The sequence below is a fragment of the Odocoileus virginianus genome, chromosome 24 (genome assembly GCF_023699985.2).
Source record: "Odocoileus virginianus isolate 20LAN1187 ecotype Illinois chromosome 24, Ovbor_1.2, whole genome shotgun sequence".
Classification (NCBI taxonomy): Eukaryota; Metazoa; Chordata; class Mammalia; order Artiodactyla; family Cervidae; genus Odocoileus; species Odocoileus virginianus.
The window spans coordinates 20,057,660-20,129,748 of NC_069697.1; the positions used below are offsets into that span (position 1 = coordinate 20,057,660).

At 40.5% G+C, this 72,089-nt stretch overlaps 1 protein-coding gene and 1 long non-coding RNA gene across 2 annotated transcripts; one reads left to right on the forward strand and one right to left on the reverse strand.

The window, feature by feature from the left end:
- Positions 1–1,038: 1,038 nt before the first annotated feature.
- Positions 1,039–3,016, reverse strand: BTG1 (BTG anti-proliferation factor 1). The gene is made up of 2 exons (XM_020868954.2): positions 2,539–3,016; positions 1,039–1,595 (listed from the first exon to the last, which is right to left on the reverse strand). Exons 1-2 carry the CDS (start codon positions 2,684–2,686, stop codon positions 1,228–1,230), a joined length of 516 nt encoding a protein of 171 aa, XP_020724613.1. The 5' UTR covers positions 2,687–3,016; the 3' UTR covers positions 1,039–1,227.
- LOC139030807 (uncharacterized) lies at positions 2,998–28,101 on the forward strand. Its single transcript, XR_011483195.1, has 2 exons — positions 2,998–18,479; positions 19,610–28,101. It is a non-coding gene; the product is annotated as an uncharacterized lncRNA (long non-coding RNA).
- The last annotated feature ends 43,988 nt before the right edge of the window (positions 28,102–72,089 follow it).

Below are 72,089 nucleotides of genomic sequence, written 5' to 3' on the forward strand. Positions count from 1 at the left end.
TAATCCTTTGAGTAAGTTTTTTTGGTTGATGTTACCTTTGTCTCATCCTCATTTCATGCGATTAGCTTGGGACTGTGTCCAATGTTTCAACTTTAGAACTTTTAGAAAAGTATGTTACCCCTCTAACACCTAAATTTGTATACAAAAATCTTTACTCCTTAACAAATGTTTTTCAGCATGACCAATGTGCAACTGACATTCACATGGCTTACAGAACCTAAGTCTTTTGAGAAATGTATTTCTTTTAGCTGAACCTCTATAATCATGACAAGAGATTGATTAAAATGCCAAGATAAGAAACAATTTATTATAGAGAGAAGAAAAATTTCTCATCCAAAATATAGAAATCTGTACAACTTTGCCACAATCAATATACATGAACTGTACAAATTTACACCAGTTCATAATTTACCAAATAAAAGATGACTAACAAAGTTCACAAAATAGATGGTGGTTTGTGGAAAAGACTTTTACCCAATTAAGTACAAGGAGAGTTACAAACCAGACCTCCACTTTCTAAAAATAAGAAGTTTACTCAGTCTTAGAAAACTACAAGCTAGCAAATGTACAGAGAGCTGGCTGGTGCTAACACCACAGTTGAGACAGTGTCTTTTTAAGGGTCTTTTTTTTTTTTTTTTTTAAAGCCTGTTGCCAAGGCAGATTCTGGTCACTTGCTACTTTCAAGGCCAAAAACACAATACAAGGTCTGACCATTTCCCCCGGTCATGCTTACTAGTTTGTCTTATATACATTTATACATATTTAAGTGCTAGGTAAAAGTCTTGTCATAAAATTTCCAGTACTACCATGTTTAAAATGTTGAGCTTTCCTATTGAGCTGCCGAAAAGGATAACGACTTTTAAGTGGAATAGTGCAAATTTTCTCTGCAAATTCTACTGCAGAGAAATACAGATTTGCATTAAAGGGACTGACGTAAAAATTTAGGTATCATGTCTGGGAGAAACTGAAACCATCCTAGGACTTCACTCCTAGCAAATAAGATGATCATTTACTTGGACTCACAGGCTATTAAAATCATTGAAAGGTACTGTCCAAACTATGGCACTGTCACTTAAAAAAAAATTTTTTTTACCACTCTATCTTGTGCCAGATCTTCACAGCTGTGACACGGTTTAAATTCCATAATCCATCCCCAAGGGGAGCCCACCCAAAGCAAAAATCAAATTTATCCATCCATTATAAGATGATCCATCCATAGACTATATCTTAACCTGATACAGTCATCATATTGTAGTTTTTGGAAGGGCTTGTTCTGCCCAAGAGAAGTTCCTCCTTACAGCTGATTCTGCTGTCTACCATTTGCACGTTGGTGCTGTTTTGGGTGCTACCTCCTGCTGGTGAGGCTTCGTACAGCACACAGATGGAGCCATCCTCGCCAATTCTGTAGGACACTTCGTACGGGTCAACCCAGAGCGTGAGTTCACTTGGGAGAAGCCTGAACAGCTCCTGACTGCTCAGTCCAATCCGCTGCGCTGCCTGTCCAATCAGAGGATCCATTTTATGGTTGATGCGAATACAACGGTAACCTGATCCCTTGCAGGGCTTCTCTGGGAACCAGTGATGTTTATAATGTTCTATAGAAGAAAAGAAGAGAGAAAACAATGCTTAGACGCCGTTACTGTGCTCCCGCCTTAGTCTCCTCCTTCCGTTGGCTCCTTTGAGTGAAAATGCCGAGTATCAACTTTTTTAAAAAAGCCCAGCATCGCATTCGCGGATGTGCGTGGATGGAAAACGAGCAGGGCAGGGTTTTAGAAATAACAGTTGCACGGGACAAAACAATCTCCGGGAACCAACCGGCTGAGCCGCCAAAACGGGAATCGGGCGCGCAGCCTGCGCCAGCCGGACGGCACCGGCGGCCAGGCGGGAACCTGTTTACTTTCTCCACTCCACCCTGGCCGCACACAATGGGGTTTATGACTTTGGAGGAGAAGCGCCACCGGAGTGTTAACCCCGAAGGGAAGGAAAACCAGCCACCCTAAACCCCGCTCTGGGCAGGGCTGTAATTGTGCCGGTGACAAATCCGATGATTAATGGGCAGGGATAGGAGGCGCGGGGAGACCGCACGTCCGTCCCGGGCGGGCTTCGGGGCAGCCACGCCGTTTTACCCCCCGGGCCGGACAGCCGAGCCCGCAACGGCTGGACAGGAGTGGGGGGAGGGGGCGTCGAGCCCACCCCAGCCCCGCGCTCCTTTGTCCCCCCAAATCCGCGGAACGTCCGAGGACCGCAGCTCCCGCCTCGGTCGGCTTTAGTTTCTTTGTTGTGCGTCAGTTTTCTTCTCCCCCCCGTTGGCCAACCGCGGGGGGCCAGGGAGCGCCCTCGACCCAACCCCCAAACCCTCCCTGGGACCCGCCGTTAGCGGCCGCCCGGCGCGCCAGCCACCGTCCCGCGGCCGGACTCGAGAGCGGTCGCCCGGGGCGCTGCGGAGACTCCCGCGGCCCCGACGGCCCGGCTCCGACAAGTGCGGCCGCGTTCCCCCCCTCGGCGTTCCTCGCCCTCCTGCCACCACGGCCCGCTCACCTGCCAACAGCTCCTGCAGGCTCTGGCTGAAGGTCTGCAGTTGTCGCTCGCTCGTGAGCCCCTTGGTGCGGAGGAACTTAGAGATGAAGGATACGGCGGCGGCGATCTCGCCTATCATGGTGGCGGCCCGACTGTAGAAGGGATGCATGGGGGCGGCGGGCGGGGGCGGCCCGGGGCGGCCGGGGCTCGGCGGCGCGGCCCCGACGGAGGAGCGGCCACCCCGGGCTCCCTCACAAGTCAGAGGGTTAAGAGGGAGAGAGGGCGTGAGCGGCGTACGGCTACTTTTTTTCTCCTTTCTTTACAGTAAAAAAAAGTTATTTTCGACACAGGAGGCGGCAGGAAAGAGGAAGAGACGAGCGACGGCGGCCTGGTCACATCGCTCGGACCTCCCCAGCCGCCTCCGCCTCCAGCTCCGCAGCCTCCGAAGCTCCCAACAGTTGCATTTCCAGCTCCGACGGGCTAGGAGATAAAGGGGTGGTGCAGCACTTTTTATAGAGCCGCGGAAAGGAAGTGGCGTAGCTGGAGCGTGACGGCCGTCTCCAGCCAATCCAGAGATCGCACCATTGTGACGCAAGCAGATTCGGAGTCGGAGGGGGCGGGAAAAAGGGGCCAGGGGGGCGGGTCCATAGACTGGGAAGAGAGGGAGGAGCTGACGTAATCCGCTTGTAAACAAATAAACCCCGGAGTGGCAGCCGGAGAAGGGGGAGCAAGTGGCGGGGGAAGGAGGAAACCAGGGGTGCGCGTGTGAAAGCCCCGCCCCCCCAGCCCTAGCTCCTCCTTCCCGCCCCAGCAACTCCAGGCACCGCGCCAGCGCATCCTCTGCAAGAGTACTCTGCCCGGGCTAGCCTGCGAGGAGGCTTAATGCTGTGCAGATAAAAGCAGCCCGGCTTAGGCTGTGTACACCCGCGCCGGCGGCACGGATACGTCTGCAGGGCCCGCTGACTGTACTCGGTGTTTACATCCTGTCCCCGACGCCGAGTCTACGTGGCTGGCTCCACGGGCAGGATGAGCAGCGGGGTGCGGGTACCAGTGCTGAGGATACAGGGAGTGTGGAGAAAAGTGGAGCGAACCGGCTCTCGAGGGTTAGTAAGCCTTTTATGGTTGCTGTTTAGTGACATCAAGAGTCAAAAGGAGAGAAGAATGGAGTCCTTACTGAACCCATCTTAAAACTGATAAGAAAGCCTGTTATTGAAGATAAGTATGATAACCGTAACGTTTAATCTATAAACAGAAAAAAATCTATAGAATGCATTTTACACCGTTTACGCACAAAACCGAAGGTTGTTTCTTTTTCTAAACTAAGTAACTCTTAGCCTTCGCGTTTTGTTGTCCTTTATAAAACAAAAAAAGATAAAATTTGAAGGTTGTGAAAGTACTAGGTGCAGACATTTAAGGTTACTTGAAGTCCTACTTGCCAAACTGGGGGTGGGGGCGGGGGAGGGGGGGATACGAAGGCCCGAGCCTGCTAAAACGATTAGGCCTGCAGAGGGTTAACCCGACCTCCATTAAAGAGGAGGGGAAAAGAAAAAAAAAGATGGTGAGCTGGGCAGATGGAGAAAGCAAACAAGAGGCAGAAGTTGAACTCTACCAGATGGAAATAAATATCCTGAGCTTAGCTGGTCATCAATATTGCAAAACACTACTGAGCCAAAGGGTATAGAAATGAAGGGAAAAGTACAATTCACCATAAAGCAGTAGGAGAAAAAAAATTGTTTGAATGAAATATGTAAAACTGGGCTTGAAAGAATAGCTTCTAGGTTATTTTTTCATTTATACACAATAATTATAGGTAGTTATATGTGAAATAAATACTTGAAAAGATAGTAAAACTGAATTATTTAAAAGCATTGACATGAAAGTGTTTTCTTTGAATAAATGCATCAGTGCATCAAAAATAATGGTAAATAGATATATTCGTTTCCTTCTAGGACTCTACAGATAGAACTGTGCTTAAAAGTAAATGTCATGGTAATTACTTCCCTAGGGATGTGAAACCTCTTGCACTACTCAAAATGGAGATAGGGAAGCAAGTAAATCCTTAAAATTACCATAGTCCTAGATCTAGATTTTCTGATATCCTTCTAACCCCCACCTCTCTTACTCATCTGCTCTGTTCATTTCCCTTACACCATCAAGTCATTCGAGCATTAGATTAGAAATCAGGTGAGTTTTTCTCCTTCAAAAATTTTGAGCTTAAACTGACTCATCTACAAAATAGAAATAATGAAATTAACAAAATATTAGGATCCGAATTCATTTCTGTCTCCCAGCCCATGTTTTCTCCACTACTTTTTTTTTCTTTCATTGAAATGTATTTGATGTACAATGTCATGTTACTTTCAAGTGTACTACATAATGATTTAACATTTGCATACGTTATGAAATGGCCACTACTTTTAACTGCCTTCCCAGACAGCAGCTGGACCCTTTCTGAATGCTTCTTAAAATCAGTAGAATAGAGTTAACAGAAAGTTGAACTCACATATTCTTGAAGGGGTTTTCCTCCCACTGTTTTCTATTGTATGTGTGTGTTTCCCACTTTAAATCATTCCTTTAAGAGATAAATGGATTTAAGAAATTACTCTTTTACACTAGGGTGATCTAGGGAGTACTCAGGAGGGGAAAAAAGGAGGTAAATATTGGTCCTAAATGCAAGCTTTAGATAGTGGACAAGGTTAATAGCTAATGGTTTTCAAATCTGGACATATATATGTTTAGTAATATTTTTCCAGAAGTTTGGTAAGGCTGTTCCCATCCAAGAACCTAGGAGGTATTTCTTGACATTTTTGAATTTGTAAAGGACTTTCTCATCTTGTTAATATGCTCAACTACTGGGCACTCCCAACTACTTACAAACCCAACTCTTCATTCTGTGTCCTTAGGCAAGTTATTTAACTTCTCTGCATCATAATCTCCAAAAAATGGAAAGGTATGAGGACTAAGTGGAATAACTTTGTTGTTTAGTTGCTCAGCCGGGTCTGACTGTTTTTGACCCCATTAACTGGCAGGCTCTTTCAGTCCTTGGGATTTCCCAGTCAAGAATACTGGAATGGGCTGCTATGTCCTCCTCCAGGGGATCTTCCCAACCTGGGGATCGAACCCAGGTCTCCCACTTTGCAGGCGGATTCTTTACTATCTAAGTACCAGGGAAGCCACATACATAGATAGAAAATCCGGCGAGTGGGGCAAGGAGTAAGAGCTGTTCTTTCTCCTCCTGCCTTCGGAAAGTGTCACTCAGTCATGTCTGACTCTGCGACGCCATGGCCTGTAGCTTCTATCCATGGAATAGAATACTGGAGTGGGTTGCCATTCCCTTCTCCAGGGACTCTTCCCCACCCAGGGATCAAACCTGGGTCTCCCACATTGCAGACAGATTTCTTCACTCTCTGAGCCACCAGGGAAGTCCTTAGATAGATAGATAGGTATATTAAATTGCCTGTGACAATATATATAATTATCAAATTAATTTCTAAAACCTATAAAATTTTCAATCAAAGCACTATTTTAAAAAAAAAAAAACCTTAAGGAATATGTCAAAACAATCCAAGAACCTGGATTTCAAAATAAATCTGTAAGTGACAAATGTCAGATCTTTGGAGTGCTTAAGAGTTCAGAAGGTACTTTCTATAGAGGAAACTATCAGGCAACTAGAATCCTCAAAGGGCTGGATTATATTCCCATCCCTTAGTTCAGTTGTTACCTGAACAGTTTGCTCTGGACTAACAAATCACAGCTCCCTGTAGACTTTTTGAGTAATTGTGTTAACCAAAAAATGGAAAGATAAAAAAAGAAAATTTTATATAGGGTGAGGGAATGAACTTCTTTCTCTATTTCATAGACTAGTAAAATTTAGGAATCAACACAAGTTTGAAAATCTTATTTTGCCAAAGATGTTATTTAAAGAATTACATTATCATCTGCTGTCACTATCATTTCGTGGCAAAGATGACATTTTAACACCCCCAAAGTAAGAAAGGTATCCATATCAGAAAATAAAGCATGGTCTTTTTAAGTGAATAAATTTTAAGTCACTAAATGTCACCTTTTGCATTTCAGTGTTTGGGAACTCATCAAAAAGAGAACACTTAATTAGGCTTTTATGCTATTCATTGGATATGTTATTCCCGCTGCCTGGAATATCGCCTCTGTTTTTTTTTTCTTAGCTAATATCTGCTTATCCTCCAAGAAGATTTCCCTGACTCTCTGGACTTGTGTGTCTACAATATTCTGCTTCCCCTTGTCCTTGCCCTGGTACTGATCAGACATACTAGATCTACTGTGTTTACTAATCCCTCTTCCTTTCTGGTCTGTAAATTCTCAAAGGGCAGGCATCTTCTGTCATTCACTATTGTGAATGCCTAAGAAACAGGCCAACACATAGTAAATGCTGTTGGCTGATGTTAGACATCTAAATACAAATGAGTCCCTCAAAACCATGACTTGCAAACACACACACACAAAACCCACAAAAAAAAACAAACAATAACAAAAAACAACCGATAACAAAAACAACATGACTTGCAGTTTGTCAGCTGACAGATCACACAGAGCAAGTTGTCTTGCTTAAAATCGGACAGTCAATATTTGAGAAGATAAGTAACTCACCTCTGTGGCCCTGTCTTTCTGGCTCCCATAAGTGTTAGATTACTCCATAGTGTTTTAGATAAATGTTTTAGGATAGGCTGCATTTCCAAAGCAAAGGAAATGGAGACCAAAGTGACTTGGATATGCTGCTTAAGAAATACTGTGGTAGTGTCCACATCGCTCCCATTTAAGATTTCTTGTGTTATTTCTCCACGTGTTATGTAGACACATTTTAGTATTTTTCTATATCAGATTACACAGGGGTGTCATTTGCCACTCTCTCACATTACTGTTCTATCCTGAAGTTGTTCACAAGGAGTCCTTCCTAAACTGCAGGCTCCCACTTCATCCCTGTGATCCTGGCTTCCTGCATTATTGCTAGGAAAGTCCCAGATTTTTTTTTTTAATGGCTGTATTACAGTTCACAACGTTGTCCAGTAGGCCTCTCCCACCAGGCTTTTATGAAAGGTCCCCCTCCCTACAATCCCCACTCAGCAAAGGTCTTGCTCCTTATCTGGCCCCTCCCTCCCCAAAGGCACCTTTAGGCCCAGAGACTCCCTAGCTGAACTGGATGAGCCTCCTTGTTGCCGAAGGCATTCACTAAAGTATTAACTATTGTGTCCTCTGTTGTGAATTTACTTCCAGAGTCCTAGATGTCCTTGGTGCTTGCTTTAGAAAACTCACAGCTAAATCAACAAGTACAGGCTCAAGCAGGAGAGTTCTTTACAGAGTGTTCACAGCAAATAGAGACAAGAGATTTATTTTGGGGTGTGTATGGGGCAGAAGGAGATAAGGAAGCCAGTGCCTGAAGTGAGTGATCTCTGCTAAGTGATCTCTGATCAGTGAAGTTGGCCCATAGATAGGTATCTGGAAGGAAGAAAAAGAGGGGACCTGATCTGGAAGTATTTTAAAGACTTAAACCACTCTGAGGAAGATAAATATTGCTGAAAAAAACTGGTTAGTAGAGAGGGCCATTGGTACCTGGCAGTGAGGGGAGGGTGAGTATTTTGGGCAGGGAAGTGAAATGATCAGATTTATTTTTTGGAAAGTCCTAAGGATGATGAATTAAATTGGGATCATTTGAAGTGACTTCTTTTTTTGTCTCTAATTCTTATTTAAATCTTTAAATAATTTAGCTTTCATGTGGTCTCATCTCTTCAACTAGAGACTTAATGCCTTTTGTTTATTCTTTTCTTGATTATCCATGGGAAGTAGACCACTTTTAGGAGCCTCCCCACCTGCCAACCTTCTTTGCTTTGCTTAGATATGAATTCAAGGGCGCAAACTAAGACCCTTGTACTAGTTTAGATCAAGAAACAAGAGAACTAGAAACCAGACAGTGACAAGTATAGATTTGGGGCAAAACTGGTCTTATTAAAGCGGTTGGGAAAAAGAATTAGAGTTGCTTCTGAGTAGCAGTAACAATGATCAGAAAGTGAAGAGGAACTAAAAAGCCTCTTGATGAAAGTGAAAGAGGAGAGTGAAAAAGTTGGCTTAAAGCTCAACATTCAGAAAACTAAGATCATGGCATCTGGTCCCATCACCTCATGGGAAGTAGATGGGGAGACAGTGGAAACAGTGTCAGACTTTATTTTTTTGGGCTCCAAAATCACTTCAGATGGTGATTGCAACCATGAAATTAAAAGGCGCTTACTCCTTGGAAAGTTATGACCAACCTAGATAGCATATTAAAAAGCAGAGACATTACTTTGCCAACAAAGGTCTGTCTAGTCAAGGCTATAGTTTTTCCATTGGTCATGTATGGATGTGAGAGTTGGACTGTGAAGAAAGCTGAGCGCCGAAGAATTGATGCTTTCCAACTGTGGTGTTGGAGAAGACTCTTGAGAGTCCCTTGGACCGCAAGATCAACCAGTCCATCCTAAAGGAGATCAGTCCTGGGTGTTCATTGGAAGGACTGATGCTGAAGCTGAAACTCCAATACTTTGGCCACCTCATGTGAAGAGTTGACTCATTGGAAAAGACCCTGATGCTGGGAGGGATTGGGGGCAGGAGGAGAAGGGGACGACAGAGGATGAGATGGCTGGATGGCATCACCGACTCAATGGACATGAGTTTGAGTAAACTCCGGGAGTTGGTGATGGACAGGGAGGCCTGGCATGCTGTGATTCATGGGGTCGCAAAGAGTCGGACACAACTGAGTGACTGAACTGAACCATGATCATACAAATTAACATCATTGAAGGTGAACCAGACACTGTACTAAGTATTTTATTTTATTTTTTTGCATTTGAGAAGTCAATTCAGTCATGTCCAACTATTTGCCACCCAAGCTCCTCTAAAGCCCGCCAAGCTCCTCTGTCCATAGGATTCTACAGGCAAGAAGAGTGGGTTGCCATGCCCTTCTCTGAGGGATCTTCCCCACCCAGGGATCGAACCTGCATCTCTTATATCTCTTGCATTGGCAGGCAGGTTCTTTACCATTAGTGCCACCTGGGAAGCCCATTTTATTTTTACTTTTTATTTATTTATGTATCTATTTATTTTTGGCTGTGCCACTCCACCTGTGGGATTTTAATTCCCCAACCAGGGAATGAACCTGGGCCCTCAGCACTAAGACCATATAGTCCTAAACCAGTATACCACCAGAATATTCCCGTGTACTAAGTATTTTAGAGGCATCCCATTTAATTCTCCCAGAAACACCACCAGGTAAGTATAATTGTCTGCATTTAACATGTGAGGTTTCAATCCTAAAGAAAATAAGTAATTTACTCAAGGTCTTACAACCAGATTTAAACCCTAAAGTCTACACTACAAAACTTGAAGGGGAATTCCTGATACTACCTTTTCTAAAGGGATCATGAGAAATAAAACCTTATAAAGGTATAAAATATTTTGGAAATGAGTAGAGATAGTAGAAAGGAAAAAAAAAAACCAAAATTCAAGGCAGCTTGGGAGAGTTCTCATGGCTGACATATCCTGGAAAATACAGCTATATTTCTTAAAAGGCTCACTGAAAAATGAATCAAAGGATATATTAAAACATTAATCTGCCAAATAAAATAAGTTCATTGGAATGAAAACTATCCCTAGGGGCAGATAAGAGAAAACAGAAAAAAATACCTTCTATTTTAGACTATTTTAGCATATCGCTTCTCCTCTGACTTGAATTGGCAGAAGGAACTGGGAAGTGGGTTGGTCCCACAGTCCTCCAACAACTAAGCGGAGTCCAGTGAGCTTTGAGGGCTCAGGTCAAAGAGCTGGAGAGTGGCATAAAGGGTCGCTTTTGTGTCTGTCGTCTTCTCGCCAGCTTCCGTGGTGGCTCAGTGGTAAAGAATCCTCCTGCAATGCAGGAGATGCAAGAGACAGGGGTTCCATCCCTGGGTGGGGAAGATCCCCTGGAGGAGGGCATGGCAGCCCACTGCAGAATATTTGCCTGGAGAATCCCATGGACAGAGGAGCCTGGCCGGCTACAGTCAACAAAGTCGCAAAGAGTCAGACATGACTGAGGGTGTGGCATGCTTCTCCTTTTCATGCTTCCTTTTAGCAGGCCCTATGACTTCACTCACTTTTTTTTCTTTTCAAAGCTGCCACCATCAACTCTTGTCTTCTGGGGCAATCCCCCACTGTTCAGGCTTATTGGATGTTTATCTATGTCTTCCCAGCACCAAGAGTCTACTTCAGTTTTACCGTTTAATAATAGTGTGGGGAAAGAGACAGATGATAAGAATCGACTTTGGAAAATTGAAGGCCTTAAGGAATCATACAAAGTTCTTGTAAGTTATGGCCCTGGCCTATAGTAGTTATAACTTTCTGAATATGGAAGACACGGACCTCCCCTTCTTGCCAAACCAATAGGGCAGCCAGGTTTCAAAGTGTGAGCCTGGGCTAGCCATCTCAACATCACCCCAGGAAACTGATAGAAATGTGAACTTTTGCCTCTAGACCTACTAAATGAGAAAGTTTAGCACTAATGTTTCAGAACAACTGCTTTAAAAAGTAATGGCAACATTCTACAATTTAAATTCAGCAAACAGGACTTACTTCCCCAGTGGCACAGTGAATAAAGAATCCGTCTGCCAATGCAAGGGACATGGATTTGATTCCTGGTCTGGGAAGATTACACATGCCTCGGAGCAACTGAGCCCCTGCGCCATCACAGCTACTGAAGCCCATATGCCTAAAACCTATGCCCACAACAAGAGAAGCTACAGCAATGAGAAGCCTGCGCACTGCAACAAAAAGTAGCCTCCGATCACTGCAACTAGAGAAATCCCATGTGCAACAATGGAGACCCAGGTCAGCCAAAAACTAAGTAAATAAATAAAATCTCTCTCCTCACTAAAGATAAGTAAATAAATAAAACCAGCAAACAAACTTCATATCCAAGCATATACTATCTCAAATAGAAATCTTGTCCCTTAAAAAAAGTAGCATACTAATTTAATATGTAAAAGCTGCCTTTTTTTTTTTTTAATATTGTAGTGGTTTTTGCGATACATTAACATGAGTCAGCCATGGATTTACATGTGTTCCCCATCCCGATCCCCCCTCCCGCCTCCCTCCCCATCCCACCCCTCTGGGTCTTCCCAGTGCACCAGCCCTGAGCACTTGTCTCATGCATCCAACCTGGGCTGGTGATCTGTTTCACCCTTGATAGTATACTTGTTTCAATGCTGTTCTCTCTGAACATCCCACCCTCGCCTTCTCCCACAGAGTCTAAAAGTCTGTTCTGTACATCTGTGTCTCTTTTTCTGTTTTGCATATAGGGTTATAGTTACCATCTTTTTAAATTCCATATATATGCATTAGTATACTGTATTGGTCTTTATCTTTCTGGCTTACTTCACTATGTAAAAAGCTGCCTTTTAAGTATCAAATATGTTTTAAGTGAACATATTTGCTTTTCTGAGGTTCTGCAGTCTGGGTAAAATGCATTTTTCTCAGCTTCTGAAACAATAGGCAAGTGAGAGTATATAGTGATGTCCATATGTTACTCTCAAAAGAGAAGCTAATACTCAGGAAGCTGGATAAGATAATCATCTAATCAAATGTTGGTATAGTCCATGCCTTTGTTTTCACTTTTAGGAAAAGCAGCAGTTTGTCCTTTTTAAGGAACTTGAATTGAAAATAAGTAGGGACTTCCCTGGAGGTCCAGTAGTTAAAACTCCAGGCTTCCACTGCAGGGAGTATGGGTTTGACCCCTGGCCTGGCCCACATGCAGATCCTTAATGCCACTCACTGTGGCCAAAATAAATAAATAGATAAAATCTCAAAGTAAATTAAGGTTTACATGCATTAAGTAATGTTGCCTCATCCCTTTCAAACGAAATGTCGCACTAAATCAAAGGAGCATCCAAGTTGCAAAAGTGTGATAAATAAATATGGAGCCCTACATATAGATATCCGACGTGATTGTGAAAACCATCATCATGCATTTGGATATGCTTTAGCAGGAATAAAAGGGTTAAAATCCCATTGGAAAATGCAATTTAGGGTGTATTCATCTGTAAGGCATAGCAAGTTAGATACAAATTCCTGAAAAGACTTATGTTCTAGCTATAGAGGTCTCCTGCATTGAAGGCAGATGCTTTACCCTCTGAGCCACCAGGGAAGTCCTAGCTATAGAGGAGTATCCTCTAAAGAAAAAAAAAAAAGGAATGGGAAGGCTATGATTAGCATATCAAATTGCATTATATTTGCTAAAGGAAATAAAGTAAGAAACTTCCTATTATCTTATATTCTTATCCACTTGGCTAGTAAATTCTTACAAATGAAGCAAAACCAATCTTCAGCCTAGATAATATTTATAATACAGTTTGATTTAGTCGAATGTAAAAGCAAAGGGTCCATTATTAACATTACTGCATGTGTTGAAAACATTCTATATTTGCATGTGTTTTAATAGAAGTCTCTAAATCTTTCCATCATTTTCAACAAAATACAGGAAGCATTCTCATCTTCTGAAAACTGATTTGAAGTTTGTGATGACCACCGTCAAACGCAAGAAATGGTCTGTCTCCCTGTTGTTTTAAATGTCTGACTTTACTCTTTATTGCACAAGTAGATTTCAGACATTGAAATTGTAGTAAGAGATACAGCACTCATGAATGGATCTCCCTGTAGAAACAAACCTCTCTGTACAATCTTCAGATGGTGGGGGCTATGAGAGTTAAAATGAGCACTAAATTTTTATCCTTGAAAATTCTATCCTTAGTCCCCTTGAATGGATGATCTCACCTTTCTGAAAAACAGCCTTATTGAGATATATTTTACATAAAATAAAATTCATCCATTTCAAGTGTACCTTTCAGTGATTTTGAGATAACTTATCAACTTGTGCAACCATCACCATAATCAGTTTCAGAACATTTTCATCTCCCTCAACAAAATCTCAATCTTAACCCTGGCCATCTCAGTCCCAGGAAACCAGTAACCTACTTTCTGTCTATAGGTTTGCTCATTCTGGACTTTTTATGTATGAAAATCATAGAATCCATGGCCTTGTTGCAGGAGAATAGAACACAGAAAGGATGGTCATGTCCCAGGTCTCAGGCGAGGCCCTGGGACAGGCCACCAAGTGAGGTTCCTTGGCTTCCCTCGGGAAAGAATTCAAAAGCGAACCATAGGGATTTATTTAGAGAGATACACATTCCATAGGCAGAATGCGGTCCATCTCAGAAGGCACGTCCTTAGGCATTCAGCCGTGTCCAACTCTTTGTGATCCCATGGACTATAGCCCACCAGGCTCCTCTCTCCATGGGATTCTCCAGACAAGAATATGGGAGTGGGTTGCCATTTCCTTCTCCAGGGCATCTTCCCGACCCAGAGATCAAAACCCCGTCTCTTACATCTCCTGCATTGACAGGCAGGTTCTTTACCACTAGCACCACCTGGGAAGCTTCTCAGAAGGCAAGTCAGTCAGTTCATTCACTCAGTCCTGTCCGACTCTTTGCGACCCCATGGACTGCAGCACACCAGGCTTCCCTGTCCATCACCAACTCCCGAAGCTTGCTCAAACTCATGTCCATGAAGTCGGTGATGCCAGCCAACCATCTCATCTCTGCCATCCCCTTCTCCTCTTGCCTTCAATCTTTCCCAGCATCAGGATCTTTTTCAATGAGTCAATTCTTTGCATCAGGTGGCCAAAGTATTGGAGTTTCAGAAGGCAAGAGTGGCTACCAAATATGGGGTGGTTAGTTTTTATGGGCTGGGCAATTGCATAGGCTAACGAATGGCAGGATTATCCCACCTATTTTGAACCAGAAGCAGTAATTTCAAAGAATTCAGCCACTTTTTGGCTTTTTATGGTTGGCCTTGGAACTGTCATGGCGTCGGTGGGTGTGTCATTCAGCATGCTGACGTATTACAGTGAGCATATAATGAGGCTCAAGGTCCACAGGAAGTCGAATCTTCTGCCATCTTGCGCCTAGAAGGTTCTAACCAGTTTATGTTGCATCCCTAACAGCTATGTCTTTCTTTTAGTGGTTGTGACCACTCTTGCCCCGTCTCAGACTTGTATCTTCTATCAGACTTCTTCCACTTAGCATAAAGTTTTGAGTTTCATCCATGTTCAGTGTGTTGTTTCTCTGCTTGCTTGCTTGTTTAATTATTTTTCCTGTTGTATCATACCAGAATTTCCTCTTGACTGAAAGCTTCTTGTTATGGTAGCCTGCTAGGCTGATGGGGGCCAACTCTGGGGGCTTCTACCTCCTCTTTCCATGGCCCTTCCCCTTTAGACATTCGTCTAAAGCCTTCGAGATGTCATTTTTTCACGGGTTGATTGAGCCACTCTTCTCTTAGGTCATTGCCTGCTGCAGAATTAATGACTTACTCACTTAAGGTGCCTAGCATATTCCCCACACACACACCCCAACATCACACTCCACACAGAATAAGCCAACTGAATTGAGAGAAAAAGCCTTTTCCTCAAGATATTTACTTCAGAGGAGTCCTCAGGGGAGGCAGACATTGCAGGTAGGAAAGAGGATAATAAGGGCACTCCAGTTACATAGCCCAACTAAGAATGAAAATTGCCAGATAATTTAGCTGAGAGGACTTAGCTCAACAGTTAAACTCTTAACAGAAGCTTTATTTAGGCTCATTCTAACAAACAGGATCAGCAGACAAGTTCTTTTTAAAGAAAGTTCTCTTTCATCTGACTAAAAAGAAGGAACACATTTAAACCAAAACAGGAACTACTCTGGCAATATAAGTGTAAAAAAAATAAGCACCCTATGGGGCTCTTTTTAAATTAGCCAGAACGCACAGAGAACTCTTTGAAATGAAAACTCTGGGGGGAAAATATTTTTCTTGATTTCATAAACACTCATTGTTTAATCATCTGAAGCGAGTGCAGACTTGTGATTAAGTTCCCCCACCTCCTAAAGGGATGAGCTCTTTTAAGTCACCTTCTCTCCCATCCACTCCCACCCCCTGGCTCTATTTAAGGAGGCAAGAGAAGTAATTTGAAAACCAGCCTATCATGGAAGCAAGAAGTGGCCCAGCAGGTCCTGGTTTCAAACTAGATACACAGAGGCAAGGCTGTGTCCCACACTTATGGCTCAAGAAGCTCTGAGTTTTTGCTGAATTGCTTCCTCAGTGTACTAATCAGTACTAATAAGTTGTTCGAATTCCATGAGGAGTGGATAACTGACTCCAGTTTAGTTTGCTGCTGTAAAGAAAAAAAAAAGTAACTTCAAGGACACTATCCCTCCCCAGCCCCTCTTTCCCACATTGAAGGCAGTCATATAATTTAATTCAGGACACTCAGAACCACCAGTTGTAGCTTTCATTCTTAGCAATTTTTCAGATCTGGACTTGCTCTAGTGAGGAAAGTTATGAGTCTTAAACAGGATCAAGTTATAATTACTCAAAATTGAGGCAACTTGACATGAAGCAAATATCTAACAGATTTGTAAAGTGAATAAAAGCCTAACACAACATGTAAAGAAAGAAGAAAGAATTTTTACCAGGAATCTGGGTTTGGAGAATTCCTATAAATAAGAATTACATTTACTTTTGAACTTCTTGGCGACCAGAAGAAAAAGAAACACAACAAACTATATTGTTCTTTTGCTAACTTAAAAAAAAAAAAAAAAGACACTATTCCCTCCAAACTATGTTAGCATTAAATTCTGATACATTTATCAATTTATAATATGGAACAATTTTACATAATTTTATAAGAAATTCAGGAAAACATTTAGGTGCTACATTCTTACATTGACCCTCCTAGCAAGAGCTGAGAATAAGTTCACTGTTAAATATCTGATGTATGAGTGTTCTGTGGTGTTCATAAGTTCATTTCACAAATTTGATTAACTAATAAGGTACTAGCTAAGCATTGAAGATCTAGCCACAAACAGAACAGACTGGTCCCACACATGGAATCTGATAGGAAGACAGAAATTAAATAGTGTTAATGTGTACGTTTTTATAGCATATTCTGAAAATTACTGTAAAAGAAATTTTTTGTTGTTTTGGAGCACTAATTCCTGTCCAACTCTTTTTGTGACCACCACAGGCAACTCTGTCCATGGGATTCTCCAGGCAAGAATACTGGGGTGGGTTGCCATTTCCTTCTCCAGAGAATCTTCCCAACCCAGGGATCAAAACCACCTCTTGCATTGCAGGTGGATTTATTGCTGCTGAGCCATAGAGGTGCTCTGAAAGTCTAACTTTTAGAGAGATGGGACAGAAAAAACAATCAGAAAAATCTTTCCCACAACAACAAAAAGTCAGAAATCTGAAAATGAGTAGGAATTAACCCACATAACACCTGGGGGGTGAAAATTGCTCTCTAGACTAAGGAAATGAATTTACAAGGAGGACACAGGTTTGCCCAAAGCAGAATCATGTGGTCCTAACAGGGGTAGTGAGAAGAAACAGACCAAAGAATGTGAGGCTAGAACAGGAGGCACCTTGTAAATTGCATTTAAGATGTTAATCTTATCCAAAGAATAAGGAAGAAATCACCCAAAAGTTCTAAGTGTATTATTATACCCATTAAGCACCAGAGCAATGAGAATTCTGGTATTAGAAAATTAGAAAGTGACGATTCATTCTTAAGAAGTTTTATTTCTTATTTGCTTTGTAAGAGCTATAGGAAAATCTGTAACCAAGGCCACTTCTCTTAAGAAGCTTCTTTAGGTCTGCTCAAATATTCAATAACACTTGCAACTCTAGAAATTTAGGTTAGATGGGCAAACTTTTTAAAATAAAGAGTCAGAATATACATTTTGACTTTGTAGGCTAGAGGATCTTTGTCACATGTATTCAACTCTTGCTAGTGTAGTGTAGATCCCATGAAACCATGAAACTTTGTTTGCAAAACACAGGAGGTAATGGGTTTAGCCCTAGGGCAATACTTTGCCTGTCCTTGATCTAGATCAAGTAGCATCAAAGACGTGATCTGGATGGAAGATTTTGGAGACTATGGCAAACATCTAAGTAAACAAACCTTTAACAGAATAATTGTACTTCCTTGGGACTTTGATTTTGAGGACTGTGTTGGGACTTGGGACTATAAAAAAGGAACAAATTGCACCTCCTATGAGCTGAACAAATTGACCTTGTGAACAGAATTATCATCTGTGTAGATTGTGAGGAATATGAGAGCCTTAGAGGCAAATATTTGTGTCTGTTTTGTTCAGTTTTTCTTTTTAACCCCTAGCTGAATCCATGGACTCTCAAGTTTTGTCTATAGAATCATATGCTACTGGCTAATAAATGTATCTCACCAAGTGAATATTCAGTTAATGACTTTTCAGCAATATAACTTGTAAAAAAGTCTTTTGGCAAACTTTGTTTCATGCCCAATGTAAAGAAAGTTTTACCCAAAACACACTAAATATACACAGTATGAGAAATTGTGTCAATATTGTGATTGCAGGCGAAGACACACTCATCAATTCACTCAAAAGAGGTTTTTGTAGTCAGAGTATCTTGGGAAACAAATTTATATCAGAACGAATTGTCCTGTACTGATGAAGACAAACATATTTGCTTTGCCTGTGAATGGACATGAACTTGAGCAAACTCCAGGAGATAGTAGGGGACACGGGAGCCTGGCGCGCTGCAGTCCATGGGGTCGCAGAGTTGGACACGACTTAGCAATGAAACGACAACAACCGAGCAGGAGATGAAGACATGGCATCTTCATTTCTTACAACCCCTGGTCTGTTGTGTGCATGTGTTTTGCTTTTATTTTTGCTGTAGAGATAAAATGTTAAGCTTATTTTAAGCAAAATTTGACCTCAGTAACAATGAATCTCCAGAAGATTGAAAAGTCTATGAAGAAAATAGTGTGCAAAGAATAATGAGATTTCTAATGTCAAACGCCCTCATCTTTCCCTGTACATACATCATCTATCCAGTCTTCACTCCTTCTTTGGGTGAGTACAATAAGCCTTCATTGGATTATTTGTTAGCTTACTTTCAAATTTGTTGTTATTGCTTATACAAAGTTTTATTACATTTGCATGTCTGGTTATATAGGATATATATCTGTATAAATATCCCATATATATTTAAATCTTTGAAAATTATTTGACTGTCTTAGGTTAAGATGTAAGATGTAATACATAATAAAATTTCCCATTAAAATTAATAGTTTTTTTTAAATTTAAAGACAATATCAGGGCTTAAATAAAAGAGTTAACGTTGTTAAGCAAGGTATAGGACAATTGGTTTTCTTTGCAGCACAATGTACTTTTTTTAGCACAATATATTTTAACATATGAATTTATAAAAATATTGTTCTGAGAAGGAGTTCATATATTTAAGCTAAAGGAGTCCATGGCAGGAAAAAAAAAAAATAGCCTCTGGATCTAGATCCTAGAATAGTGTGTCTAACATATAATAAGGACTCAATAAATATTTTTTGAACACCAAATGATCTTTAACCCATATCAACAATATTAGTTCTGTTAAAAAGACACTAAACTATTCAGACAAAAATCATTTGGAAAGTGCGGTGGTGGTGCCTACAGCATTAAATACCTTCTCTTTTCAATAGGAAAAGATGCTGATCTTGTTGTTTCTTGTGGCAGGAAGACATAAGGGAGGCTAAATCTGCATCAAATATTTAAATAGATGCTTCAAAGGAGAGTTGAGGACAAAGTATGTTTTTAATCACATTTGGGATTAGAATTTATTCGAAGCAACCCATAACTACCCTGCATTGTGATGATTCTGCTCACCAGTATATACACAGTACTTAACACAGGGCTTGGTAAACAGTGGCATCAATACATATTTGAGGAATGAATGAACCCTGCTTGCAATTCTGTGGCAGTAGAAGCTCTGAGGGAAGATTAAAAATCTTGAATCAATATCAAAATCATATGGCTTGGCTAAGTGGTACCTGTCTATGGAATCAAAGATTGATGAGAGATCAATAAATATTGCAGGAGTCTTCAGTTATTTTTAACTATATCTACCCCCAAACTTCCCATAGATTAAAAAGCACCAAAAAAGGTCAGCAGTAGAACAGTGGTGCTTTAAATTCTCCTTTTTCATGCAGGGAGAAGTCAGACCTGCAACTCATTAAGAAAGCCACCAAGCACAGAATGTTGAGAGACTGTGGAGCTGACTGATGGAAGGTGACCCAGTAGAATGCTGTCCTTTTTTTGCAGAGGCAGGTACTGTGATTCCCTCCTTGGGGAATTGAGTAAAGAACCCTGACGAGATCTGGGCTCACCATTCAGAGCAGGCATCCCTGGTGGCTCAGGGGTAAAGAATCCGCCTGCAATGCAAGAGACGTGGGTTTGATCTCTGGGTTGGGACGATTCCCTGGAGAAGGAAATTGCAACCCACTCCGGATATTCTCACCTGGGAAATCCCATGGACAGAGGAACCTGGTGGCCTACAGTCCATGGGGTTTCAAAAGAGTCGAACACAACTTTGTGACTGAACAACAGCAATTCAGAGCAGGACCTAGAAAGCTGGGGCAGCTGAAAATGTTACCGTGGGGACTTCTTCATCTGGGAACAGTTAATTGGCTATGGCTTAATGAATCAGGTTTGTCAATTCTTAAGACAATGTGCTTTTAAAAGAATGCCTTTTAAAAGAATGAGGTGGAGCCATACACTGGAGTTCCTTCTCAGCATTTTAAGCAAAGAAAGCAAACTGAAGAAGAATAAAACAAAAACATCATGGTATGGGGAGTACATGTAAATCCATGGCTAATTCATATCAATGTATAACAAAAACTACTGTAATGATGTAAAGTAATTAGCCTCCAACTAATAAAAATTTAAAAAAAAAAACATCATGGTAAACTGTAGTATTTGTGTATGTATGTGTGTACATGTAAACATACACACACATACACATATCAAAGGATTATATGTGATAGGAAAAAGTCTAAGGTTAACATCAAATATTGTGGAAAGGTAGATATTGATTTATTTTATGTAGTCCTGAATAATGGGTTTCCAACTGCAAGTTAGACTGCTATATTATATACAAAATAAAATCCACTTGGACTACATCACTGAAATAAAAACCAGTAGAAGAAAAGTTTTAAAATGTGCAGATAGATCCACAAGAGTAGGTTTGGGTGGGAAATTTTTCTTAAGGCTGTAAGATACGCATCTATAAAGAAAGTGTAAGTCGCTTAGTTGTGTCCGACTCTTTCCAACACCATGGACTATAGAGTACATGGAATTCTCCAGGCCAAAATACTGGAGTGGGTAGCCTTTCCCTTCTTCAGGGGATTTTCCCAACCCAGGGATCGAACCCAGGTCTCCCACACTGCAGGCAGATTCTTTACCAGCTGAGCCACAAGGGAAGGCCAGGAATACTGGAGTGGGTAGCCTATCACTTCTCCAGCAGATCTTCGGTAACATGCAAAAAACAGATTTTTAAAAGTTAATTTATCTTTTGGGCATGCCACAGGGCACTCATAATCTTAGTTCCCCAACGAGGGCTTGACCCAGTGTGCCCAGAGGTGGGAGCATGGAGCCCTAACCATAGGCCCACCTAGGAGTTTTACCCCAAGAAATTATTATTATTAATATTAAATATATAGTAAAAATTAAAATGTAATAAAGTAATATCTTTGCACAATGAACTCCTACAAGTTGACAAAAACCAGCAAGAGAAAAATAGTCAAAATAAAGCAACAGAAATTGATTAAATAACAAGGAAAGTGGATAATTAATAAAGTAGAAGATAATCTTACTAGTCATCGGGAAAATGCAAAACAAAAGAAGTTGCATTTAATACCTATCAGATTGGTGAATATTAAAAAGATTAATGACATTAATCTTAGTTCCCAGACCAGGGATTGAACCCACAACCCCTGCATTGGAAGGGCAGAGTCTTTACCACTGGACAGACAGGGAAGTCCCCTTTCCACTCGTGCTCTGAAGTAGCTCTGGAGCACTCCAGCTCCCCAGACCCCACAATCCTGCCCTGAAGCCCATACCTACTTTGCTCAATTCTACTTCTTTAGGACTGACGTTTTTTGGGGAAAAAGGAAGGAAGAGGAAAGGAAGGTTCTTAAGAGTTTCCTATAGAACATCAAGAACATACAATAGGTATGCGGTTAGAGAACAGACAAGTCCCTGATTCTGTTAGTCCATTGTCTTACTGCTAAACACTAGGAAACACTGTGCTGGTTTCGGCTATTATAGCTATATGTTATAATTACGTATATATACAATCATGCACATGTAAATATAGTTATAATATTTAAACTGTCTTTTATTAATTGTATATTTTAAGATTTATATTCATAATGGTTTTCAAAGCAGGAACTGCAAGAAACTCTGATGTGGAAGTACACTCTCATGAGAAGCATAGATTTGACTGCATGAAACTTTAAAACCTCCAGTCACCAAACCCCACAAGGAACAAAAGGAAGGACTAATGACAACAAAGCAAAAATATTTTTTAGGCTTTAACAGAGTTGATATTCTTAATGTGTTGGCCTAGACAGAATGAACAAAGAGCTGACATTTTTTTTTCCTATTCATCTAAAAAAGCCAGTGTCTAGGGGCATATATTCTGCATTAGCATTACTTGAAGTGGCAAGAATAGGTGCTAGTAGGTAACTGCACCTGAAGAAACTCCTTTTGGAGTCTGTCTTCAGCCTGAAGAGATCAATCAGGGAGCTAGCATTGTATTGCAAATGATAAATCACACAGAAAAGCCAACTTAACACATGCAGTGTACATCCACGAAATGGGCAGAGGATATGGACAGATAATTCCCAAACAAAATCGAATGGTGAGGGAGAGAGGAATAAGCAGAAAGAGAAGAACAGTAGGGACAATGACACTTGCTGGAGGCCTTGCTTTTGGTCCGTGTACAGCCTCTGGGGCATTTCATTCTGGCAATTTTGAGAGTTTTAGGGCTATTTGCACTTCTCTCCAGAAGTGTAATTTGTGGTCTTCCGAAATTACCTGGATGAATTTTTAAAAAATATTTACTTATTTTACTCATTTATTGGCTGTGTCGGGTCTTAGCTGGAGTAAGCGAAATATTCGTTGGGGCATGGGGGATCTTGCTATGCAGCACCTAGCCTTAGGTGCCTGGCGACATGTGGGTTCTTAGTTCCCCAACCAGGGATCGAGCCCTCATCCCTTGCAATGGGAGTTAGATTTGTAACCCAGTGGACCACCAGGAAGTCCCTGGATAATTGTTTTTTGCAACATGCAGGATCTTAGTTCCCCTAAACAGCGATCACACCTGTATCCCCTGCAGTGGAAGTGTGGTTTCAAACCACTGGACCACCAGGGGAATCCCCTGGATGAATATGTTTCACCTGGGCCTTAGGGGTTCTCTGGCAGACCTGATGGGAGGCTATAATTTGAAGCACAGGAAGGAAGCCCGCAGAACCACCTTTGGGGCAGACCCTATTCTCTGAGGAGCTACTTCCTCTTCCCCTGGTTAAAAGTGCACTGTTAAAGGGAGATTAAAATAAGCCAGAAATTTAATTAACAAAGTAATGAGATCATCAGAACCAGCAGATACAATCAAAATAGTACAGATCCACACCCAGCCAGGCCTAAATCAGAAATAGCTAAAGGCATTGTGACTTATCCTGAGAAACAGATAAGATAGGCAGGCAGGGGCATTTCTTAATCAGGTTACAAGGCAAGGTCCTTAATGCCTCCAGTCTCAGGCCTTACAACTCTCTTTGATTGTCCTAAAAGCCTGTGCATTCTAATTTACTCTGGGTTTGAACAGCCTCATTTGCAAGTTTTAAGCTGTTTGCAAATTCTCTGAACTTTTCCTTAACCCCTAAAAAGTCACATGCAGATTTCAGAACTATAGAGCCCTTGTATGTTTCCCTAAAAAGTGAGGTTTACCTACCAGTGGTACAAACAGCCCTCTTATTTTAGACTCTGCTCTTGGGGAATAATTATCTGGACCTACACCCCATTTCTCAGAGCATCCAAATGCCAGATCCATAAATGACTTCTGTATGGTGTTAGAAGAATAACTTAGGCACATTACAAATGTTGAGTTTATTTGATCAAAAATCTATTAAAACCAGGTAGCAACAAACCAGAAGTGGTTAGAAGTGCTCCAACTACAGGAGCAGGGAAAAGACTTAAAGAAAAAAAGAAAAAGCAAAGCAAACAAGTTCTTTGATTACAGCTCAAGCGTGATTTGGGACAAGCCTAGCTGGCTGTTTGTGATTGGTTGTCCTGAGGTTTCTATTTCTTAATCACGAGGCATTTATAGGCAGGTTTTGGTTTGCTCATGTAGGCGGTTAAGGAGTTAGACCACCTCATCTAATGGCCTCCTTGTTAATTAATCTAACAAGGATCCAGGACATGGGTGTCATGGCATTTTTCAGTCTCTATTACCTGTCTCAGAGATGGCCATCTTAACTGGAAATATCCCAGGCTCTTCTGTGCATAACATCTCTGTAGAAGGTTATAAAAAATTGGTTTGCTACAGTGGGAGGTAATCATATTAAAGTTATGAGCAAAAATAAATGATGTCCCAGAAGACAGCTTTCTTTGAAAGTGGGGTCTGACATTTTGCTAATCTGCTAGCACATTTCAAAGCAGCTGCATATTAAACTACCGTAGAAACGGCTGATTGCAGATATTAGTGATCACATATTTCAATTACAGTTAGGTTTTGATTTAAAAAATCATATCTGTTGGCATGGTACTCTACCTGTAAAAGTGCTGCATTAAATAAATTACATATTTGGTGTTCACCTCTCTGCGTGATAACTATGGTATCTGTTGTGCTCAAAATAGCCAACTCTGTCAGAGAGGAGCTCAGGCTTCATTTGAAACCTTCTAAATCTTACCAGATTATAAGTGAGCAGGTGAAACAACAGAAATGACATTCAAATCAGTTGTTCTGCCCAAGACTTTCTTCTTGGCTTTTTAGAGAAGAAGATTAAAATTTAGCTTTATTTACAGACTTTAGTCTTTCCTGCATTGTTGTCACACAAGAGACTCTGAAGATCTGTGCTTGGTAATTACCAACATTATCCTCATTTAGTTTCCTTTCAGAATGTAAAAGACAAACTAAGATAGGTGATAGGTGAACTAGACCCACAGGATTTGTTTTATAGAAAAATGAAGTTAAAAATTCACATCTGTGAGATACAGGAAAGAAATAATATGTCCTCCAGTTGCTAACAATATTATGTGGGGTTGCAGTGGCTGAAGTGTCCCATTCGGCTGAGAGGGTCTATGTCAGAGGGGAGTAAGTTAGTGCCGTCTGGCAGGGGGTGTTCAGTTTTCTAGGGAGTTTACCATGTTCCTCTGTGATCAGGATTACAGAATAAAGAAGATGCTCTAAGTGTGTTGATGTCGCTAAACTCAAATGCCAACTTATTCTATAGAGGTAGGTTGGGGTAAGGGTAAGTTTGCTAAGTAAAATACAAGGTGCCCAGGTAAGTCAGAATCAGATAAACACCATTTTTTTTTTAAGTATAAGTATGTCCCATACCACATTTGGGGCACATTCATACTAAAAAATTGCTGGCTGTTTATCTAAAATTCAAATTGAACTGTGTGTCCTGTGTTTTTTTTATCCCTAAATCAGGCAACCAGAGATAGGGGAGTTATGAAGAAAAAGAATCTAAACAATGATTTTTACTTAAAAAGGTAGGAAAGTTGGAGTGGGAAGCATCTTCTTTTAAAACTCAAAAAGAATCCAGTAAAGCTGAAGAAATACTCAGGTTGAAACACAATTAAGTTGAGTGGGTGAAGAATGTAAGACATAAAATAAAACATGGACTCCCCTGGTGGTTCAGTGGTTAAGATTCTGTGCTTTGATGTAGTGGGTGCAGGTTCAATTCCAGGGAACTAAGATCCCACATGCCATGCAGCATGGTCAAAAAGGGAAAATATATAAATAACAATAAGATGGTAAAATATTTAAAATTAACTGCTCTTTAAAAAAGATAGGAAAACAATAAATATTTTGATTGTGAGTTCCTTAGGGGTAGTTTTCTTTTTATTCCAGGCTGCAACATGAGCATTAAGTTGTGTTTTGACTGAATGAATTCTTTCCTTAACGATATTTCTCTTTCCATTGCCCTTATGTGTGTGTGTGTGCGTGTGTGTGTGCACTCATGTGCTCAGCCATGTCCGACTCTTTGCGGCCTCATGAACTGCAGCCCACCAGGCTCCTTTGTCCATGGAAGTTTGGCAAGAATACTAGAGTGGGTTGCCATTTGCTACTCCAGGGTACTTACAAGGTTCTTAAAAACCATTGGCTTTCTTTTATAAGGGATTCACGGGCTTCCCTGATAGCTCAGTTGGTGAAGAATCCTCCTGCAATGCAGGAGACCACTGTTCGATTCCTGGGTCAGGAAGATCCGCTGGAGAAGGGATAGGCTACCCACTCTAGTATTCTTGGGCTTCCCTTGTGACTCAGCTGGTAAAGGATCCGCCTGCAATGCAGGAGACCTGGATTTGATCCCTGGGTTGGGAAGATCCCCTGGAGAAGGGAAAGGCTACCTACTCCAGTATTCTGGCCTGGAGAATTCCATGGACTGCATAGTCCATGGGGTCGCAAAGAGTCTGACATGACTGAGTGACTTTCACTTTCATGACACTTATCTGTTCCTTAGGGAAAAGATCAAGGAATCGTGTTCTGAAAAAGCCATTAAGTAGTGGTCACCCAGCCCATAGGAGCTCAGGGATGCCAAGTATCTACTTGAGATAAATCTTCTCCTAGGATTACTTTCAAAACACTCTTGAGTTTTTCCTAGGATGAAGGAGAAAGAATTCAACCAACAAGTTCATCAGAAGAGATCCATCTTGAAAGAAAAAAAAATCAGACAGCAGCGTTTCTATAACCCTCTCAGCAAGGAGTGAGGGCCTTTTAAAAGCTAAGCTTTTTAACTGCCCTATTATTGTTTTTGGAATCCTGCTATTGTTTCCCCACAGTGCTTTTCCTTCGGATTGACAGACAAACCTCTAAAATAAGAAGGATCTGCCTGCAGTGACAACTTGGAAGAAGATATTCAGAAGCTAGTCTGAATTTTGGGAGGAGAAGCATTAATATTACTGCCACCCCAGCCCCAATCCCCTGGTGTGTTTGAGTCTTAAAGTGGTAGGGGAATGGGCTTGATCCCTAGGGCAGGGAGATGGGGATCTATTAAAAATACACTGAAAATATTTTTAAATTGTACTTATGCATTATTTTCATGAGAAAGTCCATATCCTCTATCATATTTTAAAGAAATCGTAAAGATGGCCATGACTAAAGGTTGGATAGGTAAAAATCAGCCTTGAAGGACAGTGAAAAACACTGCTTGCTCTTGGAAGCAATAAGATGTCATTGTTGCATTTATTTTTCATGGCAGCTATATTGGTTCCTTACCATTTTTCTAATTCTTAAAACAAAAGGTTAATTGCAACTTGAAGTATATTCAAGGCTTATTAACCCTCTTTGAAAATCTCGGTGTTCCATTCGCCTATTCAGATACTGAGTGTAGAGCAGGAAACAAGAAGATGATGAAAAATTTTACATACTTCACAATTTCATTCAATGTCTGTCCTCTCTGTTTAACTACCTCAGATTAAAAAATTACTGTTTAGGACTTCCCTGTGACGCAGTGGATAAGAGTCCACCTGCCAATGCAGGGACACAGGTTCAATCCCTGGTCCAGGAAGATGCCACATGCCATGTAGCAACTAAGCCCATGAGCCACAATTACCGAGCCCTCATTCTAGGGCCTGCAAGCCGTAACTACTGAGCCTATGTGCTGCAACTACTGAAGCCTGTGCGCCTGGAGCCTGTGCTCCTCACCAAGAGGAACCACCTCAATGAGAAGCCCTTGCACCATGACAACGAGCAATCCCCCGCTTGCTGCAAACAGCGAAAGCCCGTGCACAGCAACGAAGACCCAGCACAGCCAAATAAGTTAATTAATTAAAAAACTACTCTTAGTAGATACCAAAGAAAGAGCATCTTCAATATGGCTCCAAAGCTTGGTTTTGGAGTGCCATAGCCTAAGGCAGCTGTGAAGCAGTCATTGTAGAAATAGAATCCTGTGACACACTTTGCACATGTGATTTTGTCTGAGGACACATCCTCTATCATAAAAAACATAACACCTACACTCACTAAGAATCTAGGTGGCATGAGGGAAGTGGGGGTGAACTTCACAAAGTCTAGAGATAACACATTTGTCACATCCCAAGCACTGAAAATAAGTGTTCTTGCACCTCCAAAGTTATTCTTGCAAAATGAGGTGCAATGACAAGTTAACATCTAAGTTACCACTTAGCGGCAGGGGCGTATTTTAAACTATCATATTTATGAAATTATATTTATAAAAAAAGAAAAGAAACATAACCATAAAGAGAGCTTAAATCTCACCGTGTATTAGGGCAATCTGTAATCAATGAAAGAAATAACTTAGAAATCAGTGACACTCTGTCCCAGTGAAGTAATAATCAGAAATAGATACATTTTGCAATATACTTTCCCCCTTTTAAATAAATATGTATTTCTCTTGCTTAGAAGATTCAACATCAATGCCTATTTTAAATTAAATGTCACAATCCAGTGTTCTAATTTGCTATTCATTGGTATTCATTTGCCTGGAATTTTGGATGCAATTCTACGTGACGTAAGTTGCTTGCGTACTAGTTGTTGCCTAGTTTTGTATTATCCAGAGGGAAAGCACGGCTGGCCTGATCAAGTCCATTTTTTTTCGTTCCTCTCACATACTTTCATCTGACATGTGTACTTCGTGTATAGATGAGCAAAGAACTTGTGACAGCTGCAGGTTTCACTTCCTTCAGGAAGCTCTCTCTAACCACTTGGAGATAAAACACCACTTTTCTCTCTCTGTCACTATAGACTTGTTTAGTGTGCATCTTTCTCAAATTATTATGAACTCTTTTAAGGAACTGCCTTTGTGTCCCTGGATCTGACAGTAGGTACTCCCCAAAGGTGTGTTCCGTAAATGGGTTGAAGTAAAAGGAAGGTAAATGGCAAAGAGGTGGAGGTGTCTGGAAATACCACCAATCTAGTGAGCTAGATACTATAGTGCCCTCCCCCAAATTAATTTCCACCCAGAACCTCAGAATGTGACTTTATTTGAAAATAAAGTCTTTACAGATGTAATCAGTTTAGGATCTCCAGATGAAACTATACTTGATTTGGAGTGGAGTCTAAATCCAATGACTAGTGTTTTTATAAGAGATTAGTAGACAGATTGGAGATTGGAGCCAGGACACAGGGAAGAGGGCGTCCCTGGTGGCTCAGCGGTAAAAGAATCTGCCTGCAATGCAGGAGATGCGGGTTCTATCCCAAGGTTGGGAAGATCCCCAGAAGGAAATAGCAACGCACTCCAGTATTCTTGCCTGGGAAATTGTAGGGACAGAGGAGCCTGGCAATTGACAGTCCGTAAGGTCACAAGAGTCAGACATGACTTAGCAACTAAACCATCACTACAACATACAGAGAAAATGGCCATGTGGAGACAGGGACAGAGACTGGAGTTATTCAGCCAGAGACCAAAAAACACCAGGAACCACCAGAAGCTGGAAGAATCCAGGAAGGATTCTCCCCCAAAGGCCTCCAGAAGGAACATGGCCCTGCTGTAACCTAACCTTGACTTTGGACTCCTGGCCTCCAAAATTGAGCAAGGATACTTTTCTGTTGTGTCAAGCCATCTAGTTTGTGGTCCTTTGTCATGAAAACTAATTCACTACCATGTTGACTGCAGCTGTGACCCTAGATCATTGCAAAGCAACTCTCAGCTCAGTTTCCCATCTCACTTTCAAAGAATTAAGAAAACATATATTAGATGAAATGTGTGCATAATATCATATGCTGGGGTCACACATATAACTTTATACATGCCATTGCTACAGTCAGTTCCCTATTTGACAAATGTGGACATTAACGGTTGAGGGAGTTTAAATAACTGATATCATCAAAAAGTTTTAAGTAATAATATTAGCTAACGTTTGAGTGCTTGGTATATATTAGGCATTGTGCCAGACTCTTTGTATCAATTATCTTATCTCATCTTAACAACAAGAGTGTAAAGGTAGGTACTCTGAAATTTTTCCCTACTTCAAAGGTGAAGAAACCAAGGCACAGAATATAAACTATGTGCCTGAAGTCTAGTACCTGGCAAAAGCAGGACTTGAACCCAAGTGGTTCTACAGCCCAGGTGCCTCAGACATTCGCTGTGTTGCATATGGATGCTGTGTGCTCATCAGCCCACCACTCCTGCCTCTGATTCCAAAGGCGGCCCGTGCACAGACTAACTGCCCTTTAGCATCGTGCACAGATGATTATATAACCCTGGCCATTTCCAACAGGATGCTTTTTTTTTTGGAAGCCTCTCACTGATACTCCTAGTACACCAAAAGTGCAGAAAAAACATGCTTATTTTCTCTGATTTCAGAGCTAATTTTTATAAAACACTTTTGGTACACAAAGCAAGTCTGATGGTCAAAATATAACCATCTGGGTGTCCCCTCCAAAAAAAGAAAAAATAAATAAATATATAATACAACCTTGCATCATTTGTTTTGTTTGGACCCCACTGAGAGCAGCAAAGCCACTTTGGTTTGTCCCATTGATCATAGTCAGTCTTCTGCTCTTTTACGTACTGGCAGCTCTGAAGGCATCTTTTCATGTGTCACAATTACACAACTGTAACTGGTGAAACACTGTAGCTTGGTAAATGCTCACCATCCTGGTTTAACAATGCATCTACATCCCCTGCACACCCCCACTTTGCTGGAATTTTATCAGTTTTTCTACACATGTAGGACAATAGGCAGAGAGTGGAGGCCCAAAGGATCCTGTGATACAATGGGAGTGAGAACCTTCAGTTGGCATAAATGTCAAACCATATCCTTCCTGAATAATCAAGCATACTTCTACTTCTTGGCATGTACCTTGCACAAATGCCAAGTTTCATATGATGCATTTTCTAGGTGGGAAATGTTTTAAAGGTCTTTTTTCCCCCCTATGTTTACTTTTTAGAGTAATGGTGCCTGTTAGATTATTCATTCAAATATAACACATGTTAGCAATTCAAATTATTTAAACAATAGGCCAAAGTGAGCAAAATTGTGAAGCAAATTACAAATCTACCTTCTCCAGTCTTCATAGCTACTATAAACACTGCTGCATTAATACACCTGATCCAAGCAAGATCAATCACAATCTCTTCCTTGTATGTTTCCCTCGTGAGAGAGATGATGGGTTCAGAGATGGGCTTCTGAACCTAGATCAGCCAGTTTGATTCCTGCCATGATAGTCTTGAAAATGTACCTAAAAAGACACTGATTACTTTCTGTATGACAGAAACAGAGAGCAGGTAAGTGTGGAACTATTGGTACATTTTGCACTGAGGAGAAACCAAAGTGGTTTGGTAACGAGAGCTCAGTGAGACAGACAACCAGAGGAAAAGAGAATCAAGGAACAGAAAGAAGTATTTTATAGATTCTCCCAGTGTTCCTGAATTCTGTTGCTGACTGTGTTACCTATTGTTATGTAACACGTTATCTCAAAACCAAGTGACTTAACACAACAGCATGTATTACCCCACAATTTTTGTGGGTCAGGAATCCAGACATGGCTTATTTGGACCCTCCAATCTCAGGGTCTCTCACAAGGTTACAGTTAAGGCGCTGACCAAGGCTTTGGCTTCATCTGAATTCTCACCTCGGGAAGGATATTTTCCAAGCTTTCACATGGTTGTCGGCCGGATTCAGTTCCTTGCAGACTGTTACATCAAGAATCTGAGTTCCTCTAAATTGTGGACAGAGGCTGTCCTCAACTCCTTGCTATGTAAGCTCACATCACAGCATCTGCCTTCATCAGGGTGGAAAGAGTAAGAACAAGGTGGAAGCTACAGAATTTTATAACTTGATCTTAGAAGAGACATCCCTTCACTTTGCTGTACTCTATTTGTTAGAAGCCACTATTTCTAATCTACACTCATGGGGAGGAGATAATACATGGTGTAAATACCAGAAGTCAGGGATCATTGAGACCTTTTTTTTTTTTTTTCCATTGAGACCATTTTAAAAGCACCCTAAAACACTGATGTATCTTAGCTCTTAGGTACCATGAAATAATCCCAGTTACTCTGCAACGAAGCTTCATTTTTTGCTTAAACTAACCAAAATTTGGTTTCTATTATTTACAGCCCAAACTTCTTTTTTTCTGCCAGTTTTTTGAGAAGAAATTGGCATACAGCACTGTATAAGTTTAAGATGTATAACATAATGATTTGACTTACATACAGTACAAAATGATTACCACAAAAATTTAGTGAACATCCATCACCTCATACAGATACAAAAGAAAAGAAAAACATTCTCTTTGTGATGAGAACTCTTAGGATTTACTCTCTTAACAACTTTCATTTATAATATACAGGGGTACTAATTCTATTAATCATGTTATACATTACATCCCTATTTATTTTATAACTGGAGATGTGTAGCTTTTGACTGCCTTTATCCAGTTTTTTCTCCCCCACCATCATCTCTGGTAACCATAAGTCTGATCTCTTGGTTTTTTTTGTTTTACATTTTTATAAAAATTTTAATTTTTTTCTGTTTTCCGGCCACACTGTGTAGCATGCAGGCAGGATGTTAGTTCCCCGACCAGGGATTGAACGTTTGTCTCCTGCAAAGGAAGTTCAGCAACTTAAGCACTGGACCATCAGGGAAGGTCCTCTGATCTTTTTTTCTACAAATCTGTTTATTTGCTTTTTGAAGTACAATCAACCTACAACACTATGTTAGTCCAACACACCACATACACACACACACACACACACACACGCACACACACACACAAACATCTAACAAATTATTTAATAGTGATGAAGGCTGAGACATGAGAAAATTATTAAAGACTCTGACCAATAGGAAAATCAATACAAGAAAATAAAAACTCTGAAATCTTCAAGTAGTCAGTGAGTATATGATTTATAATTAGTGGCCTTTTTTTCTAATCCCTAAATGAAGGAAATTTATTTATTTATTTACTTGCTTTTGCTTTTTGAAACATCTTAGTTTTCTCTCATCATATCGTAAAATGGAAAGACAAAAAATTTGTATAACACTGTGACTCATTTGAATATTTCAGCTTCAGATTATGGGATATAGTTTTGTGTTCATTATAAAAACTGAAAAAAAATTTGTGAAAACCCCTTATCTTGGGGTTACTACCTCAGTCTGTAGAAAGTAGAGCAGCTTTTCAAAAAAAAAACCTTTAGCAAAAAGTCCCCTCTCTGGTTTTTCCTGCGAACATCAACCTCAAGCATTCACTTCCTTCCATATTATTTATACATGTAACCTCAAAATTTCATCTAAGAAGTCACAGCAGATATAAGAAAGATCAAAAATATCAGCCATCTGTAGACCAGACCTGACAAGCTTCATGGTGGAGATGAAAACCTCTCATGTCAATGAACTAAAAAAGGGCTATTGTATCCACCAGAAGCTGGACTGCTGATCTTCTGGGTCTCACCACCCAATCAGGAATTCTATTAATGTGCACCTCAACCACATAAACATTTTCTTTCCAGTTTCTCGATTGGAGTTTATCTTTACTGTGCAGAATCAATTTAGCTTTGGACAGAAAAATTTGCAAGAAATGAAAGAAGCAGGTTTTAAAAGCAAACAAAAAGACATAATGGGTGTAATTTCCCAAACATGCCTGAGCAGGACCATGTGTTGATTTTATTTAAGAAAGCAAAGCAATCCCCAAGGGATTACTTGAGTTGGTTTCTTATTTTGGTCATGATTTCTTGTGTCTATTGGTTCTGTCAATTAAAATAGAGCTTGCAGGATACAATGATACTATAAACCATGTCCAAAAAACCTTGGAATTAGAAAAAGAAATTTGATGCCCAATAAGGGTTAGAGGGTCAGGAGAATGTGGTAAATAAAAATCACCCTACCCAGGTGCCCCCTCTGGCTTTTTTTTTTTTTCCTAAGTCTTTTAAAAAATACATATTTATTTATTTGACTGCACCAGGTCTTAGTTACAACACACAGGCTCCAGAGCCCGTAGGGCTCAGAGTTGCGGTGCTCAGGCTTAGCTGCCCTGTGACATGTGGAACCTTAGTTCCCTGACCAGGGATCAAACCAGTGTCCCTTGTATTGGAAGGCAGATTCTTAACCTCTGGATTTTGACAATTAAAAAACCAGTAGGAAAAAAGAAAAACGACACAGGCTCCCACTGAAGAAATGACATAACATTTCTTCTCCACTCAGTCAATGAGCTTTCCAAGTAACATACATAAGTAAAAAAAATCCTTCTTAAAAATCAAACGTTTTCTGTGCTGCCTGTTTTGCATAGCATGTAAGTATTGGATGAGGCTCAACTGATTGATCCTACTGATATTTTTCCAACAGAGCATCCCCCACCTCTTCCAGATTGGCACATCTTCTTTAAGTATGTGATGCCCTGCCTCACTGATAACACCAGATGGGCCAGTCAATCTCAGTCTTGACTCTACATTAGAATCATCTGGAAAAGCACTGGCAAAAATAATCCCAATATCCAATATGCCCCCAGGACCAATATCAGCAGAATGTCTGTGGTAGGAGTCAGGCATTTATATTTTTTAAAAATTCCCCAGTGACTATAATGTGTAGCCAAAATTGAGAAACCACTGGTACGTACCATTTTGGTATATTACTGATAACTGTGATCCTAACTGAGGAAAGCCACTGAACTGCTAGGGGGGTTAAGAAATCATGTTATGCCAATTATATCTCAAATTTTTAAATTTAAATAAAGGCAAAAAAATAATTTTTTTTTCTTGAAATACAATGTCCACTCACTAATTTAAGGCAATAATGCAAACTTATTGACTCCTTGCTATTTTCTTTCAGGGAACACATCCCACAAAATTCCACAAATTGTAGTAAACGTGTCCGTCTCTCTTCGGGAAGACTATCCCATCAGGTTCATTGAAGAAAAATGATGGTGCTGCTTTTGATATAGTACCAAAGAGAACATTCTAAGAAAAGTATAAATTCATAATTGAGGTAAAAGCATTTATAACCCAGGGACTTTTCTTGTAGTCCAGTGTTTAAGACACTGCACTTTCATTGCACAGGCTCAGGTTTGATCCCTAGTTGGGGAACTAAGATCCCATATGCCTCACTTTATGGCAAAATGAAAAAAAAAAAAAAAAAAAGACATGAATGTGAGAATTTGCACCATGAAGTTGACCCTAACAAAGTAATAGAATACTGAAGTCTGGAAGGAAACTTTTAAGATGTACAATCAATATTGACCCAAGCCTACAGAAAACCAGGAGCAGAGATAAGTAATTAGTCTAATGTTTTACTGCTCTTGAGGAGCATTATAAAGTTCACTCTTCTCACTCCTAGTTCAGTGATTGTGTTTTAAATGTATGCGAAGCATTTCGTTTCCTACCTCACCCATAGTAAATGCTCAATAAATTGTAGCAATTGGTAGAAGTAATGGTGGTGGTAGGGATCACATTGGTAATAACGTCCTCAAACTGTTTTAAAATACTTCACAAATGAAAACAACTGTTTTTTTTGGTGGATGACATCTCGCTTATTTGAAACATGGGAAATAATAAAATAATAATAAGTAGGGAGGAGTAAAAAAGGTTTTTATGAGAGCTGCAATGAAAACTTAAAATAACCTTTTACTATTTAATGACTCATTGGTTGAACATTTTATGCAATTAATTATAAAGTATGTATAACCTGATCTGACTTTATCCTTTATCTGGAAGATCCTAGAGTATCGTTTGTCTGATGAAAATATGTTACCTATTTGCATATATATTAGAGAGTTAAAAGTACTTTTATATATTAATTTAATTCTCACACAAAGCAAGTATTGGTATTATTACCACTTCTTTACACTTAAAAAACATAAGCTCAGGGAATGAGAGGGACGAAGTTAAGGTGACTCTGCTAATAAGTGGCAGGGCTAGTATTTCATTGCAGGTTTTCTACCTTTGAGTCCTTCATTAGGTTACATACTTGGACAGAGTCACTACCGCCTTTTGAATAATTGACTTTCCAGAGCCACTGTGTAATGCTTTGTCCTTGGCCTTCATTGAGCAGAATGTATACCAGGTCTTTTAAAAAACTTGCTTTAAAAAAAAAATAGTACCTCATTATGTTGCTCAGTCTTATTTAAAGGTCTTGGAAACAAGTTCTTTTGAGAATTCAGAGCCAGAAAAGTATCTATATCATCCAGCAAGCTGGGAACTTCCTTTGTTTAGATGAGGTGTTTTCTTTCCATTGAATGTCTCTCTGCCTTGGCTTCTAAGACACTCAGAGCAAAATTTTATACTTGACCATTCCAGATTTTCTCAGTCCATATTTCTATGACATACCATCTCCCCTGCCTTCCCCTTATTCTCAAGACTACCACCTCATTTATACATGACTTCTGCTTTATAGTGTTTGTCAATGATTCAATTTTATTGTATGGATCATGGTAGACATCCACAGTGTTAACTACATGAAAAATATTTCCCTCTTTTGTGACAATAGAATTTCAATGCTTCTTACTTATTGTCTTTACCCCAGTCTCAGTCCTTGTGGCTTAGAGGGAATTCGTTCTAGTTTTTTAGAGCCACGGGTGGGAACATAACCCAGGCCAGGCCATTCACTGTGCTCTATTGCCCTGGCCTCAGTAATTTGATCAAGAATAAAGCCATGACATGACACAAATCAGGCCTATTAGAGCACATCCAAATGTTTTTATGGGCATCACTGTAAAGGAGGTGTTGATTTTCCAGTAGAATGGCCAATAGGATGGGATGAAAAACCAGAGCTTCTGACCCCATCTTATTCCTCAGTAGAATGCCTGAGAATGGGGCCAGCCCAAAGGAAAGCAGATCTGAGATATGAAGATACGGAGGCCAAGACCAGTTCACCTCTTTCAATTCTTGTGTTAGATGTGGGCTCTACCTCAAGACATCAACTACGTGGGCCAATAAATTCCCTTTTATGCTTAAAGCACTGGGGTTGGGGTTTTTGGGATCGTGCAATCCAATGTGTGTTGACAAATATAGTGATTTTTTTTTTTTTTTTACCACCACAAATTCTAGTTAAAAGCAGGCAGGACACAAATCAAGATAAATACACACTATGTGCAAGGTTTTATCCTTAATATCATGATTAACCAAGACAAGTTTTTGATTATCTGGTGGTTATATTGGTCATCAACCTTTGTTTACAAGGCCCAAAATAAAGCAGCGTTACAGTATATGCTTTCTTTGGTTATTATAATTATTATTATTATTATTTTGGTCTGTGCTGGGTCTTTGTTGCTGCGTGCAGGCTCTCTCTAGTTGTGGTGGATGGGGACAACTCTCTAGCTGTGGGGCATGGGCTTCTCTTGTTGCAGAGTCTTGAGGAGCCCCAGACTTCAGTAGTTGTGGCGCGTGGGGTTAGCTGCCCTGCTGCATGAGGAATCTTCCCAGTTCAGGGGTTGAACCTCAGTCCCCTGCATTGGCAGGCAGATTCTTAACCACTGGACCACCAGGGAAGTCCCCCTTAGCTTGATTTTTGCTAATTAGGTAGAAGATAGCAAAATGTGAAACATGCTCATTTTTTTCCACTTTGGTAATAGTCGATAGTGTAGTTTTAAATTTCAAACATTATCTATTTCTATGAATATTGTACCCTTTTAAAATGAAGATATTTCAGTTCTTATAACTCCAAGATACTCAAGTTAAATTCAAAAGGCTCTTCCGGGCCAGTTATATCAGTGTTTGACTTTCCTGCTGACTTATTTATGTCTGAAAAGTTTTGATTTCTTTAAAAATAATGTTAAATGCATGATTCATTCCAGTTTAGCTTTCTTTGGTCTTTCATTGTGGATTGTTTATTTCTATTATTCAGATGTGGTTCCTCAAGATTAGGCATCATCTCATCCCTGACTTTTCTTGTCAAAGGTGTGGAGTATGACAAAGTCTCGTGTGTGTGTGTGTGTGTGTGTGTGTGTGTGTGTGTGTTTGTAAAATAGAACTGGTTTTATTTCTTTTAGCTACACCTCCTGTTATGAACTGAATGTTTCTGTCTCTCCTCTGCCTCCTCCGCCCTCCCCTGTGGCCCACTTCCAATTCCTATCTTGAAGAGCTAACTCCCAATGTGATAATATTTGGAGATGTGGATTGTGGGATCTTTGTAGGCAAATCTGGGATAGGAGATGACAGAGCAGAAGGATGTGTGCTCATCTTCTCCTGTGAGAACACCCAAACTGCAACTAGCTGTTGAACAACCATCAACAGGAGAATGCTGGAACCCACCAAAAAAAGATACCCCATGACCAAGGGCAAAGGAGAAGCCACAATGAGGTGGTAGGAGAGGCACAATTATGTTTAAAATCAAACCTCATATCCGCCAGAGACGCTTGGAGGGCACAAACAAAACCTCGTGTGCTCCAGGACCAGGGAAAGGAGCAGTGACACCCACAAGAGGCTGAGCCCGACCTGCCTTTAAGTGTTGAGGCAGAGCATGAGTCAGCAGTGTCCTGCAGGGAGGACAGAGGCTCTGGCAACAGCAGTCCTGGGAGGCACCTACAAAGGTCCATCGAGTCAAAGCTATGGTTTTTCCAGTAGTCATGTATGGATGTGAGAGCTGGACAGTAAAAAGGCCGAGCACCGAAGAACTGATGCCTTCGAACTGTGGCGCTGGAGAAGACTCTTGAGAGTCCCTTGGACAGCAAGGAGATCAAACCAGTCCATCCTAGAGGAAATCAACCATGAATATTCATTGGAAGGACTGATGCTGAAGCTGAAGCTCCAATACTTTGGCCACCAGATGCAGAGGCAGGAGGAGAAGGGGGTGACAGAGGATGGCATCACTGACTCAATGGACATGAGTTTGAGCAAACTCCAGGAGATGGTGAAGGACAGGGAAGCCTGGCGTGCTGCAGTCCATGAGGTCGCAAAGAGTCTGCCATGACTGAGCAACTGAACGATGGCCTTTGGGAGGTAATTGGAGTTAGAGTAGATCACGAGTATAAGGCCCTAATGATAAGATTAGTGGCTTTAGATGAAGAAGAGAGAGACAACTCTCCGCAACATAATGACACACCAAGAGAGGCAGCTTTGCAAACCAGAAAAAGAACTGTCACCAGCAGACACCTTGAGCTTGGACTTACCAGTCTCTAGAACTGCGAGAAATAAATTTCTGTTTTTTAAGCTACCAAGTCTCTGGTACTTGGTCATGGCAAGCCCAAGTTGACTAAGACACCTCCTATGGACGTTTCCAGTCTGGCCTCAAATATATTGCAGTCTGCACTTTTCTTTTATATACTAAATTTGGTAGTTGGGGGGAGGGGAGTCTACTAAAATTAAACTTGTGAAGTTGTACTTTACCTCTATGATGGAAAAGAGATTTCCTATTAAAAGGCAAATCTTCTCTTTGAAAAGTTTGAATAGAAGGGCTCTTTAAAAAGAATTACAACTGTTTAAATATAGGTGGCTGGAGATACAAAATTCTCAGGAAAGTTTTTGGCTTTTATCCCATAGTATTTTTATGTGAAGATGAATTGAATTCATTTTAATTAATGTACAACTCTGAAGTACCCCCCCCCCGCCTTGTTTTTTCCCCCTTTCATGAACATACAAACAAACACATATATAGTCTTAGTATTATTTCCATTCTTTATCTTATCTATTTTTTTCTGGAGGCAGTGTTGTGTGGTGAAAGAACACTGGTTTCAGAATTCAAAGACCTGTTTTCATTCTGTTTTATTACCTGAGATGGTTTGAGCAAATCATTTCATTTTTCCTTTGTTTTCTTATCAGTAAAATGAGACCAGCTTCCCTGGTGGCTCAGTGGTAAAGAATCTGCCTGCAGGCGACATGGGTTCAATCCTTGAGTCAGGAAGATCCCCTGGAGAAGGAAATGGCAACCCACTCCAGTATTCTTGCCTGGGAAATCCCATGGACAGAGGAGCCTGGCTGGCTACAGTCCACAGGGTCACAAAGAGTCTGGTACGACTAAGGGACTGAAGAGCAACAAAATGAGATCATTAATACCCGAAAAGGGCTTCCCTGTGGCTCAGATGCTAAAGAAACTGCCTCCAGTGCAGGAGACCCAGATTCATTCCCTAGGTCTGGACGATCCCTTGGAGGAGGGCATGGCAGCTCACTCCAGTATTCTTGCCTTGAGAATTCTATGGACGGAGGAGCCTGGCGGGCTCCATGGAGTCTCAAAGGCTCAGACAGGACTGAGCAACTAATACTTTCAATACCTGAAATATTTAGTTCCTGGGATTTCTGTAAGGATTCCATGAGTAATGCTAGTAACCGTAATTTTCCTCAACAAACATAACTAACCAAGTTTACTAAGTGTCTGCCATGTGCCATGCGTGATGCAAGGCTCTGGGAACAGATTGTTAACAAATAGAAGTTTTTAAGCAATTATTTTAAATAACACATTGTTTTGGTCAAGAATCTCATAGACTGATAAGAGAAAGCAGACAAATTAACATGTAAATGCCAAGACTTGTAATGCACTCTCTTGGAGTACTTAGTCTTTCTAGCTTTATCAAGGCTTGTAACTCTATTATTATCTATGTCCTCTTCTCCTTTTAAAGTCTCTTTTCCTTGCAAGGTTATGGACTCCATGAGGGCATTGTCTGTCTTTGTTAGCTGCTCTATCTGTGGTGCTCTCAGCATAATTATTTAGGAACTGGGAGATAAAAAAGTCTGGGGAGTCCACTTGAGAAATTCAGTGTGATATTTCCAAAAAGCCTTTCAACATTAAATGATATTTGCAATTTAATCCTGAAAGGAGAGGCAAACCATCCGTTCTTGCACCACAAACAGAGAGCTTTGCCTGCTTCTCATTCTGTGCAAATCAGTTAACTACATATCATCTCTATCAACTGGACCCGACTTTTCTTCAGCCCTGATTTTACATGCGTAAATAATAAAGTCAGGTACCAGTTTTCATCCTCTCAGACTAAATTGCATTAAACTAACAACAACAATGAAAAAGAAAAGCAAAATTGATCGGCTTCATTTCCTGGGTACAGGAGGATGCTCCGAAGAAATAATAGCCTTAAGTATTTCACGGTTAGACTCTTTGCACACATTTCTGGTTTCAAGCTGCAGCTGTGCCCCGGTTGTCCTTGCAGTAAATATATCACCAGGGTGCGTAATCTTGTTCTGTAACCTCCTGCAAATCCCAGGGATGTGCAGAATTCATCAGCTCCAAGGTATGTGAGGCTGGAGTTTGAAGAGAAAATCCCCTCTCTCTTACAATTCCAAACATATTAACGAGATGCCCTGAGCAGGGATTTTTACTGATATGTTCCCTTTACTGTAGTGAACTTTAATGTGTCTTTAATTTTTTTACCAAGAGGAGTTTGCAGAAACTGGGTCCTGAAGGAACACAGAATTTTGACTAGTATCTGCCATTAATTTATTCTGCTTTCTAAAACCTGATCCCCAGAAAAGAGATGCACTGGAAATCATAATCGAAAACAGTGAATTCTGGTTGAGATTCTATTTTGAAAAGAGATGCATTTACACTTATACTTATTGTGCTGTACAAATTATAGAATAAAATCAGAAGGATGTTCATAATTTGGGGAAAAAAATCTCAGGGATTCTCCAAGTTTATGGATTTTTGAAGGCAAGGTTGATGGGAGAATGTTGTTTTAAAACAAACAAGCTCTTTGGCTCTGAAAATCAGCTCAACAGTAAAAAGCTGAGTTTTTCTAGCTATTCTGACCTTATTTGAGAAGATTATATTGCTTTGTCAGGTCAGAATTTGTGTCAGAGAGCCAAGTGTCAACTTTCCACTTAAATATTAGGCAGGCTGGAGTCGGTATGTCTGGTTGGACAGGGCACTCTCTGCTCTTGACTTGCAGAATTACACTTTCTTTGCTGCAGAAACAGGTTTCCATGAGATCTCTGAATGGCACTGATGTGTAGGAAAGAAACCTTTATCTCATTATTTCCCCCCAAGCAGCAGATGCCTCTATGATAATAGGAAAATAAGAATATTATTGAATTTTCCTAATGGCATCAACTTACTACCCTCAAGTCTGGTATTTTTCAAAGCCCATTAAAGGCTGGAACTCCATGTCTCTTTCAGAAGCCCTGTCTCATTCTCCAAAAACACAAAGGAGATCTACTATTGTGTACAATAGAATGACATGTCTCCAAAAGGTTTGAATAATCATTTATTATTGAAGAATAATCTAATTTCATCACATTATAACTTTCCTTAAGAGCAATATATGCTATCTATGAGAGAGAAAGAGAGAGAAATAAAATAAGATGGAAAAATTACTAAAATCTCTCAACTGTATAAATTTGTTGGGGTAATTTGATCTTTTCCTCTGGGGCACAAAGGGAATAGTGTTTACTGAGACTAATGTTATCAAGATGGTGAAAATTCACCCTTGATCTATAGGCTTTGAAATGCTAAATGTAAATATCTACTGCTCACTTCTGTTACTCTGTTACTAAGGAAAGACTGCAGTCCCTGCCTCCTTCCCCACTAACACTCATTCTCAGCATATATCCTCTGCCACACAAAGTATATTTGAAATTTATAATCAAATTACAGGCAGCTGGAGAGCCCAGCCACTGAAGAAAATTGTTTTCCATAAGTCATCTTCGTGATTTGCAAATGCTGGAAAAGCCATGCTAAAACTGTAATTTTTAATGACAGCTCACCATTGAAAGCATTTAATTTAGGAGCAACATACATAATCTGAAATCCTATACCTGGCATGTTTGATTTGGCTATCTTTTTGAAAAGATCCATTTTCTTTTATACTCAACTCTTAATTCATATCATGAGAAGAACTGGAATCAGTAAAACCTAGTTTCAGTGGAATAGTTCTGAAAATGCTTACAAACTGATGTTACCCTTTAATTCACTTAAAAAAATTGAATAGGTTCAGAATTGTTGGTATGAATTCAACTTACCATATGTCCACTTAATGATAATTCAGAAACAACAAGGAACAGACCTCCCACAGACAACTCTTTATTACTAGATTTCTTCAAAGCATGGGCTTAGAATACAATGTATTTTGAGCTTGAGAATGGAGAAGTTGGCCTCAATAGACTAGTTAAATGAATTTAATTGGTCCCTTGCATAGTCATCCAGGGAGACCTTTTTACAATATATACAATGAATTGTAGCCTTTTATCCATTTGTATTCAAAAGCATTATACATCCAATATTAGAAAACATGGAAGGAAAGGGTTATAATGGCAAGTAGAAGTGGTGAAATCTATCATGTAAATTTTTACAGTACGAAAGAATCCTGACTCTGGAGAGAAATGTCTGGACTCAAGTTTGGCAAATTATTTAAGTTTCAGCATCTTAATTTCTAATAAGGTGATATATAATAATTGTTTCTTTTGATTCCTGTAAGAATTAAAATAGACAGTATATAAAAATGGTGATTTACAGGGCCCTAGACAAAGGTCCGTCTGTTCAAGGCTATGGTTTTTCCAGTGGTCATGTATGGATGTGAGAGTTGGACTGTGAAGAAAGCTGAGCACCGAAAAATTGATGCTTTTGAAGTGTGGTGTTGGAGAAGACTCCTGAGAGTCCCTTGGACTGCAAGGATATCCAACCAGTCCATCCTAAAGGAGATCAGTCCTGGGTGTTCATTGAAAGGACTGATGCTGAAGCTGAAACTCCAATCCTTTGGCCACCTCATGTGAAGAGTTGACTCATTGGGAAAGACCCTGATGCTGGGAGGGTTTGGGGGCAGGAGGAGAAGGGGATGACAGAGAATGAGATGGCTGGATGGCATCACTGACTTGATGGGCATGAGTTTGAGTAAACTCCGGGAGTTGGTGATGGACAGGGAGGCCTGGCGTGCTGTGATTCATGGGGTCGCAAAGAGTCGGACACGACTGAGCAACTGAACTGAACTGAACTGAACTGAGGCAAATAAGCTGGAGTTCTAGATGTCAGCAGCAAACAACTGAACGGCAGTGTAGAGAGTAACTTAGATTTATTGAGCGTTTACTCTGTGCCAAGCACCATGTTAGGCACTTCCCTCCCAAGATCAGATTTAATACTTAAAAAGGAAGATGTTATCTCTGTTTTAGAAACAAGGCTCAAGGAGCTCCCTGGTGGTCCAGTGGTTTAGAAGCCACCTTCCAACATAGAGGACTTGGGTTTGATCCTTGGTCAGGGAACTAAGATGCCACATGCCACTGGGCAACCACTGAGTAACGAAGAACCCAAGTGCTGTAATGAAGACCCAGTGCAGCAGAAAAAAAAAAAAAGAAATGAGGCTAAGAGAAAAATCTATTGTGAGTGAAGCTAAACATTAAAACTCATGTCTTTTTAATACCAAGGATGGTCTGGCTCAACACCATGTTGATGCGTGCTATTCCATGTTCCCCCTAACATTAAATAACCCTCTGTCCCCATTTACTTCTCCAATAGGCTCACCTTCTCCATGACCCTCACACCACTGCTGAAAGGGAGGGAAGGCACAGAGCCAGAAACAGCCAGAAGCCACCAAATTTTCTGATATACTCCCAATCCACCATCTCAAAGTTCTGTACTGAGGGAAGAATGAAAAAAGCAAAACAGTCATACAAACAATGGTGACAGTACATTGCAGTCTCTTATTGAATGTCACTGACCTCATCAATTTGATCAATTTAAGGTGAACCAATGGTTGGATGCATCAGTATCAAGGGTGAATAGCCTGAATACTCAGATTAAAACTCAAATTGGTTTTGAAATTCAGAATTATTTTGATATTGGCTATTTTCACGGTTAATGGTACTGAAAGACCTCACTGCATAAATGCTTTGACCTCAGAAATCTGGTGAGATAGAGGAGATTGCCTTTATGTTCTTATTCTTTCAAGCTGTCTGATGGAGAAAGTGGATGGATGATTGACCTCTGCTATAGAGGACATTCCGGCAAGAAAATAGTCATTAGACTCTTCTTATAGCTTTTTCAACTAGGCAGCCAAGTTTATCAAAGATTATTATGTTTTCCTTTGAATCTTTGGGAGGCCACTGTATAAAGCCTGGTCTATTTGGGAAACATTTTACGAGGAGCTTACTCTAGGAGGCTTTCTTGGGGAGAGAAGATGGCCAGGGGTCAGGCCTGGGCAGGATATTTTCAGCCCATAGATTAGGTTGTTTATAAGCCCACAAACACATTCCCTTCTGTTAAATAGAGTGAAACAAACTTACATCACTCCCCATAACATTTTCTAACATATAATGTTTCTTTCTTTGACATACAAACTATTTTGTAGGATGGCACACATCCAGCAGGAATTGCAAAATTCAAGCAATTTACTCAGATCTTCTAACACCAAAATGTTTTAATATTCATTTCATTAAACTATTTTGCAAATGGCCAGATAATTTGAATTTTCAGGAGACCACTGTTTTTCGCAGTGGTTTTGCAGCTTTCATCCTAAAAACAATATTATTTAGATGGTGCTTCAACTTAGGCCTGGGTAAGTGGTATTATAATTCTTTTTTTTTAACAACATCTTGTTTTCAGTAAAAGAGATCAGGAACTTGGTGATAATGGATTGTGAAAACAAAGACTCAGCAACAAGAAAAACTACCCAATAGTGCCTTTATCCTAGTTTCTCTTGGCTCAAAACATCTTTAAAAGTGGCAAGCATTTCCCCAGGGGGATCATCCAACCAATAGCTTGGAAAAAACTGTTTTTTAGAAGCCTTTGGTTGTGAGAATGAATTGAGGTGATTACTAGGGTGCTTGTTTGGCCAGAGTCTTTGTTCCATTAATAAAATGGCAGCAGTGACTATGGAAGAAAAACACATTTTAATAAAAGGCAGGCAACTCAAAAACACAATGCGCTGGTTCTAGTGGTCCTTAGGTTCTGGTAAATTAGGGCAATTGTCCCAGTGCCCATGTATAGGGTGTGTGTGTGGCGCAGGCACGTGTGTGGGGGGAGGGGCTACACTGCAGCTGGGTATCTGGAGGAGAAAAATCTCTCCAGCTGTTGCTGAACAGGAGTGGGGTCTGATTCATACATAATGCAGGCAGTCAGTTATGCATGCCCACGCATATTATCAGACATATATGTCGCAGAGGGAACAAATAGCCATTTTCAACCTCGAGTCCTTCCAGGGAGGATAGAATGAAAGGCCCTTTTGTTCTCTTGCACACTGCGAAGGTGGGTGTGCAACTCAGCCTGCAGCTAGGGCCTGGAGAGAAACCCTGCTCCTTTGGGGGCCCCTTTGGCCAGGCTGGAGTGGAAATGGTTTGAAGCCTATGTTAATAAAGTATATATCTGATTATCAACTCACTTCCAAGGGAGGCATAATCTCACTTCTTAATTTCTCTTAGAATTTCATGCACAATGCCATCAGAAAAATGCGTCTTAAGCTTTTTCATCACCTACTCTTTCTATTCAATCTCCTTCAGTCATCATCATCAAGAAGAAATTAATTTCCGGCTTAAGTGAGGCAAGTTTTAGCTTCCCCAATGAACCAGATTTTACTTCCTGCTTTATCTTTTCCATCCCTTTCTTTTGGGTTGCGCACACACACACACACACACACACACACACACACATTCTGTCATGATAAGGTTATAATCTTAGAGCTGCTTTCCAAGCTAAACCTGCCTCCCCTCTTTCACTGAATTGACAAATTGTATGGTGATATGTTTCGGAGATATCTAAAAAAGCCAAAATGCTACTCTGCGTACAAATTTATGGAGCTTGTAAGTTGTGAGTACGTATAATGAATCTATATGGTGATATTTATTAGCTTCCTTGCCCCCTTTCCCTTTCTCTAGAATCTTGACTCTCTTCTTACTGCTTCTATCCACAGGGTATAGTAAAGACAAACATATTACATTGTAATTCTGATCCCAGGTCAGAGGTGACTGGTTTGGGGTTGGCTAATGAAGTGGGATATTTTTTTCCCCTTGGGACAAAGAAAATAAGCTGGTCTTTCTACTCAGAGCTGTAAAGTTCCAAAAATGTTAGCTATAATGTTTTCCACATGTGGCAAAGAGAAAGTGAATTCTTAAAGTTTTGTTGTCTGTGGTTGCAATTTTTCTCTGAGATCAAGTAATATCTTTTCTTGGATTCCATGAAACATCTCAGTATCCTCATTCATAATAAATTATCATCTAAGCTAGTTTGAATTGAGTCTCTGTCCCTTGCTGGGAAAAGAGTCCCAAGTATTACAGTAGCTATCTTTAAAAGAAAGCCAAACTTTGCTCCTGGTGTGGGTCTGAGTTCCTCACTGAGAAGAGAGGCAGCACCTTACTTAAAGAAAAGACAGCAGGATTTAGTGCTAAAGCTTATGTTAAATTCTTGTTTTGTCTTTTGTCTAGCTCTGTGCCTTGGGTAAATCACTTAAGTTCTCTGATAATATTATCTCCCTTGCAGTATTTTTTTTAGGTTCAGAAATAGCGCATGTAAAGTAGTAAGTCTATAATTGGTATCCAATGAATGGTAACTATGCTCTAAAAATAACTATTGCAATTACTTAAAAAGAATTCTTAAAAGTGTAAAACTGCAAAATAGACTTTGTTTATTCAGCTCACATTTTTCTTCTTTGCTTCTTCCCCCTTGCCTCCTTGCAATAAGGAGTTCATGATTTGAACTTGAGAGTCCTCGGACTGCAAGAAGATCAAACCAGTCAATTCTAAAGGAAATCAGTCCTGAGTATTCATTGGAAAGACTGATGCTGAAGCTGAAACTCCAATACTTTGGCCACCTGATGCAAAGACCTGACTCATTAGAAAAGATCCTGATGCTGGGAAAGACTGGAGGCAGGAGGAGAAGGGGACGACAGAGGACAAGATAGTTGGATGGCATCACTGACTCAATGGACATGAGTTTGAGCAAGCTCCGGGAGATGGTGAAGGACAGGGAAGCCTGGCGCGCTGTGGTCCGTGGGGTCGCAGAGTCCGATACGACTGAGTGACTGAACAGCAGCAACTTGGCTCCTTTCCTCCTTATGTCCCTTTCTTCTCTCCTTTTCAATTTATTTCCCTTTGAGAGAACCAGAGATCGTGCAAAAATTCAAGTGTTCACTCATTTGGTTGCTGGGAAGTAGCTAGAGAGTTAGTGTAGAGCTCTCTTTGAATGCACCTTCTTGCAAGAATAAATTTCTCAGCTGTTTCAGATCCACTGCTTCTGGGTCCAATATTTTCAGTATAGTCCTCTGTCTTTGGTTGGGGTCCCCAGGGAGTCCGAGGCAGCGAGGTACATACCAGTGGTAACCTGGGGAGTGCTGTGGGAACAATACGTGTGGGTGTGTGAGCAACACGGTGGGGCAGGGGAAGACTCTGACCTGTGACGCAGAAGCCACTGGGGCCTCTACCCATCCTCCACCCGAGAAGCTCTACTGCCATCCTGGCATCCTGCCCTTCAGAGTTGTCCCAAGTAGAGGCAAGGCATGCGTTCCTGTGTGCTAAGTCACTGAGTCATCCCCAACTCCATGATCCCATGGACTGTAGCTCTCTGGGCTTTTCTGTCCATGGGATTTCCCAGGCAAGAATACTGGAATGGGTTGCCATTTCCTTCTCCGGAGGGTCTTCCTGACCCCGGGATCGAACCCAGGTCTCCTGCATTGCAGGCAGATTCTTTACCACTGAGCATGAGCAATCTGGCAGTGCGGCCTTTGTGCCCCTCCATCCGGAATGAATCCAGGCTGCAGACTGCATTCAGGAGAGGATGTAACCTGGGGCAATGCAGGGCCCTTTAAAGTCAGCAGCCAGCATTCCTAGCAACTGAAAGAATGGGTCCCTGGGTCTGAAAGGGTATACCTAAACTGGGCCTCACAGCATCCACCACTCTGTGAGTCAGAAGTGTGTCTTTCAATCCATCACTGTAGTAACTGGGCTTCCCTGGTGACTCAGGGGTAAAGAATCCACCTGCCAGTGCAGGAGAGACAGGTTCGATCCCCGCGTCACAAGATCCCCTGGAGAAGAAAACAGCAACCCACTCCAGTATTCTTGCCTGGAAAATCCCATAGACAGTGGAGCCTGGGGTGGAGTGGAGTTCATGGGGTTGCAAAAGGGTTGAATATGACTTAGGGACTAAACAACAACAACTAACTAAATATTGACCAAAGGGCTACTTATGCAATAGAGAAGTCAATGGTGAAAACATGCAAATAGCATATTTTTAAAACATTTCCCTTTGCTCCTTTAATCTCATAATATCCACTGGCTCCTATGGCTTGGAAAAGATTCTTAGTCATAGCTCACTACATGGAAAATATTCCTTTTGGCAAAAAGTGACTGAAAAATTTACCAATTATAGTCTCACTTCCACTGTCCAAACGAGGGGCTAAAATCCATATGTTGAGGCCATCACTTCCATTTTCAGTTCAGTTCAGTTCAGTCACTTAGTCGTGTCCGACTCTTTGCGACCCCATGAATCGCAGCACGCCAGGCCTCCCTGTCCATCACCAACTCCCGGAGTTTACTCAAACTCATGCCCATCGAGTCAGTGATGCCATCCAGCCATCTCATCTGCTGTCATCCCCTTCTCCTCCTGCCCCCAATCCCTCCCAGCATCAGGGTCTTTTCCAATGAGTCAACTCTTCACATGAGGTGGCCAAAGTACTGGAGTTTCAGCTTCAGCATCAGTCTTTCCAATGAACACCCAAGACTGATCTCCTTTAGGATGGACTGGTTGGATCTCCTTGCAGTTCAAGGGACTCTCAAGAGTCTTCTCCAACACCACACTTCAAAAGCATCAATTCTTCGGCGCTCAACTTTCTTCACCATCCAACTCTCACACCCATACATGACCACTGGAAAAACCATATGGTGCATTTTAAATCTCTAAACAAACAGACCCCAGGATATGTGTCAGTAACCTCTGTAATCCAATCGGGCACTGAGACAAGAGAGCTGCATTGTCAGCACAGGTTGGGAAAGGATTTGATGTCCTAAAACAGATGAGGCATGAAATTCAGAGCCTTTAAAAACTGGATGTAATGGATTAATAAAAAACAGAGAACTAAATAGAGGAGAATTTAAAAAGTTACCTTGCTTTATTTTTTATCTCATTCAATAAACGATGACAACATGCTTCATCATTTCTGATCAAGTTGGAAATAGATCTTTTTTGAGGACATTTGAATGATTCATTACAGGCTTTATTTGGATCCCAAAGCTGAGGCATTTACCCCTAAATTCTGTGGGATTTCCGTACCCAAGATTTTGTTGAAGATTCAATTATTTTTCCACTTGTTGGGTCTCTATGACATTAAAAGTCATTGGGTACTTCTATGTATGTTTTCCAAGACTTTTTTTTTTTTTTTTTTTGCTACCACTGTGCCTACCTAAACAACTGGTCAAATGACTAAGTGTAGAGCAGGAAGAAACATTAAGTTGACATCATGCCTTCCAAAAACTGTGTCAATAAGAAAATTATACTTTTAAGCTAATCATATTGATTTATGTAGTATGGTAGATATTTGTAGGCTTGGATGCCCAGAATTTTATTTTATTTTTTTCTCCTGGAAACTACTGGCCTTCTAATCTCATCCATATGGTTGTATAAGGAATACAAAGTTTTTACACAACCATGCCCTGTCTGTGCTGTAGTTGACTGTTTTCAGTATAAGCATCTGAGCAAGCAAGGTAGGATCAAAATGTTTTCTCATTCCAGAATCAAAAAGACTCGGTCGAGGGTAGAGAAGTCAGACTCTCATTGGCTGAGGGACCCTCCAGGTATAAACCTTGGGGGCCATAGATGGCTTGGTTCCTGTACTATAGAGCAGAGGTCCCCAATCCCCCAGCCATGGTCTATGGTCTGTTAGAAATCAAGACACGTAGCAGGAGGTGAGTGGCAGGTGAGTGAGCAAAGCTTCATCTGCATTCCCAGCTGCTCCCCATCACTTGCATTTCCACCTGAGCTCCGCTTTCTGTCAGATCAGCAGTGACATTAGATTCTCATAGGAGTGTGAACCTCACTATGAGTAGTGAGTGGTCTAGGTTGTGTGCTCCTTATACGAATCATCCTGAAACCACATCCCACCCATTTCTGCCCTACTCCACCCAACCTGGGTCTATGGAAAAATTGTCTTCCACGAAACCAGTCTCTGGTGCCAAACAGATTGGGGATCGTCCACTGCTGTACAGCATGCCATTGTGCCCAGAGGAGGAGAGAAGAGAGAAAACAGTAGATGGGGATGGAGAAAAAGAGTGGACAATGTATAAACACCTATTTCTGATTTTTTCTAGGGCTTAAATAAATCCCTAACTTTTGCAAAGTTTGACCAATCAGCCTTTATTTGATTACTTCAAGTGTCTCAGTATGCTTCCCATGAATACATTTTGCTGCCAGTTCAAATTGTCTTCCGATCATCTGTGATTAAATAACAGTTACATCTAAATAAATATATATACAATATAAACTGAAGTTTCTTTCCGCCTGAGACCATTGGTGTATTAGTTTTCTAGGGCTGCAATAACAAGTAACCATACACGTAGTGACTTAAAACCAAAAACTTATTCTCTCACAATTCTAGAGGCCAGAAGTCCAAAATAAAGGCATGCAAGGGAGAATTCTTTTTTGTCTCTTCCTGCTTGTAGCAGCTGAAGTGTTTCCTTACTTTGTGGTGGTTTACATGTTTCTGCCTATGTTATTAGTATCACTCTATCTGAGTTTCTGTGACTCATCAATCTCCCCTGTCTCTTAGAAGGACACCAGTCACTGAATTTATGGCCCACTTAAATCTAGGATTATCTTATCTTGTGATCCTTACCTGCATTTGTAAAGACTCTTTTTTCCAAGTAAGATCACATTTACAGGTCACTTCCTGGTGAAATTATGGTTTAAGAAATCACTATTCAACTCAATACAATTGGTTCTCAAAGCAAGAGTAATTTTTCCCTCCAGGGTCATTCTGTCTGGAAAAATTTTTGATCCTCTCTACTTGTGTGGGTGGTGGTACAGAATATGGGAGAAATTCCTGGCCATAGTCAGGAATGCTGCTCAACATCCTAAAATGCACAGGACAATCCCTTACAACAAAGAATTATCTAGTTCCTAATGTCACAAGACAGCTTCCCAGGTAGCTTAGTGGTAAAGAATCTACTTGCCAACACAGGAGACATGAGTTTGATCCTTGTGTAGGGAAGATACCCTGGAGAAGGAAATGGCAACCACTCCAGTATTCTTGCCTGGGAAATCCCATGGACAGAGGAGCTGGCAGATTACAGTTCATGTGGTCACAAAAGAGTCAGCCATAACCTAGTGACTAAACAACAACAGCATCGTGAATGGTTGCAAAATCCAGCTTTACACTTCTGACCATCGTGGTAATAAACCAACCTGACTAATATTGACTAAAATAAGTACTAACTAAATACTGAGACTGACCTTACAGAACTGGCTGTCTATCACTGAAGGGAGTCATCACCATATAATGTAATAAAAAAACAGTTGCACTAATATAAGTGCTATGAAGCAGAATAGTCACCTAATTATTGTATTTATAGTTCTCAAAGATCTTTATATACTTATTACCACAAGCTTAAAGCGAAAAAGTGAAAGTCACTCAGTCGTATCTGACTCTTTGTCAACCCATGGACTATACAGTTCTTAGAATTCTCCTCCAGGCCAGAATACTGGACTGGGTAGCCTTTCCCTTCTCCAGGGGATCTTCCCAACCCAGGACTGAACCCAGATCTCCCATATTGCAGGTGGATTCTTTACCAACTGAGCCACCAGGAAAGCCCTCCACAAGCTTAAAATGAGTATTTTTTCATATTTCAGTCTTTCTGAAACCTTAATGTATGTAATGTATACATTTAAAGTTTTCATTCAATGTGGCACTGATTCATTATTAAATTGATGATGCTTCTTAAAATGTATGTTATCTTAGAATCAAGGACATATTATCATTATTTATATTTTCCTTCTAAAAAGCACTGAAGTGGATAGATAGAAAGTACTAAGTTCTTTTTTTGGTACAAATTGGAAGGTCTTGTGCAAGATGTATTGGATCAGAATCCCTGGAAGCAACATTTTAACAGGTTTTTCAAGTGATTCACCTTTAGATGATCCAGTAGTTGTTCACTCTTCAGAACTGGAGTAATAAGAAGAAAAGAAGAATAAAACACTAGGTTTGGAGAGAGAGTTTTAGTCTTCCACTAATACTCTGATCTTGGGTAACCTAATTAACCTCTATGGAAATTACTTTCTTCATTCAAAAGTGGTTCTCAAACTTCTGTATGCATTGAGATCACCTTGACTGATGCAAATATTATCTTTGAGAATCCATGAGTCTATAATGATATAAATTAATAGATGAATAAATAAATGGGAGAGAAGAAACAGCTCTACCTTACAGTAGAATGCCAGCTATGACATACAGAAGGAATGGTAGTTTGGTTAGTTGGAATAGGAAAAAGGAGTCCAAAATGGCGGTGGCTAAAAGACAAAGAAAGGGAAAAGCCTGTGAAAATGGAACAAAAGAAAACCCACGGACTGGAGTGAGAACCTCAGGTGGAACAAACACGCCCCTTTCCTAGCTAACTCAGTTTGCATAGGGCAGGCTTAGGGGAGAGCAGACAAAATCTATAAAAAGAGGAAGCCAAGATGAACTGGGGCTTCTCCTTTGGGGTCAGCCAGCCCTCACACCTCGAGGGTGTACTATCCTTTGTTTGTGGAATAAAACTCTGAGCTGCAAATGAGCTGCAGCTCATTTGAAACCGGTCCACCGTTTCAAATCTTTGCTGCGGTGAGACAAACCTGAGGAAATTAGTTAGAAAATCAATAAATGATGAAACTAGTGGTAAGGGTTTGGTAAAGAATGGGATATTTATATACTTTCAAATTGTTTATTAATTATAAAGGAAAAAAGAGTAACTCTATAGTAAATAAATCTGGCAGACACCACCTTAGCTGAGTGACCAAAGCTAGTATCACCAAAATCAGGATGAAGTAACATATCATGTGCCTCCTGACATGATGCATCAAGAAAAACACAATGGTGCTTGGGTGATATCCCTCTCAAAATGTACAAAGTGAATTTAAGAAATCATCAGACAAACACACACTAAAGGACATTCTACTAAATAACTAAAAGTGAAAGTGAAAGTTGCTCAGTCATGTCCGAATCTTTGTGACCCCATGGACTATACAGTCCATGGATTTCTCTAGGCCAGAATACTGGAGTGAGTAGCCTTTCCCTTCTCCAGGGGATCTTCCCAACCCAGGAGTCAAACCCAAATCTTCCACACTGCAGGCAGATTCTTTACCAGCTGAGCCACAAGGGAAGCCCCAAAATACTGGAGTGCGTAGCCTATCCCTTCTTCAGCGAATCTTCCCAACCCAGGAATTGAACTGGGGTCTCCAGCATTGCGGATGGATTCTTTACCAACTGAGCTATTTTGGAAGCCAAGAAACTAAAATGTACCCTCAAAAAGTATCAAGGTCAAGAAACACAAAGAAAAACTAAGGAAGACTTCCAGATTGAAGAGACATGAAAACTAAATACAATGTATGACCCTGGATAGGACAAATGACAAATGTGAATAGACTTTGTGGATTAGATAATATATAGTAGTGTATTAATATTAAAACTTCCTGATTTTGATCACTAAAGTATAGCTATGTAGTAGAATTATCTTATTCTTAAGAAGTCCATACCAAAGTATGTAGGGATAAAGGGATATGATTTCTGCAATCTACTCAAACAGTTTTGAGAAAGAAAAAGTTATCTCTCTCTTCATCATCTTCTTTCTACATAGATGGAGATACTATAATGAAGCAAATGAAGCCAAAATGTAAAAATTAATTAATCTGGGCAGAGAGGCGTTGCTTATACTGGCCTTGAAACTTTAAGTAGATACCAAATAAAAAGTTAAATTTTTTTTGACTTTTCCCACTCTTTAACGATTTCCCACTCTTTAACGATTCCCACTCTTTCCTCATTTTCAGGAGATGAATACTGCCTCTATATGTCCTAGACAGAAAGAGTCTAGGAAGAGTAATTGATAGAGTTTAGTTGAAAGTTTGGAGAAGGCAATGGCACCCCACTCCTGTACTCTTGCCTGGAAAATCCCATGGATGGAGGAGCCTGGTAGGCTGCAGTCCATGGGGTCGTGAAGAGTCAGACACGACTGAGCAACTTCACTTTCACTTTTCACTTTTATGCATTGGAGAAGGAAATGGCAACCCACTCCAGTGTTCTTGGCTGGAGAATCCCAGGGATGGGGTCGCACAGAGTCAGACATGACTGAAATGACTTAGCAGCAGCAGCAGCATTAGTTGAAAGTTTTTTTCCTGATTAAAGATTAAAAAAAAAAAATTTATTTATGTGGTTTTTTTTTTTGGCTGTGCTGGGTGTCTGTTTCTTCACAGGTTTTTCTCTAGTTGTGGCGAGCAGGGGCTACTCTTCCTTGCAGTGCGCAGGTTCCTCACTGAGGTGACTTCTCTTGTTGTGGAGCATGAGCTCAGGGCTACAGGCTCCGTAGTTGTCATACCACGGCTTAGTTGCTCTGTGGCCATGTGAGATCTTCTTGGACTAGGGATTGAATCAATGTCTCCTGCATTGGCAGGTAGATTCTTTATCACTGAGCCATTATAGGGAAGACCCTTGACTAAATACTTTTATTTATTTAAAATTTTTTGGGAGGTGACTGGCATACTCACTATCAGAAATTGAGTTCTCATGCCAGAAAGGATGGACATCAAATGCCAAAAGCACAGCTTTGGGGGAAGCTCTTCAGAAATGTCCTGCAGTAGGCCTCTCATGCTATACTGTGCATAAAAATCACTGGGGACCTTGTGGAAAGGAGATTCTGATTCAGTAAGTCTGGAGCAGGCCGAGATTCTGTATTTCTAACAAGCTTCCAAGACGCTGCTGTTCTGAACACTTTGAAAAGCAATTCTGAGTCGAGTGTTATCAAGTCTGCCACTTGATTTTGTCATTTTATTGGACACTCAGCCACGCCCATGTCCTTACCTGCTGTCTTCAGCAGAGTTGACCTGTTGCAATGGAGACCATTTAGGTGACTACCCTTAAAATGTTTATTACCTGGCCATTTTACAGAAAAAGTTTGAGGACCCCTGGTCTAGCTTGATTAAAAATGACAGAATCTAGAATCAGGATGAATAAATTTGCATTCTGGCTTTGCCTCGCAGAAATGTTCTGCCTTGGGCCACTTTCTCAGAGTCAGTTTCCTGTTCAGGGAGGGGATAATAATAATAGTACTGGTTTCACAAAAGCTTTTGAAAGATTAAGCAAAACAATACAGGTAAAGAATTAAGCATACAAATGTAAGTGTGCCTACAATACCTGGGGAAACTGTTAAAAATCTAAATTCTTAGGCTCCTCTTCCATTGCTTTGATTCCAGAAGTCTGGGGTGGGGCCTGGGAATATGTGTTTGAAACACGCTTCCCAAGGGATTGATTCTCAGGCAAGTGATTCATAAAGCCACACTTGGAGGAGAACATCCAGCAAGTTCATGTGTTCACCACATGCTCCTGACCACTCCCCTCATTTTTCCTCCTTCCCCTCCTCCCTCTTCTCATTTCTTAGTCATGCCCAGGCAAGTGAAGCTTGGTCTTGCTGCTCTTCATCTCCTCTGATTCCAGGAGCTCTAAATTAACCAATCTTATATCCAAGTTTGCTTTCCCACTTGTGCCCACAGTTCCAGCTTTAGACTTTAGTTTCTAACTCATCAATCACTCTCTGGAATGGACCTTTTACTCACTTCATGCTCAGAATTCCTTTTAGATGATTATGATTTTAACCCCCTTCCATATCTGTTCTTGCCCTCTCTTGACTCTTTTTTTTTTTTTTTTTAATTATTTATTTGGCTTTGCCAAGTCTTAGTTATGGCATGAGGGATCTTTAGTTGCAGCATGTGAACTCTTAGTTGCACCATGTGGGATCTGGATCCCTAGCCAAGGATTGAAATGGGGCCCCTGCCTTGGAAGCACTGAGTCTTAGCCACTGGACTATTAGGGAAGTTCCTCTTGACTCTCTTAACACAGTGCTCGGCAAATTCAACCTGGTTGTGACCTAGACTCATTTATTAGCTGAGACTTGACCATCATTTAGTTGGAGGAATTGATAGGGACCACTGAGAATGGGTAAGTAGTTCCTACTGTCATTGCCGGAAAACGGTTGACGGAGCAACTGAACATCTGGTCCACAATGATCTAAGAAGGTTATTATCATTTCCAAACAAATAGTCTCTTCCTTTGAAAGTACCTGACCCTAGAAGTAACATATTCAAAGTGTTTTGAAAATCAGTGTTATTCCTATCCTACTGTAAAACATATATTCACTAATATAACAGTGGACTTTGCAGGTTTCTCAACTGCTTCCTTCACCCCCACTCACATCTCACATACAAAAAGAATAAAGTTTCACTAATTTGAACAGATTTTAATATTTCTGAAGAAAGTTATGAAATGAATATTAGAATTCTTATTTATCACAATTTCTTAAGAATGTTTTTACCTGTCAAGAATTCAGGGCTATCTAGTATTTTCATTATGTACCAGTAATTAGCTTAGAATTTTTCACAAAATCAGACACAATCTTTCTGAGTAGCCTCAAATTACCCTTTGACATCTCAATTACTGGAAGAACAAAAGGAATCACTTCTGAAGATATAGTTATAGAGTGTTAGGGCTCATTTCTGAGCTAATTGAAAGTCACATTTTAATATCTTTTTTACAGTTCAGAAATTCTATTCTCGATTTACCTTTGATCCCTGGTTAGACTATTCTCAGGATGTGATTTTTTTTTTTTAATCCCCCCTGTCTACAAACTATATCAGGTGAAATACTGTGCTTAATGAAAGTCTGAGAAATTTTGGAAATGCTTTGGGAGTTTTCTTTTTTTTTTCTTATAAAGTAAAAGAAAAAGTCATATTTATTTCACTTTATTTCCAGTCATAGAGATGGTTGTTGCTTTAGTTTGAGAAAATGAGGCCCTGAATATACATACAAATTATTTTTCAATTCTCTTAATGAAGCAGAAATGATATTTGGCTGTGATTTTTATACTATCCCTTTTTAGTATAAGATGTGGTCATTTAGGACTTCCCTGGGGGTGCAGTGGACAAACTGTGAAGCAACTAAGCTTGCGTGCCACAACCTGTAAACCTGGGAGCTGCAACTTCAGAAGCCTGCGTGCTCTAGGGCCTAGGAGCGACGACTAACGAATCTCTGTGCCGCAACAACTGGAGCCTGTGCACCCAGAGCCTGTTGTCTGCAACAGGAGAAGCCATCACAATGAGAGGCCCATGCAGCACAATGTAGCGGAGCCCCTGCTGTCCACAACTAGAGAAAGCCCAGGCAGAGCAACGAAGACCCAGCACGGTCAAAAGTAAATACATATATACTTTTAAAAATGTGGCCATTTAACTTAGCCCATGCATAGCAACGAAGACCCAGCACAGTCAAAAATAAACAAACACATACTTTAAAAAAATGTGACCATTTAATTTTTTTTTTTTTTTTTACTTGCAGCCGCATATTGAATGGTAAGTTTACTCTCTTCTTCTTTATCTGGATCCCTCTCACCTCATTCTGTAGGTGTAGGACACATTCATGCAATGAAGTAGAAGTATAAAGATGAAAAGTTGAAAGAATAGAGAGATCATGTTATAGATGATGAGAGCATAAGGAAGAACTTAGTCTTGTATCTGCATTTTTTTAAATCATGAAAACAAAATATGAATAAAATAAGGGGAAAAATCAACATTCTTGCCAATCTAAAAGAAAAACTTGTTTATCACAGCAACACTACCATTTTTTGATTACTTTTTGTCAGGTGATGTGCTAAACAGTTCATCTGCTCACTCATTCATTCACCTTTTCAGTAATTAGAAAAATATCTGTTAAGCCCCTGTTCCATGCATTATTCTTACTACTAAGGAGCTGGGGATGAAATAAAGTTTCTTCTCCCATGAGAGAAGACATTTTTTTTTTAACTTAGTGGCTTAAAAAAAAATCATTAATTTAATTTATTTACTCATTTTTGTCCATCCTTCAATGCTTGCAGGATCTGAGTTCCCCAGTCAGGGATCAAACCCATGCCCTCCACAGTGAAACCTTGGAGTCCAACCATTGGCCCACCAGGGAATTCCCAAGACATTTGAATCTTGGAAGAGAGACAGTAAGCCTAGAGGCAAATATATAATGAGTTAAGTGATATATAAAAGGGGGTAGAGAGAAAGGATGGTTAAGCACATCTTCTGGGATAGGTCATTCAGCACAGGCTGTTTAATAAACTGGAGTTTGAACATAGATCTGAAGGCAGTAAGAGAGAGAGCCCTGAGAATATCTAAGGGGACAAGTGTTCTAGGCAAAGGAAAGAGGAAATGTGAAAGTGGTTGCATATTGGAGAGTTAGTACGGCAGCCAGTACGGTTATAAGGGAGTGAAGAGGATGGAGAGTGGGAAGAAAGGAATCAAGGAAGTTGGTAGAAGGTAGATCATATAAACCTTGATAAGCACTTTGGAAAAACAAGAAAGGAGGAAAGCCATTGGAAGGCTTTGAGCACAGGATGGACACAATCTGAGTAAAGTTTAAAAGGATCATTAGGTTGATATATTGAGAAAAAAACTGTAGAAACACAAAAGAAAAAACAGGAAAACTAATTACAAAAGGTTTGTTAATTAAAGTCTAGATTGAAAGTCAAAGAGATTGCCTACCTAGTTACCAAATTGTTTTCTCTTCTGTAGTTTTCCCAACCTCCCTTGTAGTTAAGGATGACCCTCCCTAGGACTAATGAAATGTGAATAATAGTGATGTACAGCACTTTCAGGCCTGACCCACAAAACCTCCATGCTCTTTTGCCTCTGCATCTTTGATGCTAATGCTGAAGGTCAGAGACACAAGGGTGAAGGAGGCTGGATCCCAGAATCACTCTGGTGACAGTTGCCCATTGATCAGGAGTGCAAAACAAGCATCTTTGGTGTTAAATTTCTGGGATATTCCGATGTACCATCAGATATTACCTAAACTAAATGGTAGGTCATTTTCCCTTGGATCGAGGTCTGAGAGGTGAAGCCAATGAAGAGTGCTCAGATTTTACATATATTTAGCACAGTAACAGAATTTTCTGAGGATTTAGATGTGGTAAGAAAGTAAGAGAGGAGCCAAGGATGATCTGCATGTTTTTGTCTTGAGCATTTGGAGGAAGGAGCTGCCATTTGTTGAAATGGAAAAATTGGAGGAGAAATAGCTCAGTAGAGTGGAAAATCAGGAGTATAACTTTGGACATGTAAGATTGTGATTGTGATAGGACTTCCCTGGTAGACTAAGATCTGAGCTCCCATTGCAGGGAGCCTGGGTTCCATCCCTGATCAGGGAACCAGAGTCCACATGTTGCAGCTAAAGTTTCCACAAAGTGTTAGTCACTCAGTCCTGTTTGACTCTTTGCTACTCCATGGACTGCAGCCTGCCAGGCTCCTCTGTCCATGAAATTCTCTAGGCAAGAATACTGGAATGGGTTGCCATTCCTTTCTCCAGGGGATTCTTCTGACCCAGGGATTAAACCCAGGTCACCTGCATTGCAGGCAGGTTCTTTACCACTTAGACTAAACTATGAGGCTTAGAGGGCTTCCCAGGTGGCACAAGTGGTAAAGAACCCACCTGCCAGTGCAGGAGACATAAGAGAGGTGGGTTCAATCCCTGGGTTGGGAAGATCCCCTGGAGCATGGCATGGCAACCCACTCCTGTATTCTTTCTTGGAAAATCCCATGGACAGAGGAGCCTAACAGGCTACTGTCCTTAGGGTTGCAGAGTCAGACCCAACTGAAGCAACTTAGCATGCACACACAGGAGGTTTAGAGCCCAAAGGAAGAACACTGCAACTAAGGGGAAGCCCATGCCATGACCTCTCTGTTCACTGTTTGCTACTAGGCCTTATTTTTGGATCTGCCATCAACTCTTTAGTCGGGTTTCAATTTTTACCTTTGTTCTGCATGGAGAGAGACCTTGAGACTATTCTTAAGTGAGTGAAAGTTGCTCAGTCGTGCCCGACTCTTTGCAACCCCATGGACTCTACAGTCCGTAAAATTATCCAGGCCAGAATACCAGAGAGGGTAGCCTTCTCCAGGGGACCTTCTCAACCCAGGGATCGAACCCTGGTTCAAACCCACATTGCAGGCAGATTCTTTATCAACTGAGCCACAAGGGAAACCCTAGACTATTCTTAAGGTCCTCTGGAAAACAGAGTGAGAAGTAACCTGTCCCACACTGCTAGCCTCAGAACCTCTGGAACTTGTCTGCCACAGTGGGGAGGGCTTTCCTGAGTCAGCTCTGATGGGAGAGGGTTCCAAAATGGACCCTAGAGGTCCCATTTTCTCACGAGTAGAAGCAACAACAATTAAGAAAAAAAAATTGGGAAGAGAGACAAGCATCAACTAGATAAAGGAAAACTGACCTAAGTGCAAGAAGGAACTTTCAATATAACATCAGAATGAAAAGACCAAGCAGAAAAACAGAAGGGAAGATTTTATTTACATAAGGAAAATCAAATTTCATCTGGTCCATCTGAGTATAAGCAAAGTTCAGAAGCAGAAAGATTTTTGTAATAAAAAAATTCTGTTGTGGTGCTATTTACATTTGACACTGACTTTTAAAAATCGTCAAACATATGCAAAAGAAGAGAGAAAAGTATAGTAAATCCTCAAGGACCTGCTATTTTTAAAGAAAGAAAGAAAAGACCTTCCACCTTGGAAATGGAAATATGCCTAGCACTCCTAAATTTGCTAACATTTAGGAAAAATTCCACTTATATGATATCTGCAACAAATAATTTGTGGTTGCTAATGTCAGAAATTCTGGAGAAGGATATGGCAACCCAATCCAGTATTCTTGTCTGCAGAATTCCATGAACATAGGAGCCTGGTGGACTACAGTCCATGGTGTCGCAAAGAGTCAGACACAACTGAGCAGCTAACACAATGTTAGAAATATACTTCCTTTCTAAATCTTATCCTCCAAATTTTAAAACTAAATATAATTGACAAAACATTATATTAGCTTCAGGTATACAATATAATAATTTGACATTTGCATGTACTGCAAAATGATCCCACAATATGTCTAGTAAAGATCCATCACCACACGTAGTTACATTTTTTTTTCTTCTTGTAATAAGAACTTTTAAGATCCACTCTTTTACCAACGTTCAAATATACTATACAGAATTAGCAACTACAGTTACCAGGCTGTACAGCACATCGCCAGGACTTATTTTATAACTGAAGTTTGTACCTTTTGGTTTCCGTCACCTATTTTGACCCCTTCACCCCCCACCTCTGGAAACCACCCCCATTTTCCCCCTTTCTGCAGAGCAGAAGGAAAGCATCCAAGTAGGAATGACTACCTCTGAAACTGATGCAGGGTTAGGCTACTGTTCTGCATTCAGTGTACAGCTGTTCACTGTGGTTCCTCTCCTACCATATGAGGGCAATTAGCCAAGTCATTCTGGAATTCTAAAAGAATTCTAGTCCTTTCCTCCCAACCCTTCTTTGAGGACTAAACTTTTAAGCAGGTTCTGAGAATCCGTTTCAGCTGTGCTTGCTCTGTTGTATTCTAACACATTGAGCCCTTCTCCTTCTTCCTTTGTTTAAGTAAACTCTTCTTGTTTCTTTCAAGTAGGCAAATTATAATAACAGCTGATAACTACTGAAAATTGACTGCTTGCTGAATTCTTTAGGTGGATTTCCTAATTTAATCCTCACACTAATGCTATGAAGTACTATTATTAGCTCCATTTTGCTGATGAGAAAAATTGAGACATAGATGGTTGATTATCTTAGCTAAGATTTAAAATTTATGGAAAGTGTCTGGGTTGCATTTTGAACCCAGGCAGGATGACTCCAGAGTCTAAGCTCTTAGATATAATATCACAACATCTATATATGAAAGCACATGCTGCTGCCGCTGCTAAGTCACTTCAGTCGTGTCCGACTCTGTGCGACCCCATAGACGGCAGCCCACCAGGCTCCCCCGTCCCTGGGATTCTCCAGGCAAGAACACTGGAGTGGGTTGCCATTTCCTTCTCCAATGCAGGAAAGTGAAAAGTGAAAGGGGAAGTCGCTCAGTCGTGTCCGACTCTTAGTGACCCCATGGACTGCCGTCTACCAGGCTCCTCTGTCCATGGGATTCTCCAGGCAAGAGTACTGCAGTGGGTTCCCATTTCTTTCTCCGAAAGCACATGGCTCCACACTTAATTAAAAGTCAGTAATAACTAGTAAACAACAGGCCTATCTACTTTGAAATGATTTGCTTCAAACTTTTTATTTTTTCTTCTTGTTGGCCAACTCTAAGCTTTTGGTTCTTCTTATTAAAGTTTACAGTCCAGTCCCATATAGGATATGATAAGTGTGTGTGTGTGTGTGTGTGTGTGTGTGTTCAATCGTATCTCTTTGGACTACCCCTTGGACTGTAGTCCACCAGGCTCCCCTGTCCATGGAGTTTTCCAGGCAAGAATACTGGAGTGGATGGCCATTCCCTTCTCGAGGGGATCTTCTCGATACATTGATAGGCTTCTAATGGATTATAATTTTGTTGCTGAAGTTTAAAAGTTTTTTAACAACTTTACTGAGATATCTTTAACATATAGTATTCTTAAAATCAAACTAAATATTAACATTATTTTGAATCTAACAGTCAAAAAACTTAAATTCCCAGTGAAAATGAATAATTAATTGGTGGCTCTCCTTTAATAGATTAAGAAGTTGGTGACCGCTGGAGCATCTGCTTTCATTCATTTGCTGTTTTTTATGTCACATATTTCCAGTTCCAGTTTTCTAAAAATGTTCCTAGTTTGTTAGCTTTGATGACAAAAACACAGACCATTAATTTACAAGTTTTTTATTGAGTATTTGGTGCTCATTGGTCTTTCACTGGGGAGACAGTGATGAATAAGCACAGCCTATGACTCAAATTTATAAGGGACAAGTCAAGAGTGGGGCAAACTAATGGTTCCAGTGCAGTGTGCAACATGCTGAGGTCCAGACACAGCTCTTAAGGATTAGAGTAGTACAAAGGAGAGAGGGAAGGGAAGGACATACTCTATTCAAGGACTGAAGATTCAAAACAGGGTTTAGAGAAGAGGTCCTTTTTTTCTTTTTTCAAGTTTTATTTATTTGTTTATTTTTGGCTGTGCTTAGACTTCATTGTTTCATGGGCTTCTCTCTAGTTGTAGCAAGCAGGGGTTACTCTCTATTCGAGGTGCATGGGCTTCTCATTGCCATGACTTAGAGATTCCTTCTTTTAAAGGTAGAGGTTTTTCTTTAATTGAAGGATAGTCAAGTACTGATCAAAAGGAGGTGGCTGGTTGTGGGTGTATAATCATGGGGGTACATTCCAGAACTGTGATGAAAAGGCATGGAAACCAACAGACTTGGTGTGTTTACAGCATCATGAATATTTCAGTTGGGCTGGGACACCACATTCAAAGTCAGAGGTGGTAGGAAGAGGAAACTGGGATGGTAAAAGGAGGTCAGCAAGTGCTTAGGAAAGGTCGTGGGAGAGATGCTGGTGGATATGTGCTTTCTACTGCTGATACTCATAGAAGATTCTAAAATGACACAGTGACATGATCTTTGATGTTTAAGGACAGTATCAGCAGTGATCCTGGAGTATGGACAGATCAGTTATGTCGGATGTCAAGTCTAGGGTTGGCATAATTTTCTGCATTTATGGTGCTACAGATGATCCTTTTCATAGCACTGATGCTGATGCTGAAGCTCCGATACTTTAGCCACCTGATGTGAAGGGCCAACTCATTGGAAAGGACCGTGATGCTGGGAAAGATTGAAAGCAAGAGGAGAAGGGGGCAACAGAGGATGAGATGGCTAGATGGCATCACCGACTCAATGGACACAAGTTTGAGCAAACTCCAGGAGACAGTGAAGGACAGGGAAGCTTGGCGTGCTGAAGTTCATGGGGTTGCAAAGAGTTGGACACGACTGAATGATTGAACAGAAGCAACTAAGATGATCTTTTGCAAGCTAATATTTACAGTGGGGTCAACATTGTGTATTAGATTCATTTCCTCATGACCCCAAACACCACTTTCAGTATGTGTTAACAAACAATATAAGGTGTCTTCACATGTGAGAAAAGAGAATCAGACAGATTACTTCGTAAGAAAAGTTGAAATGAAAGAATAAGACATGCCTGAAGAGCTGTATGCCAAACCAAGCCTTATTGTTAGCAACTCCATGAAGGGACCATCTCAGGCCCTCAGAGATTATAATTTCAGTTTTGGGGAACTTCAGAATCATCTAACACTGTTTAAGAGGTGGATTAATACATTATTCAACATTAAATTCTGTCCTAAGCAATGATAGCCTTATGCCATTTAATGACACTAAGCTATACACATCCCTTCTCTTTTCTCTTTAAAGTTATTTATCTAGCTAAAGGAAGCCATTATTTCCTGAGCTAAAAGAAAAAAAGATGAATGGGCTTTCATCTTAGGAAAAAGTCCATTCTTATTCTAAATCCTAGCCAAGAAGCCCTAGGAATGGCAAGAAACTGTTTGTGCATCATCTTTCACCTTCACACTAACTTCTCATAGATTTAATGATAAACCAACTATTTCTTACTGCCAGCTCTTTAGCAGAAACATTCATAGTTAGAAGCATTTTATAATGGTGTCAAGGGAGTTCTATGGGTAAGAAAAAATAAGTTTTTCTCTCTTTTGGAACAAAGCTAAACTGTGTTTGTGGAAAATTACACGGAGATAATTCTATATTGCACAGCAGAAAGAGAGATGTAGTCATGTGCCAAGACTAGAATCATGAGATCAGGGACTGAAAAGAGTGAAAAGAACTTAGCTGCAGTAGGCAGTAGTAGCAACTTTGACTTTGACATTCCCTGTGGTACCTAAATAATGGAGTGTACATAACAGAATGAGGTTATGCTACAGGGAAGAAGCAAGAAAGGAACAATTAGAAGACCTGTGAGGATGGGGGGTAGGATGAGGAAGGGCAGAGATCTTGGCTGAAAATATAGATGTGCACAGCAGGGCTAGAAGAAGCTGGAAATTTAGAAGACAGATCCCTGGTAGGTAGCAGAGTAGGAGTATGAAGTGGGTAGGTCTCTTTGGAGAAGGGATTGAATAGGATGAAAAATGCAAGTATGTACAGATCCAAATCCACCCTGGCAGATGAGGGCATGTTTGTGGGCAACAGAGCAGGTTCCTCTTCTAGAGGTGCTTCCAGAGAGCAAAAGAAAAGTTTACTGGACGCTGGTTATCAAAGGGCTTAGATTTAGGATTCAGGTTCAACTGATGTTTATTGAGGGCCAGGCATCTTGCAACAGGTTTTCAAATAGCTCAACGAACTCATGAAATTTTTGTAATAATCCCATGAGGTACATATTAAATCAAACAGGTTTACAGATTAGGAAACTGAGTCTCAGAGAGGTTAGGGGACTCACTCAAGATTAAAGAGATGATAATTTGAGGACTGGGGGTTCCAACCCAGGACACTTTCCTAGCTGAGCTGGATGCCTCTCCTGTCTGCCCTCTGAAGGAACTGCCTCTCCTTGTTCCATTCCTGCCCTGTGATTCAGTAAAAACAGAGGCTGTGAAATGCACATGGTCAGGGTGACTGGCAAGGATGGCTCTCTGTTTGCCAAGTCTCAGGAAAGCATATCAGAGCCAGAAGGCAACTCCCAACAGGGCCAATTTGGGAGCACTCAGGCAAATTAAGAGATGAGTTACAATCCAGGGAGTGTTCAGGTCCCAACTTGGAATAAATGTACTTGTTGGCTCAAATCTTCTCCCACCTCTGCTGCTCTTGGAATTTGAGCTACACTCAGATGTAACTCTGAAAGCTCTCTTGCACATGAGCCCAGAAACTGAATGTCGAGAAACATTATTTAACAAATATTGCTTGCTTAAGAACATATGACATTTAAAACCCTCAGAGGGGGAGAAAATAATAGCAAATGAAACAACTGATAAAGGATTACTTTCCAAAACATATAAGCAGCTCATGCAACTCATTACCAGAAAAACAAATAACCCAATCAAAAAGTGGTATGAAGACCTAAACAGACATTTCTCCAAAGAAGACATACAGAAGGCTAATAAACAAATGAAAAGATGCTCAACATCATTCATTATTAGAGAAATGAAAATCAAAACTGCAATATCACCTCACACTGGTCAAAATGGCCATCATCAAAAAATCTACCAATAATAAATGCTGGAAAGAGCATGGAGAAAAGGGAACCCTCTGCACTGTTGATGGGAATATAAATTGGTGCAGCCAATTTATTGATGGAAGACATACATACTGATAGAAGAGAGTATGGATATTCCTAAAAAAACTAGGAATAAAACTACCATATGACTCAAATCCCACTAGTGGGTATAAACCCTGAGGAAAACATAATTGAAAAGGACACATGTACCCCAGTGTTCATTGAAGTACTATTTACAATAGTTAGGACATGGAAGCAGCCTAAATGTCCACTGACAGATGAATGGATAAAGAAGCTGTGGTACATACACACAATGGAATATTACTCAGCCATAAAAAGGAACACATTTGAGTCAGTGTAAATGAGGTGGATGAATCTAGAGCCTATTATACAGAGTGAAGTAATTAAGAAAGAGAAAAACAAATATCACATATTAGCACATATGTATAAAATCTAGAAAGATGATACTATGAACCTATTGCAGGGCAGCAATGGAGACGCGGACATAGAGGACAGACTTGTGGACATGGTGGGGAGGAAGAAGAGGGGGATGAATGGAGAGAGTAGATAGAAACACATACACAACTATATGTGAAATAGATAGCCAGTGGGAATTTGGTGTTTGACTCAAGGAACTCAGACTGGGGCTCTGTGACACCCTAGAGGGGTGGGATGGGATTAGGAGGTGGGAGAGAGTTTCAAGACGGAGGGACATATGTACACCTATGGCTGATTCATATTGATGTATGGCAGAAACCAACACAATGTTGTAAAGCAATTATCCTTCAATTAAAAATAAGTAACTAAAAAAAAAAAAGAATATTTAGCATTTAAGAATTAAGTTCTGCCTGGACCTAGTAGTCCAGTGGTTGAGAATCTGCCTGCTAGTGCAGGGGACATGAGTTCAGTCCCTGGTCTGGGAAGATCCCAGATGCTGTGGAGCAACAAAACCCATGCGCCACAACTACTGAGCACATGTGCTGCAACTATTGAAGCCCATGTGTCTAGAGCCTGTGCTCTGCACCAAGAGAAGCTACTGCAACGAGAAGCCTGCACGCCGCAACTAGTCACAACTAGTGAATAGCAACAGCTTGCTGCAGCTAGAGAAAGCCCTCACGTAGCAACAAAAACTCAGCTCAACCAAAAAACAAAAAAAAAAAAAAAGAAAAAGAATTAGATCTGGCCTAGACCAAGCTGAATCAAGTTTGTGATTTAAAGCAGCTATTACTATTAAAATTACAGTAATAGTAACAATAGTAATGGTAGTAATACTTGTAGTAGTAATACTTGTAATAGTAGTACTAGCTCACACAGACAGTGCTTATCATATGGAGTCTACATGTATATTGTTATAACCCTCACAACATTGTTAAGTAGGCACAGTTATCCCCATTTCTCAGGTAGGAATAAGAAGGAAAGAATGAGTAACTGCTCAAGTCACATAGCTAGTCCGGCAGAATGAGGATTCCCACTCAGGCAACCAGAATCCTTACTCTCCATCATTAAGCTATACTGATGATAATGATTTAACTATATTAATAATAATTTTAAATTCCTTAGAATAATAGATTTTAAAATATAAGCAACAATAATAAATAAATTAATTGATGTCTAGCATGGATCAGTTCAGTTCAGTTGCTCAGTTGTGTCTGACTTTTTGCAACCCCAAGGACTGCAGCATGCCAGGCTTCCCTGTCCATCACCAACTACTGGAGCCTACTCAAAAACTCTAGTCCATCACATCAATGATGCCATCGGATCATCTCATCCTCTGTCATTCCCTTCTCCTCCCGCCTTCAATATTTCCCAGCATCAGGGTCTTTTCCAATGAGTCAGTTCTTCACATCAGGTGGCCAAAGTATTTGAGTTTCAGCTTCAACATCAGTCCTTCCAATGAATATTCAGGACTGATTTCCTTTAGAATGGACTGGTTGCATCTCCTTGCAGTCCAAGGGACTCTCAAGAGTCTTCTCCAAAAACACAGTTCAAAAGCATCAATTCTTTGGCGCTAAGCTTTTTTTATATTCCAACTCTCACATCCATACATGACTACTGGAAAAACCATAGCTTTGACTAGATAGACTTTTGTTGGTGAAGTGATGTCTCTGCCTTTTATTTTATTTTGTTTCCTTTTACTTTTGTCTCTGCCTTTTAATATGCTGTCTAGGTTGGTCATAGCTATTCTTCCAAGGAACAAGCGTCTTTTAATGTCATGGCTGCAGTCCCCATCTGCAGTGATTTTTGAGCCCAAGAAAATAAAGTCTGTCACTGTTTACATTGTTTCCCCATCTATTTGCCATGAAGTGATGGGACCAGATGCCATGATCTTTGTTTTCTGAATGTTGAGTTTTAAGTAAGCTTTTTCACTCTCCTCTTTCACTTTCATCAACAGGCTCTTTAGTTCTTCTTCACTTTTTGCCATAAGGGTGGTGTTGTCTGCATATCTGAGCTTATTGATATTTCTCTCGGCAGTCTTGATTCCAGCTTGTGCTTCTTCCAACCCAGCATTTTGTGTGATATACACTTCATGTAAGTTAAATAAGCAGGGTGACAATATACAGCCTTGACGTACTCCTTTTCCTATTTGGAACCAGTCTGTTGTTCCTTGTCCATTTCTAACTGTTGCTTTTTGACCTGCATACAGATTTCTCAAGAGGCAGGTCAGGTGGTCTGGTATCCCATCTCTTTAAGAATTTACCACAGTTTATTGTGATCCACACAGTCGAAGGGTTTGGCATAGTCAATAAAGCAGAAGTAGATGTTTTTCTGGAATTTTCTTGCTTTTTTGATGATCCAACAGATGTTGGCAATTTGATCTCTGGTTCCTCTGCCTTTTCTAAAACCAGCTTGAACATCTGGAAGTTCATGTATTGCTGAAGTCTGGCTTGGAGAATTTTGAGCATTCATTACTTTGCTTGTGTGAGATGAGTGCAATTGTGCAGTAGTTTGAGCATTCTTTCACATTGCCTTTCTTTGGGATTGGAATGAAAACTGACCTTTTCCAGTCCTGTGGCCACTACTGAGTTTTCTGGATTTTCTAACATATTGAGTGCAGCACTTTTACAGCATCATCTTTTAGGATTTGAAATAGCTCTACTGAAATTCCATCACCTTCTCTAGCTTTGTTCATAGTGATGCTTCCTAAGGCCCACTTGACTTCACATTCCAAGATGTCTGGCTCTAGGTGAGTGATCACACCATCGTGGTTGTCTGGGTCGTGAAGATCTTTTTTGTACAGTTCTTCTGTGTATTCTTGCCACCTCTTCTGAATATCTTCTACTTCTGTTAGGTCCATACCATTTCTGTCCTTTATTGTGCTCGTCTTTTCATGAAATGTTCCCTCGGTATTTCTAATTTTCCTGAAGAGATCTCTAGTGTTTCCCATTCTATTGTTTTCCTCTATTTCTTTGCACTGATCACTGAGGAAGGCTTTCTTATCTCTCCTTCCTACTTTTTAGAACTCTGCATTCAAATGGGTATATCTTTCCTTTTTTCCTTTGCCTTTCCCTTCTCTTCTTTTCATGGCTATTTATAAGGCCTCCTCAGACAACCATTTTGCCTTTTTGCATTTCTTTATGTTGGGGATGGTCTTGATCACTGCCTCCTGTACAATGTCATGAACCTCCATCCATAGTTCTTCAGGCACTCTGTCTAACAGATCTAATCCCTTGAATCTATTTGTCTAATCCCTTGGAATCTATACTTCCATTGTATAATCACAAGGGATTTGATTTAGGTCAAACCTAAATGGTCTAGTGGTTTTCCCTAGTTTCTTCAATTTAAGTCTGAATTTGGCAATAAGGAGTTCATGATCTGAGCCACAGTCAGCTCCCAGTCTTGTTTTTGCTGACTCTATAGAGCTTCCCTATCTTTGGCTGCAAAGAATATAATCAATCTGACTTCAGTATTGACCATCTGGTGATGTCCATGTGTAGAGTCTTCTCTTGTGTTGTTGGATAGAACTCATTAAATTTCCAGGACTGTGCTTTGCACAGTGTATTTTGTCCAATCCTGTTGTCAATCCTCTAAGCTAGATATTATTATGATCCTCAGTTCTACAGATGAGGAAATTAAATAAATAGATCAATTGTCTTGGTATGGAGTGGAGAGCCCTAAGGAGGAGGAGTGGGATTTGAACTTTGATAGTGTAAATCTAGAATTTGAACTCTTACAAATGCCTCTTTAAAAATTTATTTATTAATTAATGGATAATTGCTTTACAGAATTTTGTTTTCTGTCAAACCTCAACATGAATCAGCAGTCAGTTCAGTTCAGTTTAGTTCAGTAGCTCAGTTGTGTCCAACTCTGCCACCCCATGGACCGCAGCATGCCAGGTCTCCCTGTCCATCACCAACTCCCAGAGTTTACCCAAACTCATGTCCATTGCATCGGTGTTGCCATCCAGCCATCTCATCCTCTGTCGTTGTCTTCTCCTCCTGCCTTCAATCTTTCCCAGCATCAAGGTCTTTTCATATGAGTCAGCTCTTGGCAACAGGTGGCCAAAGTATGGAGTTTTAGCTTCAACCTCAGTCCTTCCAATGAACTCTCAGGACTGATCTCCTTTAGGATGGACTGGCTGGATCTTCTTGCAGTCCAAGGGACTCTCAAGAGTCTTCTCCAACACCACAGTTCAAAAGCATCAATTCTTTGGTGCTCAACTTTCTTTATAGTCCAACTCTAACATCCATACATGACCACTGGAAAAACCATAGCCTTGACTAGATGGACCTTTGTTGGCAAAGTAATGTCTCTGCTTTGTAATATGCTGTCTAGGTTGGTCATAACTTTCCTTCCAAGGAGTAAGTGTCTTTTAATTTCATGGCTGAAGTCACCACCTGCAGTGATTTTGGAGCCCCCCAAAATAGTTATACATATATCCACTTCCTTCTGAACCTCCTTCCCATCTCCTTTCCCATTTTAACCATAGGTTTTTGAGACACCAGGCTTTGTTATCTGAGAAATAACCCACAAGATGTACTTTGCATGGTATTGCATGTTTAGCATTCCTTCTATGCAAGACAAAGAGGGATCAGCTAATGAAGTATCATATTAATATTTTAATATGATGGGAAAAGCTCTTAAAATAGCAGCAATGAGAGACAATGTGCAATGAGAACTGATGCTGGAGTACTAGAGTACTAGCCGTAAATCCTATAGGAATGGAAGAAGAGGAGATGGATGGGAGCATGTTAGAACTATGAAGACATGACAGAGAAGGCAGTCGACCTTCTCTATCTCCTGATTCACTCACTTAAACTGGATTAATGCCCAAACTGAATTAACTTCATCAGAAAAGCAGTGGGACAATTTGTTCAGTTCTGGTTTCTCCGTGATGGATTCCAGTTGCCCTGGCTGAAATCTTTAGCCACTGGTAAACTTCT

Excerpts from the sequence above, each read along its gene's own strand:
- BTG1 (XM_020868954.2), bottom strand. The coding sequence starts at position 2,686 with ATGCATCCCTTCTACAGTCGGGCCGCCACCATGATAGGCGAGATCGCC. Across the intron at positions 1,596-2,538 it reads CCTGCAGGAGCTGTTGGCAG|AACATTATAAACATCACTGG; the intron begins GTGAGCGGGCCG and ends TTTCTTCTATAG.